The 72,089-nt window shown below is 36.8% G+C and overlaps 2 protein-coding genes and 1 long non-coding RNA gene across 4 annotated transcripts; 1 reads left to right on the top strand and 2 right to left on the bottom strand.

The window, feature by feature from the left end:
* The first annotated feature begins 45,266 nt into the window (after window positions 1-45,266).
* LOC132067296 (uncharacterized) lies at window positions 45,267-52,420 on the top strand. Of its 2 annotated transcripts, none has more exons than XM_059460497.1 (3): window positions 45,267-45,288; window positions 51,522-51,678; window positions 52,164-52,420. In XM_059460497.1, exons 1-3 carry the CDS (start codon window positions 45,286-45,288, stop codon window positions 52,208-52,210), a joined length of 207 nt encoding a protein of 68 aa, XP_059316480.1. In that variant the 5' UTR covers window positions 45,267-45,285; the 3' UTR covers window positions 52,211-52,420. The 2 variants fall into 2 exon arrangements, with proteins under 2 accessions (XP_059316480.1, XP_059316479.1); XM_059460496.1 differs by lacking the exon at window positions 45,267-45,288 and adding an exon at window positions 49,541-49,700.
* Window positions 45,701-50,237, bottom strand: LOC132067297 (uncharacterized). The gene is made up of 2 exons (XR_009417116.1): window positions 50,129-50,237; window positions 45,701-45,762 (listed from the first exon to the last, which is right to left on the bottom strand). It is a non-coding gene; the product is annotated as an uncharacterized LOC132067297 (long non-coding RNA).
* A 726-nt stretch (window positions 52,421-53,146) lies between the features above and the next one.
* On the bottom strand, window positions 53,147-59,344 carry LOC132067295 (F-box only protein 6). Its single transcript, XM_059460495.1, has 2 exons — window positions 59,081-59,344; window positions 53,147-54,685 (listed from the first exon to the last, which is right to left on the bottom strand). The coding sequence occupies exons 1-2, from the start codon at window positions 59,212-59,214 to the stop codon at window positions 53,449-53,451; spliced, it is 1,371 nt and encodes a 456-aa protein (XP_059316478.1). The 5' UTR covers window positions 59,215-59,344; the 3' UTR covers window positions 53,147-53,448.
* Between the last annotated feature and the right edge of the window lie 12,745 nt (window positions 59,345-72,089).

Here is a 72,089-nt window from a genome sequence, read left to right as displayed (position 1 = left end):
TTGTAAGATAAGGAAACCGTATATATCCATATACCGGTGGATTTAAAATTTTAAGCTTATGGGTTCCTATAGTAATAATCTCAAGAACAGATAATTTCGAGCTAAATTTTATTCTACATTTAATAATTTCTTAAATACAAATACACGATCTAAGAAAAAGTTATTGGAATCACATGCACCCGTTACCGTTGCGCTGCATACACAGGCAATGATTGCACTTAACGAGAATACGATCGAGTGAACAGTGTTTATATGCCTATCAAATTAAAACGTCATGCACCTAATTCTCCAATTACTTCCCCAAGGCCAACTGAAGAAACCAATTATTGGTAGGATATGTAATTATTTGAGAAGAATCAGATGATACAGAGACATTGCGAAAACAAGAAACCGGAGAGCAATTTATCGATCAGAGGATGGATGATCACAATGAGCAAATCCCTTTTTCTGTTTTCCTTTTTTTTTTTTTTTTTTGTTGCTGAAGAAAATATTTAACATTGATATATATCAAAATATGCGACAATATTATCTCAGACCCGCTTCAAGCTGACAAAAGAAAATAATAATTTTTGCTAATGATCAATACTTTTACTTCTAAAAAACCAGTAGTGCTTTTTGTTAGCCGAAAATAATATCGGTAAAATTTAGTCCCTCTATTTATAATTAAGTACTTAATTTTCAATTTAGAAAAACCCAAAAAAAAAACACTCTACACCTTACATTGCATCACTTTGGAAATAATAAAGGGCCAGAAGGGAGTGACGCAATTTCTATTTTCTTGTTGGGTAAACGTGGGTTCAACTATGCTCCGATTTTTTTGCTAGTTACTAATTCTGAAAACAAAATATACTCTAGTCAATAATTTAATTTTAAACTTCTCTTTATCTTTAATTATGTGTTTTTTACAATCATAGAAATATCACAACATATTTAACACTATAAATTGGAAAGTCTTTTTTTATTTTTTAAACGAAAAAAGGGTAAAGGAATGTCTCTAAAGTTTGTAATTTTTTTTTTTTTCATATTTACCCTTTGTTAACCTATCGGCTCATAAGTGCCTTTAACATTATTTTTTGTCTTAAATATACTACTTAATAATGAAAAACCAAATGCAAAACTCAATTAATTTTTTTTTTCATAAATAGCTATATTTTAGAGAGTAATTATGAAACATAGCGGAAGAGCTATATCAGGCGGGTATCAGTTGTATCAATGAAACAGTTGTATTCAGGCGGCAGGAATCAGCTGTATCAGCGCATACTCTATTAATTAAAAAAACACGCGAAAGAGTTGTTTTAGCGCATACTGTATTAGCGCATGTGTGTATCGTGTATTTGCTACAAAAAATTAAAATGTAGTTATGTTTCGTAATTTTGTAAGACTATAACTATGTATCATAAATACAGTCTAACTATTTGACACATCGCGTAATTTTTCCTTAAAAATAACTACTATAAGACAAATGGAAGGAAATAAATAAAACTTTGTGATCTTTCTAGGATGTTTATTTCCTCTTAACTAGGCCCAATATCAATTGATCCCACAATCAAGTCGCAAGGCTCTTTAGGGTGAATGATGTATATATACATATTAAGAAGAACTATTTATAAAACATGACGATAATTTTCTATTTACAAAACATAACATTACAAACCCTATAACAAACATACTTTTTTTAAGAAAATTATTTTTTAAAAAGTTTACTATTATTTTTTTTTAAAATATTTTTATTTTTTTCGCTCAAAAATTTATGTATGAAAGTTATGAAATGTGTATATCTCGCTCAAGGCTTAAAAAGTTCGCTCAAAATTTAGTGTATGAAAACAGTATGAAAACTGTATGAAATGTGTATATCTCGTTCAAGGCTTAAAAAATCACCTCAAAGTATATGTATGAGAACGGTATGAAATTTGTATGTCGCTCAAGGCTTAGAATTTCGCTTACATTTTCGTGTATAAAGTTCATGTTAGATTTCTCTAAAATTAATACAACTACAACAACATTGTATACAACTTTGATACAACATTCAAGACTTAAAATAATCGCTTAAATTTTTGTGTATGAAATGTGTATATCTTGCTCAAGACTTAAAAAATTCGCTCAAATTTTGTGTATGAAAAACGTACAAAATGTGTATATCTCGATCAAGACTTTAACATTACGCTCAAAATTTTATGTATGAGAATGGTATAAAATGTGTATATCTCGCTCAATACTTAAAATTTCATTCACATTTTGTGTATGAAAAACTATATTAAAAATTTCTCTTACACATACACATTTCATACACAAAAATTTGAGGTAATTTTTCAAGCCTTTGAGCAAAAAAAATAAAATAATAATAATAATTTTTTTTTAAGTTTAAAATAATTTTAAAAAAAAGTATATATTTTAAAAAAAAAGTTGTATTCAGGCGGCAGGAATCAGCCGTATCAGTGCATACTCTATTAATTGAAAAAACACGTGAAAGAGTTATATTAATGTATACTGTATCAACGCGTGTGTGTATTGTGTATTTGCTACAAAAAATTAAAATATAGTTATGTTTCGTAATTTTTTAAGATTATAACTATGTGTCATATAAATAGAGTCTAACTATTTGACACATCGCGTAAAACTTTGTGATCTTTCTTGGATGTTTATTTCCTCTTAACTAGGCCCAGTATCAATTGATCCCACAATCAAGTCGCAAGGCTCTTTACAGATCTTAAAGTCACACTCCCAAAGGTCCTTTGCTATTTTCAGAACCGTCAGCACAAGCCATTTTAATTGGACCCTAACTCGGGCTGATGTAACACCGAAGTCCATTTAAATTGTTATGGATTTCAAAAAACCCATAATCATTGAATATGAAATGATTGATATTGCATCAAGCATAGGGGAAATTATGGGAATAGACTAAAATATAAGGGGAAATTACGGGAATAGACTAAAATATAAGAAGTTTACAGCCACTCACACTCTGTTTGGATCATTGTTATCCATCGTTTTATAATATAATGTACTGCATCGTGTTTTACTGTACTGTATTGTACTGTTTTGTAGATATAATGGTTGGATACATTATATCGTTTTCTACTGTTGTAGTGATGTAAATTTTATTAAATTTAAATCTGTACAATAATTTGGATTATATTAAATTCAAGATATATTAGTCCAAATAAATTATGGGCTAATGTAATTGGATTAATTGTTTAAGTCCAATAAATATGAATTTGATTAAAAAGGTCCAATGCATTGGGCTAGCCCATTTAATTGGGCTATAAATGATGAGCCCATTTTGTTAAGCCCAAGATGATGTCTTTTCCAAGCGGCCTAGCTTGGTGCCACGTGTCAAATGACGTGGCACGCCAAGTCAAATAAAGGAGCTTATAGGATCGTATCGCGTGGCAAAATGATGCGGCGTGCCTAGAATCAAAGGCCAATGAAGATGCGCCCGTGTACAAGTGACATGTTTCGGTCGATCAAATATTGCCATGTCGGCTTAAATACGATTGGCCGAAAGTAGTCTGTGCTTATCCGACTCCTCCGTCTACTGACTATAAATAGGGGTCTCGTAATTTAGAAAAGGGGCCAGAAATTCTAACAAGAAGCTAGAGAGAGCTCGTGGATCAAACCCTGTAGATTTCTCTACAAGCTAAAAACATTCAAGCACTCAAGTATTTCTCTAAAAGTTTTAGAGATCAAGACGAAGATTCAAGATCAAGCTTTAAGCCCCTGAATCCAAGCATAAGTTCAAGATCAAGACCACCAAATTCAAGATCAAGATCAAAAGCCCTTGAATTCAAGTACAAGTCAAGATCAAACCCATCAAGTTCAAGATCAAGCTAAAAAACCCTTGAGTTTATTATTGAAAAGGCGAATTGGAGGATTCATAGAGATTGTAACACTCATATTTGAAATCAAATATAACGATTGTTGCGATATTTTTCTGTCTTGATTATAATTTTACCGACGCGAATTTTATTGTCTACAAATTCTGGCACGCCTAGTGGGACAATCACCACCTCTCATCTCAACTTTTCAATCATCAAAGTTTAACAACATCGAATTGGCCTCAAAGAAGATCAACTCCAAATCAATTTCCTCTAAGGTTGCTTACTCTAAGTTCTCTGCTGATGTGGAAAACATCCTCGACATTACCTTCAGTAGCATTGGACCAGTTATGAGGAACAAAGAAAGCATGTTGGGACAATAAGTACTCCAAGTGTCATCCGCATCAACTCTTGTTTTCGGATCTTCATCCCCAAAAGAAGCACGATCCTTTACCAATGCATCGGAGGAAGGAAGCAGCATTGCTGAAAAGATTAAAAAGACTCTAACTCTACTTGATCTCTTTGGATCTAAGAACTCTGCCATGAAGGAAGATGATGATACTTCAAGCGACGGATCTCTCCGGCTCCACTCCACGTGAAGTAAGCCAATCAAAGATCAACTTATGCGACAATCCATGCTATTCTCCAACATCCCCAACACTCATGCAAGCGATGGTAACTAACGCTTCAGGAGACACTAGCAAACTTGACAAAGGTGATCGACGGCTTGGCCAAGCATATGCAAACTCAAGATGCTCGGATTGAGAAGTTGATGGATAAGATGGATGGATTAATGGAAGAAGAATCCAGCCATGCACCTGGGAAGGCTCCAGAAACACAAAAGATTGACCCTCGTGCAAAACAAGCACAGCCTACCAAGGAAATTCCAGTTTCTTCTGAAAAGATGATTCCGCTTAACCGACTAAAGGAGTTCATCAAAAGGACTATCAAGGATAAGTACGAAGTTTATACCAAGTCTTCTTTTACATACGCAAAGTCGTACACTACGAGAATCGACAGCTTCAAGATGCCCACCGGTTATCAACCTCCCAAATTTCAACAATTTGAAAGCAAGGGAAATCCAAAGCAACATGTTGCAAATTTTATTGAAACATGTAACAACACTGGGACCTATGGTGAATATCTTGTCAAGAAGTTCGTCCGCTCCCTTAAGGGGAATGCATTTGACAAGAAGAATGCATTTGACTGGTACACTAATCTTGAGCCTAATTTTATGGATAGTTGGGAGCAACTAGAGCAGGAGTTCCTCAATCACTTTTATAGCTCAAGGCGTACTGTAAGCATGGTCGAACTTACAAGAACTCGCCAGAGGAAGGGCGAACCAGTTATCGATTTCATCAATCGATAGAGAAATGCAAGTCTAAACTGCAAAGATAGGCTCAGCGAAGCTTCTGCGATAGAGATGTGTATCCAAGGAATGAATTAGGGGCTTCACTACATCTTGCAAGGAATTAAGCCAAAGTCTTTTGAAGAACTAGCTACTCGTGCTCATGACATGGAGTTGAGCATGTCTTCCACTGGAAATGAAGTAATGACCGTCTATGACCCTCGCAAAGGAAAGGACAAGCAACAACCCAAGAAATGGAGCAAGTTCGTTCCTAAAAGTGACAACAAAGAATCCATGAACGTCAATGTCTCACCTGTAAAGTTTACTAGGAAGTTCAGCAAGAAGCAAAGTATGAAAGCAACTTCCTTCCAAGACAACACAAGCCGAAAGTCGACCTCAAAGGAGATAAAAGAAAGAGAATAAATACCCTTCTTGGATTCTGATGTCCCTGAAATTTTTGATGAATTACTTGAGCTAAAACTCATTGAGTTACCAGAGATGAAACGGCCCAATGAAGCTGGAAGAACAAATGACCCGAACTATTGCAAGTATCATCGACTTGTGAGTCACCCTCAGTGCTTTGTCTTTAAGGACAAAGTTATGCAGTTGGCTAATGAAAATAAGATTCTGCTTGACGATGAGAAGGCAAGTTCGAATCAAATCTCTATCACCTTTGGTTCTCTCGATCCGGTCTAGATATGCAGCTTTGATGAACATGAGGAAGGACCGTTGGAGGAAGATAGAACCCAGGTTGATGAAGCTGATGATGAAGGTTGGATTCTGGTGACTAGGTGGAGATGTGTAAATCAAGTCCACAAAAAGAATCATCTAAACAACCAACTAAGAAGAGGATGGTTAGAAGACCAAGGAAGCAAAAATCAGTTGAGCATCCAAAGAAAGCAAAACTGGAGGTGAACTACCACCAAGAACCATGAGGTCCTGTGACTTTGGAGGAATTCCTACCAAGTTGGTTCCGCAATGAGACTGCTCGAGACAACATTGAGGCATTATGTTTCATGACTGATAAAGAAGAAGCAAAAAAAGAAATCCGATCAACGTTGTCTCTATCATCATCTGAAAAGCCTGTTGAATCTTCTTTCTAAAAGGTACACACATGTGATACAAGAATGACATTCACGGATGACGATCTTCTACTTGGTGAAACACTACACAATCGTCGTTTGTACATGGTGGGTATGCCCTCGAGAAGACGATAAACAGAATATTGATAGATGATGGATTTGGAGTTAACATTCTTCCTATTCGCACAATAAAGGAACTTGATATCACAACTGAAGAACTTTTTGAAAGCCGCTTGATGATACAAGGATTCAATCAAGAGGGCAACGAGCCATAGATGCTATCAAATTAGATATCACCATCGAAGATTTGTGATCAAGTGCATGGATGCATGTCATTGACGCAAAGACTTCGTACAATATGTTGTTTGGCAGGCCATGGATACACAAGAACAAAGTTGCCCCATCCTCCTACTATCAATGTTTGAAGTATCTCGAAGGTAGTGCCAAAAAGAAGATAGTTGCTGATGATAAGCCATTCATTGAAGCTGAGTCACACTTCGTCGATGCGAAGTTCTACTAGAAGAACTATATTATAAGAGAAGTAAAAGTTGATAACATTGCAACGACCAAGAGTGATAAGATCGCAACTAAAAGAGCTGATGAGACTATTGGAAAAGTTGAAGTTAGTCTTTGAGGTGTTGCACTCTAGTTCGAATAAAGGGAACATTGTGTCTTTGAAGAAGAAGACAACTCCCATGCTCCGCTATGTTTCAAAGGTGAAGAAAGAGGAAGTTCAACCATCTGAAACTTAAGGAAATGTGCTCGGGGGACTAACTCTTCCTTTCAGACGAATTGACGCGATAAATTTATCCTCAAAGCTACTTGGAGATTTCGTGGCTTAGAATCCGCCGCAAAATATGGCACTCCATACAGAACGTACAAATAAGGCTTTAATCCAAATGCTTACAAGTTATTTTTCAAGGCTGGGTGGAACCCTAACGAGTCATCAAAGTTAGGGAAACTTCTTTCAAGATCTACCATGATACAATCACGTGAAGGTTTAACAAATAGCCTCCGCCAGTTCGCATATCCATAAGAAGGGCAAGTACCAACTACATCACTATGGAAGATGAGTCTGTTGCTTCCAACAAAAGGCCTTCAGTGTTTGATCGGCTTGGAAAGTCGACCGTAAATGTTTCTGTGTTTGAGAGATTAGGGTCGTTGAAGATGAAGAAGAAGAAGAACAAGTTCCATAGAAATTATCAAAGCGTAAAAACGCTCGCTTTGTCTAGAACCCGAAAGGATATACAAAGCTTGATTCCTTCTAGAATGAGGCAACAAACAAACCTTGTGGTTTCATGTGGGGAGGTACTAAAAGCAAAGTCCCACACTGTGGTATATACCAAGGAGCATGACGAAGATGAGAAAATTGTACTCTTCATATCATATTACTACACAGAGTGATCAAGATACCTCATTTCAAATGGAGGTTGTCGAGAAATTGGAGGACATCTCCTCGTGTTACCACATATATTTCAATGATGGTAATCCTCAAGAGGATGAAGATGCTAAAGATGTTCCTCCGGAACTTGAAGAAGGGGTGAAGACCACAGTAGACTTCTTGAAAGAAGTTAATGTTGGTACTGATGAAGACCCAAGGCCCCCCTACTTAAGTGCTTTTCTAACAGCTGATGAAAAAGACGCTTACATAGAAATACTCAAAGAATATAGGGATGTCTTTGCTTGGAGTTATAAAGAGATACCTGGATTAGATCCCAAAGTAGCAATCCATCATCTGGAGGTCAAGAAAGATGCCCGTCCTGTTAAGCAGGCCCAGAGGCACTTCAGACCAGATTTGGTTCTTTTGATTCAAAATGAAGTCAACAAACTTATTGAAGCTGGCTTTATTCGTGAAGTTAAATACCCTACGTGGATTTTGAGTATCCTTCCCGTGAAGAAGAAGATTGCCCAAATTCGAGTTTGTGTTGACTCTCGAGATTTTAACAATGCATGACCTAAAGATGATTTCCCGCTTCCCATCCCAGAGTTGATGATTGATGCTACCACTGGTTATAAAACAATGTCTTTCATGGATGGTTCATCCGGTTATAACCAAATTCGCATGGCGCCAAAAGATGAAGAGTTTACTGCATTTCGTACACCTAAGGGTATTTATTGTTATAAAGTGATGCCTTTCGGTTTGAAAAATGCTGCTGCCATATACCAAAAGGCTATGCAGAATATCTTTGATGATTTGCTCCATAAAAATGTTGAATACTATGTAGACAATTTGGTGGTAAAATTAAGAAAAAAGAGCGACCACTTGCAAGGCCTGAGAATGGTGTTCGAGCGACTTCAAAGATATCAACTTCGAAATGTGACTTTGGAGTTACTTCTGGAAAATTCCTTGGTTTCATTGTTCGACATCGAGGAATCGAAATTGATCAAGCCTAAGTTGATGCGATTTTGAAAATGCCTGAGCCTCGAAACATTCATGAGTTAAAAATTCTACAAGGAAAGCTAGCATACATTAGGAGATTCATTTTGAATTTAGTTGGAAGGTGTCAACCATTCAGTCGTCTCATGAAGAAGGGTGCTCCTTTCAAGTGGGACGAAACACGTACTAATGCTTTCGAGAATATCAAGTCATATTTAATGAAGCCTCCAGTTCTAGTAGCCCTTGTACCTGGAAAACCATTGAAACTATACATTTCAACACAAGAAAGGTCGGTTGGAGCATTGTTGGCCCGAGAGAATAGTGAAGGAAAGGAAAATTCTCTTTACTACTTGAGCAGAATGATGACACCAAATCAGTTGAATTGCACGCCAATTGAAAAGTTGTGTTTGGTGTTAGTCTTCTTGATTCAGAAGTTGAAGTATTACTTTCAAGCTCATAGTGTTTACCTTATTTCCAGAGCAAATCCTATTAAGTTTGTGATGTCAAAACCAGTCCTCAGTAATCAACTAGCAAGGTGGTACCTCCATTTTTAATAATTTGAGATTACATACATCCCTCAAAAGGCTATAAAAGGACAGGCATTGGCGGAATTCTTGGCGGATCACCCGATACCTGATGACTGGGAGCTAATCGATGAACTTCCCGACGAAGATGCAATGGTCGTTGAAATTTAACCTCCATGGAAATGTACTTTGATGGTCTTTTGCACAACGTGATGGAGCTAGTCTTTGGTGTGGTGTTTGTTACTTCATAGGGAGAAGTTCTACCATACTCTTTTACTTTGACACAATGTTGCTTCAACAATGTCTCTGAATATCAAGCACTAATACTTGGACTTGAAATGACAGTCGACATGAAGCAGTTGCAGTTAGAAGTAGTTGGTGACTCTCAGTTGGTGATCAATCAACTCTTGGGAAGCTATGAAGTCAAGAAGCCCGAATTACTCCCCTATCATAGTCATGCTCAGAATTTGATAAGATGGCTTGGTGATGTGACTCATCAGCATGTTCCTAGGAAGGAAAATAAGAAAGCATCCTGCTCTAGCTTCAATGCTAACTCTGTCAAATCAAACACAAGTGACTATCTGCCAAAATGGGCAGCACCTCCGCCAAATGAGGATGAAGGAGCGAAAAATAAGCTTGAGCATCTCGTAGCTGTTTCTGAAGTTGTGAAGGAAAACTGGCAACAACCCATCATTGACTACTTGAGTTATGACATACTGCCAGAAGACTGAAGAAGAAGAACTAAAATTCGTTGTCGTGCAGAAGAACTGAAATTCGTCGTCGTGTATCTTGATTCCTTTACTACAAGGATACTTTATATAGAAGATCTTTTTAGAGGGTACTCTTGCGATGTTTGGGGGAGGATGAAGCAGTCCAAGCTTTGCAAGAAGCACATTCAAGAGTATGTGGATCACATCAATCGGGACCAAAGCTCCACTTCCATATAAAAAGGATGGGATATTATTAGCTAACAATGGTGAAAGATTGCTTGGACCGTCGCAAATTTTATACATCAGCCGCTCGAAGCATTACGCTCGACCGTCGCATCTTGGCCATTTGACGCTTGGGGGTTGGGCGTCGTTGGTCCGTTGCCGAAATCTTTTGGTGGACACTTGTACATCCTGGCTGCAACCGGGGACACTTCTCGAAATGGTAAGTTATCGCTTTTAAAGAAGTGAAGTAGGAGAATGTTGCTAACTTTATCCGAGTAAATATCATCTACCGCTTCGGCATTCCTCGTTACATAATAACAGACAATGGCAAGCCATTTGATAATAAATTGATGAACAAGATTTGTGATCACTTCGGTTTCAAGCAGCGTAAATCTTCTATGTGTCATGCTGCCGCCAACGGTCTAGCTGAAGAGTTCAATAAGACTCTGTGTGGCTTGTTGAAGAAGGTAGTCTCTAAGTCCAAAAGAGATTAGCATGAACGAATGGAAAAAGCTTTGTGGGCATATAGGACGACTTACTACACACCAACGCAAGCAACCCTATACTCGCTTACTTATGGAGTTGAAGCTGTCCTGCCACTTGAGCGCCAAATACCTTTTTTACGACTTGCTATTCACGAAGGGCTTACGGAAGCAGAAAATGCTCGATTGCGTCATGCAGAGTTAGAAGCACTTAATGAGAAAAGGCTGGAGGCTCAACAAAATCTCGAATGTTATCAAGCCCGTCTATCTCGTGCCTTCAACAAAAAGATGCGCTTGAGGTCTTTCCAAGTTGGAGATCAAGTCCTTGTAGTAAGAAGACCCATTATCATTTCCCATAAGTCTGGGGGCAAATTCACCTCAAAATGGGAGGACCATATGTCGTACAAGTAGCATATTCAAATGGCTCTTACAAGCTTGTTGATGCGGATGACATGAGGATCGGTCCTATTAACGCAAAGTTCTTAAAGAAGTACTATCCTTGAAGCAAGATGATGCTGCTCTACGTACGAGCATAAATTGCACATTACTCCTGGCCCACAAGAGTATAAACTGTGCACGGCCAAAAAAAAAAAAAGTCTGCTAGGTTGAAAATCTCGTAAGAGGCGACCTAGGCAAAAGTTAAGACACAAAAAAAAAAAAATTATTTTTCTGAACTACGGAATGACTTGATCCTCTTCACCGAGGTACGTAGAACGCTTAGAGTTTTATTCTAAGCTCAGTCTCATGAGTTTTATTTTAAAGGCTAAAGTCATAGATGGACCCCTGAACTTGTCCTGATTTTTCATTTAGACCCTCCAACTGAAACGTTGACCATCTAGACCCTCGAACACAAGATAAACTGTGTCATTTGAACACCTCGTGCCAGCTTGGCACATGCGTGCACTATACTGCTCTTTAAAGAGCGTGAGAAACTTATATGCTATTGATGTGGGTCCCAATTAAATGACAAGTGTAAAAAAAAAAAGGATAAAGATAAACAATTTTTTTCTCTCTCTCTTATCTTCTCCACCACCGGTTACTCCACCAACAACACCATTTCTCCTTTACCACTCACTATTTCTCCTTCACCTCAAGTGAGAGCATGAGCATTGAATGTGGCTTGAAAATCTTGGAGAACAAGCTTTGTTTTTTCTGCTTCCAATGTACTAGCTTTCAATATAAATTAATATGAAAAGAGTTTGTGCTCAAATAAATATATTGCCGGAAAAAATGGAGATGGCCGGAAAAATTTTGAGGATTCAGATCTGAATTTTTCCCGTCGTTCTCTATTTCCAGCCTTAGAACAAGCTTTGTTTTCTCTTCTTCCAATATACTAGCTTTCAATATACAGTAATATGAAAAGAGATTTCTTTGCTCGTAAAGATATGCTGCCGAAAAAAATGGAGGTGGCCGGGAATTTTTTAAGGATCCAAGTCTGAATTTTCCTCTTCTTCCTCTCTTTTCAATGGAAAAAAACGATCTCAGGTGGAGGAATGGGTAGGGTTGAGGTAGCGATGGGTGGGGCTGGGTTGGGTTGAGACGGCGATGGGGTGAGGAAGAAGAAAGTGTGGGGGTGGGCGGGGTTGAGGCAGCGATGGGGTGGGGAAGAAGAAAGGGTAGGGTGGGTGGGGTGTTTATTTTTTTTCAAATTATTTTTTATTAGTTAAATAAATTTTATATTAGTTTTCATTATTTTTGTTGACATGACTTATTTTTATTGGTCTATTTTTCCATGTCACAGTAAGTGTACTGCACACATGTGCCAAGCTGGCACGAGGTGTTCAAATGACACAGTTTATCTTATGTTCGAGGGTCCAGATAGTCAACGTTTCAGTTGGGGGGTCTAAATGAAAAATCAGGACAAGTTCAGGGGTCTATCTATGACTTTAGCCTATTTTTAAAAAAAATGTCACTCTGTGTTATTTGAGTTAAGTATAGTGGAATGAAATCCGCCGAACAAGGCACATGCAAATCGTACATACAAGCATCATTTTATTACAATTTGGACCTTCACTAAATACCAATGGTCCAATGGGGGCAAATCTCTGTGGCAAATGGGTTTCTCCAATAGAATGACTGTAATCTCGTAGAAAGTGGTCAAATCAAGAAGTTAAAGTCTGCAAATCCATTTGTTTTCAAATTGAAGGCCTCAAATCCGGCAACTCTTCGAGTTGAAGTCCAAAGCTTAAATCACGTACGAGGGTGAAGGCTTCGAATCCGCCGACTTCAAGTACGGGGGTGTTAAATTCGCCATGTCTGCAAGTTAACCGCCTATGTTGTTTGGGACGGAATGCTGGCCAGTTAAGAAAGCGCATGTCCAGAAGATGAAGGTAGCTGAGATGGATGTGCGGGCATATCAGGAGAGATAGGATTCGGAATGAAGTGATTCGGGATAAGGTGGGTGTGGCCCCTGTGGTGGATAAGATCTTTGGAAGGGAGGTTGAGGTGGTTCGGCCACGTGCGGCGGAGATGCGGCGATGTGCCGGTGAGGGGAGGTGTGAGAGGTTGGCGGTGGTGGGCACGAAGAGAGAGGGAGGGGTAGGCCAAAGAGGCCCGGGGAGAGGTGATTCGGCGGGACATGGCGTTACTCAGCTTTACCGAGGACATGGCCGGTGATAGGAGGGGGTGGAGGTCGAGTATCGGGGTAGAGGGCTAGTGGGGGGCCGCGAGGTTTCCTTTCTCGTATTAGGAGTATTTTTATCCTGCTTCTATGTGTTGGTCTTGTCTATCATTGCTATTTTATCATGACTTCGTTGTTCTTGCTATTTCTTATGTTCACATGGTTTTGATTTGCTTATCCGTATCTGACTCTTTTCCCTTGTTTTCCTTGTTTTCTTTTGGTAGAGGGTCTTTCGGAAACGACCTCCCTACTACCAAGGTGGGGCTAAGGTCTGCGTACACTTTACCCTCCCCAGACCCCACATTGTGGGATCCAACTGGGTATGTTGTTGTTGTTGCATGTCTGCAAGTTGAAGTCTTAAAATCCAGCAAGGCTTCGAGTTGAAATTGCAAATCCACCATGCCTGCAAGTTCTATTCTTCAAATCCGCCAAGTTTTCAAGTTGGAATGAAAAAAAATCTAAGGTGGGCTTCCTAAATTTATCTGGGACGATCCAAAGAGTTATCGACTTTAATTTTTGGATACATGTTAGATTTCGATGTCTAGTTTCCTGAGAATTTGGCAGCTCATGATTTCGATATTCCTACATTGAGATATGAATTTTTTGGCGAAACTGCGCGAATCTGAAACCGTCGATGTTTTAGCATGTAAAGCCGACTTCCCGAATTTATCTGGGACGATTCAGATGGTTTCCGACTTTTATTTTTGGATACATGTTATATTTCTAAGTCTAGTTTCCTGAGAATTTGGCGGCTTGTGATTTCGACGTTCCTACATCGAGATGTGAAATTTTTGTCGAAACTGGGCGAATCTGAAGCTATTGGCATTTCAACATGTAAAGCCGACATCCCGAATTTATTTGGGATGATTCAGATGGTTGTTGACTTTGATCTTTGGATATATGTTAGATTTCGAAGTCTAGTTTCCTGAGAATTTGGCGGCTCGTGATTTTGACATTCGTACATCGAGATATGAATTTTTTGGCGAAACTACGCGAATCTAAAACTATCGGCGTTTTAGCATGTAAAGCCGACTTCCCGAATTTATTTGGGATGAGTCAGATGGTTTCTGACTTGATTTTTGGATACATGTTAGATTTCGAAGTCTAGTTTCCTGAGAATTTAGCGGCTTGTGATTTCGACATTCCTACATCGAGATATGAATTTTTTGGCGAAACTATGCGAATCTGAAATTATCGGCGTTTTAGCATGTAAAGCCGACTTCCCGAATTTATCTGGGATGATTCAAATGGTTTCCATCTGTAAAGGTTCACTTTTTACGTGGGTTAAGGCATAAAAAGCTACTACGAATTCGTTGGTACTCTTTCGGACTTATTTTTTGAAAAGAGTCGCCACCTAATTTTTAGGAAATTAGGAAACCGGGGTGAAGGATTTATTCATATACAGTGAAAAATCTTTCGTAATCCAGAGTTCTAGGTAAGGGTTCTAATGATCCCCTGGGGAAGGTGTTAGGCACCTCAGTATTAAGGATCCATACTATACGGTTGACCTTCGAATTGCAATGTATGAGTATTTGCATGGATTGTCTATTTAGTGTTTGTTCTCGCAAAAATTTTGTCATTTGCATACCATTTTGAGAAAAAAAGAATTTGAATATGTTCCCTTTATATATATGGTACGTAGATTCGGATTTATGATATGCGGATAAAATAATCGCCCCCCCCCCCCCTTCTTTTTTGTATATAAGGGTGATGTATTTTGTTTGAAAAATGAGTATAAAGTTGTCTTCTTTATACATGTTGTTTTTGAAAAATATAAACTTATTATGTTTCGAATGTCCCATTTTGTCCCTGCTTAACTCATATTTTATTTAGTTCGATCTGTATAACACGTTTGGAACACTTTATCCGGGAACTCATATATACGAATGTACTTATTTTAGGAAATGCATTGTTTAAGACAAATTATGAAATTGGTTTTGTGTTTGGACTTCATAGCTCAATATTGAGATTTTTCGAAAGAGATTTGACTATTTTTTGGCCCAAATGAGTTTGTGTTTAAAGGTTTTGGGATGTTTATATCATCTCCTTTTGTTTTTATAAATGGGCTTTGGCCCGAAAAAATCCTTTTGTTTTGGCCTACTCTGGCCTTGTCCATTTTTTTCTAAAATCAGTGGGGTTTTGTCCCCAATTTATACCAAATTGGTCGTTTGAAATCGATCCCAAAGACTTATCTATTTTAGCCTTAGTTTAAAACAAAAGCTTAGTTTGTTGTTTAGCTTTTGAAAATCAATCCATTTTTCTTAACACATTTACTCATGGCTTTTGAAAAATTCTTTTCGTTTCTTGTTTTAAAATTTAAAACCTTGTCAAATAGTGTAACTAATCCTCTTTAAGTTATCCAAATTGTTATGCTAAATTTGATTTTTTGAAAGAAAACGGTTTTGGGGACTTAGAGTCAATCTAAACGACTTAAGTACTGTTGTCCTGAGACTACTAGTTCACACAATAAGGATTCCACTATGACATGAGTTTTTACAAGTTTTACAAATACATGAAAACTCAAAAAAAACAAGGAAAGGCAATAAGCAAATAATGTAAAGACTAGGGGGGGTACCAAGCCCCTAGCCAGCTATTTTCACCCATGGCTGGGCCTTCTGCGCTCCAAGCTACTTACTTCGTCTTTGCGGACTCAATATCTTCGAGGAAAGAATTTTCCTTATTGGGCCTCAAGCTGACCTGACCCGAGTGGTCATGTGGTGAGGGAGAAAAGAAAAGGGGAAACCGATTAGTTTATAATTTTTGAACTTATCACGATTATACTAAGGAAAAAGGCAATATACATCAAGCATATACATATATATCAAGACAGATTTTACTATCACGATTATACTAAGGAAAGGCAATATACATCAAACATATGCATGTATATCAACACAGATTCTACAGGTCAAGGAAGCAAGGCAGCAGTGCTAAGGCTTATGTATGAATGCTACAAGGCATGTTGGTTGGTTCTTGGCAATGAGGAGGAAGGGTAAGTCGTTGCCCCCGTATTCCCGATACCACACAAGTTCTAAGGGGTTCACACCTCAAACATGGCTGGTCACCTGGGAAGGCTAAGACTAGACCCCACCTCAAATTACCTTGTCCCACACCAATTTAGCCACAAAACATAAGCAGATCCCAGGATAAGATACTACGTAGATGCCCAGATTCACCACACAATGCAATTCAAGAACATAAAGCAAATAGATTCATAAATTTGCAATAGCAAAATATGACCTTACACACACTTATGGGAGAGGCCCAAAACAGACTGAATGAATCAAAGAAATAAAAACCAAGCCCACAGTCATGGGATGACACAACTGCAGCCTATTAATTATAGATGGGACAAGAACAAGACAACATAGTCATAGAGAGAAAAATAACATAGCTGCAGTATCAGATATAGAATGACCTGGGAAGATAAATTAAAGACATATAATCATGAAAAGGCAGATAAGTTGTGACACACAAAGGAGGCAAATTAGTACTAAACATGCTACCATGACATGAACTAGAACATCTTTGCCTCTTGCCAATGAGAAGAGCATACAGAACCCAAACAAAGGATGTGGCCATGGCAGGAAATGGGAGCAAGACTGGGGTCCTCCTAAGTTTGAGCCTAATACACCAAGCCTGAAGTCAACTAGAGGGCAACTAATGTACTCTTAGGGACAAGTAACAAGATCAAGTCAAGGAAAATGAGCAAACCAGTTTTGCATTTCTGCCTAACCTTCCATTTTTGTTTCTAACTTGAACTCATGTGCACAATTATTCTTCATTTGGTCAAAGCTGAAATCCATCTTACTAGGACAAGCTAACTCCAACCTGGGAGGGGGGTCTCACTAAGCCTAGAGGGGAAGAATCTATGTGGTTTCCAGAATTTTTGGCAATGAACATCAGCCCCACAAACCACAGAAGTGCCACGGGACCTCTTATCTGAAGGAGAATGTTATGAACCAGGCTGGACCTGGCTTTCCTCTTTTCCTTTCCCCAAGGCCCCTTTAAAAAGGCCTTTCTTAGGTTACGTGGCTTTGGTTTATTTCCAACCTTCTCTATGATCACAGGGAGATTTGTATCTTTAAAGTTATTTAGCCTAGAATTCAATATAAAAGGATTCCAAATGCACATGCTCAAACCAGACAGACCTGTCCACTTATAATAAGGTCAGGGCCACTTCCTAAAAAACCAGGACAGCTAAACTAATTCAAATGATGGTAGGATCAGGTTCAACCAATACAAACTACTCAGGCTCCTTTGACTTCCCAACCTCATCCTAGGTAGGTCCATATTCCCCATAGATTCAAACCATGACATAAGCCTCATCCAAACTAACCCCAAGGGTACACACAACTAAATTAGTAACAAAGCAGACATAGCATTCTCATAGGGGCCTGATGCCCAAGATAAGCAAGGAATGACACCAACCACATAGGCAAATCACTAGGACCCCAGATCAAAAGGTGAAAAAGGCCTAGGGAAGACACCACAAGCAATCCAGACTTTAGACAATGTTACTTATTTCAGGTAAAAGAAAGCTTGGTAGAGTCTATGACCTGGAGCACACATTTAAAATTGGCAGCTTTTAAACCTACCTCTCTTTTATCACCCAAGCATATAACAGACATGTTAACTAATTAGGATTACTGTTAACAAATGAATGAACTCTGTAGGCCTTTATTAAAGAGAAGAGATTCCAACAGGCAAGTTATGTGGGCATTTAGTCAATACAGCCTTAAAAAAAATTTGGCCTTTAGTAATGACCTTTCAAATACTTGTTCTAATCATAATATTTTCTCAAGGAACAAAAAGTAAAAAAGCAAGGATAGGTTTATGGCATGATTAGGTTTTGGTAAGCAAGAGGATTCAATCACCACACAGGAAACATGCTACAACAACAAACCAAATGGGCAGATTCCCAGATACAAGTCATGGATGAACAAGCTAAGGAAAGGTGGATAAGACACATGATCACAAACAGGAGCAAATGGTGAACAACCAAGTTGACACTTAGTTTCTTATGATGTGGACTCAAACCAAGAAATACACTTATCAGTCCCACTTCCTTACACAAAACCAGTTTAAATAATAAAACTCAAACAGGAAAACTCCCAAGATAAAGAAAAAGAAACAAGCCTTTAGGAGGCATGGTGAAAATCACACAACACTTAAGACTTCCCAAATATTGACAGCAGTTCATTTAACTCTAGGTGTGTCAAACAAAAGACAAGGAACTTCTTTCACTAGTATAGTATCGGGAACATGCCTAGAAGAGGATTTTTTTTATAATTCCAGAGGCGCCCAAGCCATCCTTACTTTATCTTCACTTCATCCTTATACACCTGCTGAACTGTCTATCCTTGAGAGAATTGTTTGCGTTGGCCTTTAACAACTTGCTGGTTGATACAGCATTTGATGTGCCATTTGTGAAAGGGAAAACTGCGGAGGAGGAGTAGGAGCTAGCCTTCAAGGCGAAATCCATTAGATAGATAGAAATGTACACGAAATTCTTCGAAGCAACCGTACCGGCCTTGACCAGTTTACAAGAAACTTTCAGCGAGAGATAAGGGGCACTCTCATAGGTTCCCGATGCCCTACCTGAAGCCCCACCGCGGGTTCCCGATGCCCTACCTGAAGCCCCACCGCGGGTTCCCGATTTGCCTCTACCCGAAATAGTTGGGCAAGAAAGGGGAGAACCTTTTTTCATAATAAAAAATACAAGTATGGAAGCTTCTATGCTCAAGTACCATTCAAACAAAGGGTGCATTGCCTCTTTGAGTGAAGAAGAGAGGGGCTTTGTATAGACACTCTTGAGCTATGTTCGTCGCCCTATCAACGGAGTCGTTTGGCACCTCGATGTCGACTCATCACATCCTGGGGTTGAAGAAGGTCCCAAGGGTTCGGTTGCTAGGTAAAAAGAAATCAAGGCCGGGAACCCATACGCCCCCAACTCATTGCTTCCTTCTTTGCTTATCACAAGCAATCCCTCAAAGCAATGAATGCACTAAAAAGCACGCTATAGCATGAAAGAAGGTTTCTGCGTGACCTACTTTACCTACTTGACGAAAGGGAATGAACAACCTTTCATTTCCAGGTTTATGGTAGAGCACTCAATGGGCTAGGGTGGCCTCATTTCTCCTTACCAACCCCAGGGAAACTCCGAATACAGGCCTAGATCGTTTGTACAGAAAGACTTTTTGGGTGCTAAGATCCAAGAGGGAAACAGCCCAGATCGTACGATAAGGTCCCTAAGCAATCACTTAGTGGAAAAGGAAGTGATCGACCGATGACAACCAGGAGGTGGGCTTGGAAGCAGCCACATATTGAGGAGGAGCTTTCACAAAGGCCAATAGCCGATAGCTGATGTCACTAGCCTTAACTTCTTTATCTACTTGAAAGCTGATGGGAAATCCTTTTTGTTTTGTTCATTACTCCCCAGCGTTCGTGCTTCGCTGGGGGGAAGAGGTGTGGGCAAGTGGGCCTCTTCACAGGGACATTGAAAATGCAGAATCAGACACTTTCCTATTCTCTCCACCCACACAGCTTCCTCACAAGGTGCTTCTGTTCCAGTCTCTGTCTCATCCTCCTTTACAATGTTGTTTTCTTCTGAGACAGTTTCTTCTTGATCAGCATCTTCCTGAATCATTAGGTTAGACCATTGACTCATTTCTCTCATCCCATCCTTCATTCTCTGTTGCCTCATGGTAGTAGGAGATTGAAGAACTTTGGGTGAGCAATTAGAGGTTCTTCCAGCGGCATCGGTGGCACGATTGAGATGACATTTCTTGGATTGTAGAATAAAAACTGTCCCATGTAAGGTAAATGGTGGGCAAGGGGGATACCCCATGTGGAGAGGTAAGGCCTTGGACCAAGAGAAGGAAATTCGGGGCCTAAAGAGGGAAATTGGGAGCCTAAAGTGTTCGCGGACCGCATGCATACATCCGTAAGTAACTTAGTGCAACATGGAAAATTACAGTCAAGTGGCTTTCACTCCTTCTACTCTAAACTACTGAGGTGAGGGTGGGATGCCTATCGAAATAAGAAATGATAGAAAAGGCTATCTATGTCCAATTCAAAGTTTCTTGCATTTTCCGATGCAGTTGGCGAAGAGTAAATTCAACAAATATAAGGAAGCAAGTCCTAGGCCTCACTATCTATCAATCAAGAAGGTAAAAGAGAGAAGGTTTGATTGAAAGTAGTACGTCTGCAGGGATCTATCGTTAACGATTTGACCGGGACACATCCAATTGAAAGTCTAATCCCAACCTCTTTGGAAGGAGCTCCAAAAAAGACTTGACTTCAGAGCGGGGAATCTTCCTACAAGTGAGCACCAAGCCTGATCTTTGTCGAGATTACTGCCTTAGCCCTGTCCTATCATCTGTATAATGGAGTTCGTCATTTATTGACGGATTTTTTGAGATTTTTCTTTCTTAGAATTGGAAGAAAAAGATTGAAATGGCTGTTCCAAATTTCACATATACCTTTCTTTGTGCTCTGATACCTCCTAAAGCGAAATAGGCACGCGTACGGGTAGAGAGTCTGCCTGAGTCGTGCAGCCCCAGGTAACACCTAGTTTCCTTTTGGTTGTCACATCTTGTCACCCTGTCTGCTTTGGCTATATATGTTTTCTCCCATGCCGTTTTCTCGCTCGTGGTTCTGGAACTCGTCAAAAACCCATAAATCATAGTAGTCATCGGCTGACATCAAAGGCCCATGTTATGGAAGTAGCAGAGGCTTATGAGGGAAAGAAAAAAACAGGGGGTGCTTCTATAAGTGCAACCGACATTATAGAGCAGCTTGCGGGACGAAATTCGTGGCCGAAAGTGTTCAGGCACAAACAGCTGAAGCATATTGTTCTACAAAGGTACCCGAGCATGAAGGTTTAAGAAAAGATGTAATAGTTCCAAATAGGGCTGGGCATAAATACTGAAAATCAAAAAATTGGACTGAACCGAACAGAACTTCAAGAAATCGAAACCGACTCGCCCCGCCCTTCCCTTTTTAGATATAGCTAAGTTATTCTAATCTACCTAAGACCCTTGTGTGTCCCAGGATCATGAGGAGAAGGTCAAAAAGATGAGAAAAAAAGTCTCAGGCTCCTGAAAGGGAAACAGGACAGGGTGGGGTCATTACCTCCCCATTTCCTTTTCCTGAGTCTCCTTTCAACAAAAAAGGATCCTGGGCTCTACTGGTCACTACCTCCAGTTCATGCCCAGGTTCACCTTTTCCTCTCCTAAGACTCTTCCACCCATCTTATGGCCTCATTCTAATTTTCCAGTGACAACACTAAAGGCTGTAGGCAGGTTCAAAACAGCCTAACTCTATCACAACTTCCACAATTGACTTATGAAACTAAGTCCAACCTTTTAAAGACTTTTGTTGCCAAGTTTCAAACATGATGCACTAAGAACATACCCACCATAAACATTTTAACAATAATAACAAGCTAATGTTCATAAGCAACTTCAAACCAAGATTATAATCATGAAAGGATCTTTGCTCTTAATACCACACTGCATCTCAAAGAAACACACATTTTCCTTCTATTTGGACCAATTCACATAGAGAGAAGTAGAAACAGACTCAAATCACAATTACTCTATCCTTAGCTAAGTTTTGAGACATTATCCTTAACCCTTTCTTAGCCTTATTTACTTATTCCTTTAAAGAACTCAATTCACAACATCAAGAGAAAAAGTAAAAGTATCCAAGATAGCTACAAAAAGACAAGATGGGCAGACTTGTATCAAGATTTCCCCTTACCCCTCCTCCTTTTGCCTCTTATCTTTATAATTATCATAAATTAGGTGATTAGTCTCAAAAAATAAGATTTTTTTACACACAACACATTCATGGACATTTCTACACATGGTGGACCAAAACAGACTTACACATACACACATATTTCCTGTCAAGTTACCAACCCTTAAAGTTCCTTTTTAATGCCATTTTCAGAATAAATACATCTCATTACTAGGTTGAAACAAGCATAACAATTATAGTTTTAGCCTATTTAACTAATTGATTGAACATTTTGGACCAAACAAAGATCATCTCTAGGCTGCCCTGAATTCAGTTTATTATTGCAGTATCCTAGACCTTTTAAAATCATCCCAAGCACATACATATTCTACAGGTTCTACTCAGAGGTTGGTTCAACAAGTTCCAATGCTTGCTACAAGCAAAAAGCAATCAGACAAACGTAAACTAAGTGGATACCCTTTGATCAAGTTCAAACCCCTCCCCTAGAACCATTATTTAAAGCCTTTATCTCAACATATTACTAATGTGATATAAAATACCAAGTTTTAAAACCTCAGACAAACCTTTCAAACAAATATATTACTAGATGGAACAAACAAGAATCAGGCCAACATCTTACTTAATCCACCTGTAGCCATTAAACACCCTTAAAGCCAAACACATTACCAAGTAGGACAAATAGAATCAGACAGAGTACACAACAAACCCTCAATCTTCAAACCAAACACATGATTAAGTAGGACAAACAGGATTAGACTAAGTCCAATACATAACAAATCTTCAACCTTCCAACCAAACACATGACTAAGTAGGACCAACAGGATCAGACTAAGTCTAATACATAACAAATCTTCAACTTTTAAATAATCTCTAAACCAAACACACTATCAAATAGATTACTAAGAAACCAAATCAAACACCTCCCTTAACAGACCTTTAAGCCCTTTTTGAATTAACTTGTAAGCCAAACATACTTCGAAATGTAATAGACCAGAATTTAAGCCAAATACATCACTTAATGACCCTATAACCTTAAGCCAACCTCTAAATCAAACACTGTTACATGGAACGCACAGGATTAAGCCAAGCATGATACATAATAGACCCCTTAATCATAATTCAAAAATACAAGATTCATTATGCACACATCAAACAAGCATATTAGTTTGAACTACATTCTAAAACCATACATAAGACACTTAATCACATTAAACAACACTAACATAGACAGAAATCTAAATGGAAAGCAATAAACTAATAAATATTTACCTTGTGCAAGTGCAACCGGGGCAAGCAATGGACTTAGATGCTTTCTATGCTTCCAACGCCAAACTCAGCCACCAATACTACAACAAAATAAAATATAGAAATTTTTAGAGCTAAAGAAAACTTAAACCTTTCAGATAAAGCTTAAAAATGAGTGATGGAACTTTAAACTTTGCAAAAAAATCGTAATTTCAAGCCTTTCTCCCCCCCCCCCAACTTTTTGTGAACAAATGGGGTTCTACCCCAGAACTCATCTTAGAACTCAAAGACCCCGATGTGGGACTTGTGGATTTACACAAGTCTTCACTTTAAAACTTCAACACACAGCCTAGATTTAAAGTAAAAACGAAATCAATGGCTCAAATCACCTCAACACTACTGCAATCGACGGAAATTGTAAAGAAAGGGGCGAATTTGTACCTTTAGGGGTTGTTTGGCCGGATTTTGTGGAGAGAAGGATGAAGCATTCTCACGTTACACATTCAAAACACGCGATGGGACATGACCAAAACAAGTTTGGGGGGGGGGGGGGGGCGCAGTGTGGCAGCGGGGCGGCGCTAGGGTTTTACCCCTAGCCGCCTCCCCTTTTTACTCTTTGCATAACGACCCCTAGGGTCTGAAATAAAATGAGGCGGAGGAGTATATGTTCTCCCCTCTTTAATCGTTAGTGGACCAGGTCTGGTCCATTATGGACTGGGCCTGGTCCCTTTAAAAAAAAAAACGATGGGCCATTGTATATAATATACATATATATATATATATATATATATATATATATATATATATATATATATATATATATATATATATATATATATATATATATCCATGTATATTTGTATATACACGGTGTGTGTGTGTGTATGTATGTGTGTGTATATATGTACGGAGGGTCGAGGATAAATATTCAAAAAAAAAAAAAAAACCAACTATTAGCCTGTTAGGACTTATTCATTTTAAAACATGAATTGTTAAAAATCATTTTGCAGATAATGGTCCCAATAATTTACCAAATTAATTAACCAGATAATTTATTAATTAAACAACTACGTAAACACACAGAATCAAGGTTTGAGGGGTAAAGTGGTCAATTCCTTTAATTACTCAACTTACCTCGAACAATAAATAGAATAAATCACCTCCTTAATATGATTTTCCTTGATTTAATCAATTAAGTAAATAATTATTGAAAATTATTTTTCCTTTGATCAATTTGAATAAAATATTTCCTAAATGTCATAAAAACCCCAATTAATTTTCACATAACTCAAAACATCCTGAAAAATCTCATTATCAATTTAAAGGGGTGAAAGATTATCCCAAATAATTTTCATAAAAATTATTAAGAACTTTTAGGGTGCGCAACTGATTTTACTTATTGTCCAAGGACTCCGAGTACTTAAAATAAATGACGGGAGGTCAAAAATTAGGTGTCAATACCGTATTTGATTTTTGGACACATTTTAGATTTCGAAGTCCAGTTTCCTAAGAATTTGGTGGCTCGTGATTTCAACATTCCTACATCGAGATATGAATTTTTTGGCGAAATTGGGCGAATCTGAAACTATTAGCATTTCAGCATGTAAAGCTGACATCCCAAATTTATCTGGGATGATTCAGATGGTTGTTGACTTTGATTTTTGGATATATGTTAGATTTCGAAGTCTAATTTCCTGAGAATTTGGCGGCTCGTGATTTCGACGTACCCAAACTAAGATATAAATTTTTTGGTGAAGTCGCGCGAATCTGAAACTATCAGCGTGTTAGCATTTAAAGCTACCCACAAGAACTTTGAGACGTAAGCAACAACGTTTAAGAGAAAGTGAAGCCTAATACAGCAGCAATGTGCAACGAAACAAGTAAATGATCCTTGATGCTGACGCACAAAAGAGATATCAACGAGAATTGCAGTATAAAGCAAAATGTAAGAAGCTTTTATTATTGTCAAGAACATCAACTAATCAAATGCAGGAAAACAAAAGGAGATCAAGTGAAAAAAATGTTTCCTGCAAGCTAATCTAAACAGAACTTATACTTGACTAAGTCTTGAAGGTTAGCCTCTAAGTATCGCCTCTTCTCTTCTACGTCGGCCAAATTATTTGCAGTTGTCTGCAAGACATCAGTACATCTACGGTATTCATGTTCAACAACTGAGACTTTAGATTTGAACTCCTTAACGTCCTTCTCGGTGGCATTTTGGAGAGCTCGTAACTCCTTCACCTTCTTCCTTGCCTCCTTAAGAAATAGGCGGTAGCAGATAGTTACTTGGCTTTCTCATCTTTTTCAATTAAGACAAGATCAAGATGTTCCTTGGCTCTTACAAATGGCTCTGATTTTTAACTTCTGCGGCCTTATTAACAAGAGCTGATCGTGCCTGGTCATAGGAAGCGGCAAGCTAAAAGAAAGAATTCAATAATTTCTTCAAAGGGAAAATATCCACACCCTTTCCATCCATCTCCTCGAGAATCACTTTGATCTCAACTTCAAGAGAAGAGGCACAATCCACAGTAAGGTTGGAATATTTAGCTTGGATCTTTGTCCAGGCTTCCAAAATGAAATTCTTTCGAAGCGTCATAGTTGTTGCTGGTTGTTTGTGAGAATTGGATCCCAATTTTGCTTTAGTCCCACCATGAGGAATAGAAGTGGCCTCTCGCTCTGATTTAGATGCTAGAAATGATCCTCACTAGTATGGCCCTACTACAGATTCGCTGCTATCTTGTGGCTTGATTTGGTAGAAAGTCACCAAAATGTCGACATTGCTTGGCTGCATAGAAACGATAAACGATCAGTAATTCATTCAAGTATCACGAGATAGCAAGGAAATTTAAATCATTACCTCTTTAGCAGTTGTCAAAGTCCTCGAAGAACTGCTATCGCTATCATGAATCTCTACCATATACGAAGTAGTGTCTCCTGACTTATCTACGAATGGTTTCAATTTCTTTCGACAACGATCTTCATGATTGCTATCACTTCCATCTTGTGGTGGTCGCATTTTAGAAGCTTGATGAGCCTGGGCATATGTCTTCTCTTTTTAAACGTCTTCACATAGAGGTCCCTTGCTTTTGTGTAGCAAAACTACTTTAGCTTTAAAGCAGGAGGTTTATCGGTAAAGACCTCTTCGTTATGCTATTGAGGAATGTCAGTAATAGGACCAACAACATTCGATTGCAAGTTGTCTTCGAGAAATCTCCCATGCACTTTTTCCCACCAGGATTTATACTCGGACGAGAAAAACTTCCTCATGTTAGACGTAGCGGTAGGGAAAGTTGCCTTCGACATGGATTTATGTGACACACAAATTCGCGAGAATCTAAGTCCTTCAGCTAATGAGGCACTGCGAATGTCACTTTTCAAGACGCCAGGAGTGTCTTGATAAAACCCGAACTGACGGCTGAATTGATGCAGACTATATGGCTCGAAAATGTAGGAGTCTTTGCTCCTCAAAGGAAGGTAATTAAAACGAAGGCTCATAAAGTAACTCACCTCCAACTCTGGTTCCTTGTCATTGTCCACAAAATGGTAAGGATGGGACCTATTCGGCGTAGTAGAAGTCCAAGCAATGCTATCTCCCAGATGAATGCGTTTTCTTGCATGCTCTTCGTCAAAATACCTTGCAACACCTTCTCCAGAATATACTACCATTAATGGAACTGATGGTCTGTTAGGAAGTGCAAAATGCGTCTTGATGCAGTAAGCAAGCCAGCCATACAAATAATGAATGGCAAATGAGACTTTGACATGCTCAAGTTGCAATGGCTTGGAAATCTTGGTTAAACCATTGTAAATGTTCGACCAGACTGGGACTGCAAGACTAATTACTCGTTTATTTTCCATCATGGCCACCATTCTAAAAGTCCCTGGTCGAATGAAGTCACTATCTTTAGAGGGAAATACAAAGGCGCACAACCAACAAGATGGGAAGGCTGCTAAATATGTGTCATCCCTTTGTTCATGATCTACTTCAAGTTTAGAAAACATTACTTCGTCTGCACTCTCACTCGGCTGCTCCAGGTATAGCTCCAGTTGGATTATATGTTGACTTCAAGCGAGCAGATTTTTTCTCCTTCTGTGGTGGAGCAGGATCGTATCTCAAAGCTCTTTTGCACCAAAACTCTATCCACTTACTCAAGGACACCCTTGGATGATGAATCTCCCCTTCTTGAAGATGTTGAAAGGCTGCAAATAACTACTCGTATGTTTGAGGAATGAACCTTTCATTCTTCTCATTGGTACCTGTAAGCTCCTTAGCTTCGGGCACTACTTCTTCATAGGGGGTACCAGCAATAGGTAAACCTCCAATGACGTGCAAATCCCATGGGATATTGATAGCTCTCCAACTGATGTAAGCGATGTATTTGTCGTTGGACACCAGGCTTCAAAGAATGTTTGAATTACGATCATAGGTGAATAGAGAAGCATAAACAGCTTCAAATATTCTCGTTGTCTGCAAAGTTTGTTGGCTTCTGCCAAGCACGTCTTTAACCCATTCCCAATATCCTGGTGTATGATGATATTCACTGTCAATTTCCATGGTTTCGAATCCCCAATGTACCTGTCCTTCATTTATTCGGCGTCCTAAGCAAGGAAAGACGCTCGCAATGTTCAACTTGTGATGGTTAGGATTATGAAGGGACCACATTTTTGACAATCGATTAGAACCTAGGCTGTGTTCTGATGTCCAATTTTGCATATGGAGAGCATTCCTCAAAGATGGCCACGGACCAGCATACCAATCAACCAGCGGAATAGGAGCCAGCAACTTGGTTAAGATCTCGCAATTTTCAGCTTTGATTTGAGATACTTGTTTTTGGAGGACGGAGATGTATAATCTATGAAGTGAACCATCTCTTCAAACTGCATGAACAAAAGAAGCTTGGTTAATCACAAGGTTGAAGTTGATCGAATGTATGTACACGAAACTTGTCAGTCTTAAGGTGTCGGAGGCAATGTTAACCTCTTGCACCCTAAGCTGATTGTTTTGTGAACGTATTATTAAAAGGAGCTCAAGTTGTCAATCTCAAAGTGTCGGAGATAACATTAATCTCTCGCACTCTAAGCTGATTGCTTCTTGGATACGTCATCAAAAGGATCTTTACTTGTCAGTCTCAAAGTGTCGGACATAATGTTAGTCTCTCGCACTCTAAGCTGATTGCTTCTTGCATACGTCGTCCAAAGGATCTTTATTTGTCAGTCTCAAGGTGTCAGAGGCAATGTTAATCTCTCGCACCCTAAGCTGATGGCTTCATGGATATGTTAATAAAAGGGTACCACTCATCGGGCTTGTGATGTCGGAGGTAACATTATTCTCTAGCACCCTAAGTCGATTGCTTCATGAATATATCAATAAAAGGATGCCGCATGTCAGTCTTAAGATGGCGGAGGTAATATTATTCTCTCGCACCTTAAGCTGATTCCTCATGAACTTTATTAGTTTTGGACCTACAAAAAAAATGGAGGAAAAGAAACGAGGCAGTAAAAGAAGACGTTGGAGAAGAACAAAATTACCTGTCAAAGACGGGCAATTGATGTAGAATAAAGGAAGAGGATACTCTATTTATAGAGGTCATAGAGGCTGCTATTAAAGAGTTAGTATTGATATAGGATTGGGAATCATTGTCCAGTACCAATTAGGTATCCTAAATTCCCTTAGAAAGAGCTAAAGGCGGTAAAGTTTCCTACTCACAAGAAAATTCGAGTAGGCCGTGCACTATTCTATTTACTCAAGGCTACTAGTGTTGTGATGCAAGGAAAAGTCAACCCTCCTCTTAATTAATCTAACACAGATTAATTCATCCACGAAAAAATTTGAAGTGGATGTTTAATTCAAGACCAAGATTGTTTATTTGATGTGGTATGCATTGATCCATAATGATCTGTTTTTTATCATACGTGAATTAAAAGCCTAGTCTTGAAGCGGGGGGGGGGGGGGGATTTGTAATGGTGTAAATTTTATTAAGTATAAATCCGTATAATAATTTGAATTATATTAAATTCAAGATATATTAATCCAAATAAATTATGGACTAATGTAATTGGATTAATTGTTTAAGTCCAATAAATATGGATTTGATTAAAAATGTCCAAATGCATTGGGCTAGCCCATTTAATTGGGCTATAAATGATGAACCCATTTTGTTAAGCCCAAGATGATGTCTTTTCCAAGAGGCCCAGCTTGGTGCCACGTGTCAAATGACGTGGCATGCCAAGTCAAATAAAGGAGCCTATAGGGTCATGCCACGTGGCAAAATGATGCAGCACGCCTAGTCAAATCAAAGGCCAATGAAGATGCGTCACGTGTACAAGTGACATGTTCCAGCCAATCAAATATTGTCATGTCAGCTTAAATCTGATTGGCCGAAAAGAGTCTGTCCTGATCACAACTCCTCATCCTACAACTATAAATAGGGGGTCTCATAATTCAGAAAAGGTACAAGAAATTCTAACAAGAAGCCAGAGAGAGCTCGTGGATCAAACGCTGCAGATTTCTCTACAAGCTAAAAACATTCAAGCACTCAAGTATTTCTCTAGAAATTCTAGAGATCAAGACGAAGATTCAAGATCAAGCTTCTGAATCCAAGCATAAGTTCAAAATCAAGACCACCAGATTCAAGATCAAGCTCAAAAGCCCTTGAATTCAAGTACAAGTCAAGATCAAACCCATCAAGTTCAAGATCAAGCTCAAAAGCCCTTGAGTTTATTATTGAAAAGGCGAATCAGAGCATTCATAGAGATTTTAACACTCATATTGAAATCAAATATGACGATTGTTGTAATATTTTTCTGTCTTGATTATTATTTTTCTCGACGCGAATTTTATTGTCTACAACTTGGTTTGAATGTATCATGTTGTATTGTAACTGATAAGTTTACTAAAATGCCCTAAACTATCATAAATATTAAATTTATCAATAACTACTAAAAAGGTGAGTTAACACAAATTCTTTCTACTAATTTGTCACAAATTATGTCTTGCAAATATAAAAGCGGTTAAATTCTTGTAAACTTTAACAAAATTAATGAAAAACGTGTTATTAATTAATATTAAAAACAATTATAAATCAATATAGAAGCAACAGTTTGTGCACTTTTCCAATCTGACATTGCAATTCCAAAACTTTTCCGTTTCTCGTGGCATGCTTCCATAAACGAACAAAATAGCACTTCTTTGAATTTGACGATTAATAATTAACTGAAATTAGTAAAACCCTTTTTTTTTTTTTTTTTTTTTTTTTACAGAGATAATAATGTTTTCTTTTCAAAAAAGGAGATACAGATAACGCAAGAAAATGAGAGCAGGCAAAATCTAAACCTAGCAGGAGACAAAAGAATGAAGAAGACGTAGGGTTAGATAGTGAGTTAAATAATATAGGGTAAAGGGTAAAATAAGATTATGATTTATTAAGGACATAATTGGAAAGAAAAGTTAGGTAACAAATAATAATGGAATAACACCAAATCGGTTGTTACATAAAATGGGGTTTTTCATTGTTGCATAAGGAAGGAACTTAACAATACCATATAATACCTTCTAAAAAACAATCAAAACAAACATTGTAATGATGGTAACGATACAATACAATACAATGGGTAACAACCTGCCAAACAAGGTGATAGTAATATAATGCCATTTAACTATTTTTGGGCAATAAAAAGTTATCAATGATATACACACATTATAAAATTTTAGGAAAAAGAAATCATAAATGAGTAAGGTTGGAATTTGTTGAAAATACATAGAAGAGACCATATATAAAATTTGAGAAAGATTGGAGGTGATTTGAATTGGTTTGAATTTGTAGTTGAAACCGGGTTAATGTGTATCTGTATCGCACATGTATTTCACAAATAGGTATACATGAATATACAAAGATGTACGGTGGATACATATGGGGTACACAAGTGATACACGAAAGAGAAACAATTATACATGCAGAAACTTCATCTTCTTCCTTCGAGCCGTATCTCAAATTTCAATTCAAACCACCTAAAATATCCACCAAATCATTCCAAAATTGAGATTCAAACTCCTTAATATGTACCCAATCTATTCCAACTGTTGGGATATATATACTATTAACCATGTGTTTGGATATAGTATCTATTATAGAACAGTTATTTATTCATTGTTTAATAAAGAATTAAATAGATCATGTACTAGTATGTGTGTCCTTTACTTATATAGTAGATGATTTAGTGTATAGAGTTTAGCTTATACACGGAAGATTAAATCGTCGGTTCTTATAAGTATAAAATTTATGTTCACAATCGAAGATGGAAATTGGACAAAGCCATCGGTATGATTGTAGCACAAGATTAATATAATGTATCTTCATTATGGGAACGGTGTAGTTCCGTCTTCTTGTGCTAGTACATTTTGTATGTATTGAACGGACCAAGTAGAGATAAGTGTTTTTGTACTGAATATATAAAACAAATTCTCTAGTTCATTAAATGTACTTATACTCTTAATCTTGATATAATTATTATGATCAATGTGATTTGTTCATTATTTTGATTTATTAAAAGGTACGACTCAATTGCGGGTCTATGTATTCCGGTAAATTGGATAATGGCAAATTACATTTGTGAAATAATAATTAGTTGATAGAATTCATGTCTCGACTTTGAGATTGATGATGCTTATAAGTCTCATGTGAAAACCCTGCAGGTGGATTTTGTATCCGTCACATGATGTAAGTTAAGCGAAATATAAAGGATTAAATTAGTTGATGAATTAAATTGTCGTAATTTAATTTATTTGATTGGTGTCTCGTAATCTTAACATGGGGAGTTAAATAAGTTTTTAATGAAGGATTTCGAAATTAAACGAGAGGAGTGCAATTACAACTTTTCTAGTGGAATAAATTGTAATTTATTGTGGTAGGATTAATTCATTCATATTCCGAATTAATACCACAATAGGAAGCCTCGTTATTAAATCGTGGGTCCCGCCGTGCTCGAATATTCTAGAACAAGGAAAATAAAAGGAAAAATAATATCCTTGGTGGGTTAGAAGGGCTACACGTTTTTTGCTAGGGTTTACCCTAAAAAAACGTGTGTATAAAGAAAGCCATTGAACCCTAAGTGAGGATTGTTCTTTAGCCGAATACTTGCCACTCAAGTATTACGTTCATAGAACTTCGTGATACACAGTAGAAGACCGTGAACCGGAGGATGAACGCATGGATGGTTTTTGCTCGTGCTTGAAGGCTAGATTCGAGGTTGCATTCACGCTTCAAGAGATAAGTATCAATTTTATGTTTGATCAATATCTTTGATTATGTGTTGTCTATATTACATGCAAGTTCGATCCTGACTATTTGCTTCCGCTGCGTATGCCTGTATTCCATCACCAACAACACTCACTCAAAATAAATTTCAATTTTGAAAATCCGAATTTTCAAACTCAAGCTCAAGCGAGCTTCAATTGCTTTTAATGGAGTTTAATCATCTTCGCTACTAAAAAAACAGAAATTATCTACAAATTTTGATGTTAATCCGTAGCTATATTTCTCATACCTAACGACATATTAGCGACGGATTTTGCTGTTTAGCTACGGAATTCATCTGTCGCCAAATCCTGTTTTTTAGTAGTTCTTCACTTTTCAAGCAACCAAACAGTGCTCCATGCATGAAATTAACTTCAAAAGATGTACCTGTTGGGGTGTATACCACCTTGTCATAAGTAAGACTAACTATTACAACAAGATCACTAGCATTCTTTTATTGTGTAAGCATAATCCCAGTAGGCAAGTATAGAACATCAAGTCCAAGAAAGTATGCCAGTCGTCCTAAGTCCTTCATCTTAAATGAGATATGCAAGAATTCTTTCTAAATTGGTAATATTCTCCATATCATTTCTCGTGATAATGATACGGTCAACATAAATGAGAAGTATTGTGATACTTATTGGAGAAGCAGATGAGCCACCCAACCCCTTCTCAAATTAACCAAGGATGAAAATTTTCAACCGATCGCTTGACCACATCTGAATCTATTTTGGACTAGAAATTTGCTCTGGGACTTAAAAAGTTAGCATCCTTACTCTTACTCATAAAGGGTTATGTCATAAACAAAAACTCGCGTAGGGACTTGAATCATAACTATGCTCCCTTTGTTTCATTTTATACACCACTATTTTCTTGGTAGTACCTTTCAAAAAGAATAATACTCATTTTTTAAAAGGGAAAAGACTCAAATATGCCATCGAACTATCGGAAATGGCTCATTTATGCCATTCGTCATGCCATCAAATTATCAGAAATGACTCATCCATGCCATTTTTCATTAACGCAGGTTTTACAATACCAGATATGACACTTGGCCTCCAATTAGAGGACCATGTCGTTTAATTAAACCAGCACAGATTTATGGGTCGGGTTTTAGTTTAATTTAGGATTTAATTTGTGTTGGTTTAATTAAACGACGTGGACCTCTAATTGGTGACCAAGTGTCATATCTGGTATTGTAAAACCGACTTTATTGAAAAATGGCATGGATGAGCCATTCCTGATAGTTCGATGGCATAAATGAGCCAAACTATTGACGAGTGGCATAAATGAGTCATTTCCGATAGTTCGATGACATATTTGAGCCTTTTCTGTTTTTAAAATAACCAATTATAATCTTTCCATTCTACTATTAGTGACACGCTTTTATAGCCACCGAGATCTCATGGAATGTTTTAGACACAAGCTTCAAAATCTTCTTTCTTTCTTAAACTCCGTACAACATTAATCTACACTATATAAATTCGAGAGAGGTAAAAGTTTCCCCGCAGCAAATCCATAGCAGATGATTTGTAACATAAAAAAGTCAGTTAACTTTGCCTACGTAGGCATTTGGTCATAAGATTTGGGACCCTAGTGTCACGCCCCAAACCATGGCCTGGGCGAAACACGGCACTCGGTGCCATACTACATGTGACCGAGCGAACCACATGGCTTGCTGAATCATCACGAGGCATACATGAGCGGAAATATAGCATGAACGTGATGAGCTTTTATAAAACATGAGATGTCATAATAATTTAATGAAACACTTGTTTAAATCATAAATGCGGAAATAACATGAGTTGAGCCAAAGATGGCTAAACACCTGCATGTCTAACATAACTAAACCGACTAGTCTATGAAACCTCTAATCATGAATCTTGACCGGAAAACGTACTTGCGGGACAAGGCTCTCCAAAAGATACCTTTAAATGCATGACTAGTAAAATAAAGATAACCGACTAAACCCCGAACAAGATGGGGCTCACCAATGAGCCGATACGAGCAAATCCTACCGAGCGTACGCGCGTCCCGTAGATACGTACCCGCATCGTGAAACGCGGTGCCCCCGGCAATAAAAGGGGACGTCAAAGCACATTGAATGTAATCGGTATGTAAAGCAACCGAATGAAATAGCATGGGACATAAAGTAATAAAGATAAGAACCGAACGTGAACCGAAACACTGTTATGAGCATGAACATGAATACATATATAATATAAAGCATGAGTAAAAATATCATAAGTAGGAGACAATAACTTATAACCGATACATGGTCCGGTGCTTGCGTCCCGCGCAGTAACACTCGCCCTTGCCGTTGTGGAACATGAGATTTAATAAAATATGAAAGGATCCAGTCATTATGAGAGATCGTCCGGGACATGGGTGGAACAATCCTCATCCTACGGTGGCTACGTAGTTTCAGGCTATCTGAAGCCTTCCTCGGTAATTAAAACAACTCCCAAAAACTTGAACATGTAAAATAAGTGGCACTTGCTGTCCACGGTTTTCATGAATATAACTTGCTTGCATATGGATATCATGAATCATAGCTTACTTGCATGAACTTGTAAAACATGTATAGTATTTTCTTAGAAAATAGCATAATATATCATAAACTAGCATGCATGAACCCATGGAATGAGATATATGGGTTTTTCATAGATTACGGTTTATTCTTAATAATCATAAAGAAATATTAAGAACTCAATGATGGAATTATAACAATTCATACATAGTATAATCATGGACTTGGACCTAGGGTTATCATGAGCATGGTATAGAAACCCTAGTTTTAGTAGAGAATCATAATTTATGGATTATGAGACGTAGGGAAGAAACAATGATGTTCCCACACGTAGATAGTAACTCTACATACCTGGTAATGCTCCAAACTTGAATTGAATACTTTAACTTTGAAGAAGATTTCCAAAATCTTGAATTCTTGAACCTTGAGATGGGTTTTCTTGAAAACCCTAGGTTAGGAATGATGATTTCTTATTTAGATTACAAGGATATATATTAGAATTGACTTGGAATGATTAGAGTAGGCTTACCTTGGTGTTCTTGATGATGGGAGAGAATAGAAGGTCGTTCTAGGGCTTGGGGGTGTGAAGAATGAAGTGAAAAAGCCTTAAAACGAAGTTTTATAATTGCTGTCGGACCCATTTTACGCCCTATTTTACGTCCCATAAAAGTTTTACGGACCGTATGTCTTACCGTACATTCGTTCCAGTGAATTGGGCTTTCTGGGCCAATTTTACGGTCTGAATATACGGCCCGTATAATTTTTACGGCCCGTATGTTCTACCGTATATCTGCAGAACACTGTTTTAGTAAAACGGGCATAACTTTTTGTACAGATGTCCGTTTGACCTCCATAATATACCGTTGGAAAGGTATTTCAAAGATATACAACTTTCAAGAAGGAAATTTTCCCAAATTCCTTACAGATTTTTCCGTAATTCTCATTTAATTGAGACGTATCAAAACTTAGCCGATTCTATAGACTTTTAAACGCCTTACTATTAGCCATATTGAGATGATCATAGCGATCTCCGATTGGCCTGGTCCTTATATGTTAGAAGGACTATTTTTCGTACTACAACTTTCATTGAGGGTACTTTCCCAAATTCCCAATTAATCAAAGAGTTATCAAATTGGGTTCATGCAAAACGTTCAAACCTTCAATTTTTCTAAAACTCTAACGTCACGAATCTTAGTTCTAAGATACGAGGTGTTACAATATCTCCCCCTTGGGATCATTCGTCCTCGAATGATGGGTCTTGGTTAGGTATGGGATCGGTCATGGCATGAATACATACAAACGTGATGAAAATGACATGAAACATAAGAGCTTGACATGATTACATGAAAACATGGTCATGGATCATGAGAACTGAATACGTGATTACATATAACATGTACATAGGAACATGAAACTGAGTAGCACCTACATGAACTAGAATCATGAAATCAATGTCCTCGATTCATAAATAATGATTAAGAGTTACTACTAACTCTAGAGTTTACGAAAATTATGGCAGGACTTTCTTCGTAATTCGGACTTCGACATTTCTCAAACGCCCGTCGCCCAACTAAAGTATCACATAAACCTCACGGGGTATCTTAATACGTATGATACGGCATAATCTTAATTCTCGAATCTTGAATGTGGCTAACATGAATACCGAGCTAGCACCGAACACATGATTATTGGTGAATGATTACATGATTACTATACATGGGGTTTGGAAGAGAATCCGTAGGCATGAATGTCATGAGTAGTTGAAAATAGGCACGAACATGACATGATTACCTGGGCGTGAGGAGCATGACGTGGGACATAAATACATGAAGACTGGCTGGCATGAAAACATGCGTGCTAAACTTTTATAAGATACAAACACGTGTAAACATGGACATCAACATGAGATGCGAATGTCGAAAACATGATTGTTACAACATGAGGGTTGAATCGAGCGCAGTAGATCCGAACACTTAGAGACTTGATCATAGATGTTCATGTGTTACCACGATAGACATACGAGATAAAGAGTACAACTTAGGCTCGAATGTAAGTGCAACTCCGTGCGAATGAGATAGAGTCGAGTCATATACTAGAATATGATTCTAACATAGGTATTCATAAAGCTCTAGCGTAGGCATGACATGATACATCAAATCCGAGTAGAATATTTTTTGAGATAATTAGTACCATAGAATACCACGAAGGGATCTCACTATGAACTTGGAACATACCTTACTTCGAACCTTACCTTGTTCGCTCCGAAACATAGATATGAATATCTTGGCTCACCTTGCTTATTATTGTAAGCGGATCATTAAGGAGTGAGAGAAAGTGGATCATCCACACGAATCGACACTTCATCTTCGAAGATAGACGTGGCATGGGTGCATCAGGATCGAAGAACATAACATAGAACATGTATACATGGAAATGGGACTAATATGGCATAAGACATGAATACATGAGTAGCATGGCATGGGGCATGAGAAACACGATGTTTACATAAGTACCCGAAGCTACTTACCCTTATTTGGACATTAGGTCATGAATATTGAAGTGTGAATAAGACATAAGTGTGACTTAAATGAGTATGTTGTAGGCTTCACTCTCGAGTACTTAGAGACATAGGGATGGATAAGATATCACTTTTGGAACTTAGCTATACTTACGAATGGGACATGGTTAAACATAGTTTACTCTTATTGCGTAAGTCGACACCCTCATTATAAAACTCATGAAAGAAAGGATCATAAGCATGAATGCTTCGTTCGTCAAGCACCTAAGGTATAAGTAGAAAGTTACCTTGAACTTAAACAGGCATAGGTATTTCGGAAAAGAAAATGGCATCCTTTTGCCAAGCTACGAGTCGCTTTAAAACATTAGCCAAGGAAACATAAGCACGAATTACATAGAATCATAGGTTGGGCATCCATCTTGGTTCACTCTTCATTATTATCTAACAAAATCATCGTTACGATACCGCTATAAGTGGGATGCATAGCGAAATGGATTGGGGTAAATAAGTATGTGGTAACATGGAGAACATAATCTTAGGATTCTTAGTCTTTAAACAAGATCATCATCATTTGAAAAGCACTTAGATGCTAGAACATGAACATGAGTATAATAGCAATGATAGATACGCGAGGCATGAATGCGATCTTTAACCTTGGACATGAGTACAACTCGATGTGAGAAACATGAAAGAACCTTCCCTTGCATAGCTTACTATCGTATAGAGTCTTAATTCTTTTATCTTAAACATGGAGTGTAAAGCTTTAACAAAGGCATAAGATAGGTATGCCGTGCATATGTAGAGTACGTTCGGGCATTGTACTACATAGTGCATGAATTATTCGGGAATTGGAAATGTTACACTCGAAACCTTTTATTCGCCCTAAAACGTGATCTCAGCCGACATGACAAAAGACGAATTCCACACACTTTATCTTAGCTACATGAAACCGTGATCCTCCTCGACATTATCCTCGACGCCTATCAACTTACGAAACACAACATCTATATCGACACCTTATCATATTATCTCCCCCTTAGTTCGGTGCGTACGTCTAAAGCCTGTGGATCCCTTAAGTTAGCGATAAGTGGTCATCTAGTGGTTCCGCTAATTTCCTCTAAAATACTGACGACTCATTTATTTAGCTTACTTCAAGCAAGTCTTACTTAGTAGGAAAATTGGATTACTTAAATGAATGGGTTTCTAATGTACATAACTGGCATAACCTGGCTTTGTCAGCCTGGGAAAACTCTTTTCCGATAATTCTTAAAGGCTCTTCTTCCGTAGCTTTCTCTCATCGCTTAGACGGTTTTCTTCTTTCACCCATGTCTATACCTCGATTTTAACTTAAACCCTTTGGGTTCTAATGCGCCTTCGGTGTATTTAGACGGTTACCCACTCACTAGTATTAACTTGACTAAGTAACTCAAATCATACTTCTACTAACTGGCCGAAAATTTCTAATTCACCGTATCTACTCAAACTTACTTACTAAGCTTTGTTACCACTTGCTAGTATCATATTCTCTAATTCTTCTCTTTATTCGAGTACCAATGTGAAACATAAGGTTATTTCTAACTTCTCCTCCTCATGACTTTTTAGTATCTTTTTATCGCGTGGTTGGCTCTTAGGCTATTTCCCTCGCTTAAAACTACCATGGACAACTTATGTACCTAGATCCAGCTATATATATCCTAACATGTTACCTAGTAGGGTCATAAATCTAACTATCAACTGCACAATAACCACATAAGACATAATAGATGTAGGGCATAATATCTCATATGTGACAAGGAGGGAAAATTATTGGCATACCTATGACACATGTGACGGCACATCGAAGTCCCAGCGATCTACCATATCATGATAACGTGCTTGATCCCCACTTAATCCTAATACTTCATCCCTATCATTGCCTTGGTCCGCTAAAGGCCCGAGTACTACGGCCGCGAACGGTGTTGTTGAATTGGCTATGCCTCGGTCTCGGGGAACAGTTGCACCACCACCCTTAGTGTTACTATTGTACTTGATCGAATGGCATTCTCTTTGCATATGGCCTCGGAGACCACAATTATAACACACATCCGAACCCATCCTACACACTCGCATGTCTTTTTCCACACGTACCGCAAACGGGGGGGGCGCGAAAACCTTGTTATCCCGTTTCACTTCAGGCAATCTTTCGGATAGTGACCTCGCGGCCACACCCAAAACATCTACGGGTGCACAAATGCACACCCCTTGATGTCTCTTATTACACTTGCAACAAATAGGATTTGAAAACCCCTCTTTCTCATACCGGTCCGAGCCGGGACATTAGTGGTACTTGAAGCTGTTCTCGATGACCCAACAAGCGTAATTGAAGAATTAGAACTCTCGGAGTCCGAGAGTTCGTCCCTCGGGGTCGCATCAATGGTAGCCCTCCGCCCGAAGTTGCCTTTCTCTTAGTAGGCATTTTTTTGAAAGAATGCAATGCGCACGAGTCAGAATAACTCCCGATAACTTTATCTGAAAGCAACACGTCGATAATGATTAGTTTCACATCTTCCTCATCCACTGAGACGAGGCGTATTTGGTAGAATGGGGAACAACACACGAGTTCGAGTGATTTCTGAGAACACAGCTCTTGCACGATCTAGAGTGCAGAAAGAAGTGAGACAAATCTTAAATGTCGTGGTCAATCGTTTATATGTGCGGCGCGCACACACATATAAAAAGTGACTCCACCGGACACGGTTTCATAGACTCCCTAAGACACTTGAACCTAGGCTCGATACTAAGTTTTGTCACGCCCCGAACCATGGCTCGGGCGAAACACGGCACTCGGTGCCATGGGTCTACATGTGACCGAGCGAACCACATGGCTTGTCGAATCATCACGAGGCATACATGAGTTTTTTAAATATAGCATGAACGTGATGAGCTTTTATAAAACATGAGATGTCATAATAATTTAATGAAATACTTGTTTAAATCATGAATGCGGAAATAACATGAATGAGCCAAAGATGGCTAAACACCTTGCATGTCTAACATAACTAAACTGACTAGTCTATGAAACCTCTAATCATGAATCTTCACCGGAAAACGTACTTGCCGGGACAAGGCTCTCAAAGATACCTTAAATGCATGACTAGTAAAATAAAGATAACCGACTAAACCCCGAACAAGATGGGGCTCACCAATGAGTCGATACGAGCAAATCCTACCGAGCAGATGTGTGCGTCCGTAAATACGTACCGCATCGTGAAATGCAGCCCCCGGCAATAAAGGGGACGCGCACATTGAATGTACCTTGGTATGTAAAGCAACCGAATGAAATAACATGGGACATAAAGTAATAAAGATAAGAACCGAACGTGAAACTCGAAACTCGGTTATGAGTATGAACATGAATACATATATAATATAAAGCATGAGTAAAAATATCATAAGTAGGGAGAGCAATAACTTATAACCGATACATGGTTCGGTGCTTGCGTCCCGCCACTGTAGAACACCCGCCTCCTTGCCGGTGGAACATGAGATTTAATAAAATATGAAAGGATCCAAATCATTACGAGATATCGTCCGGGACATGGGCGGAACGATCCTCATCCTACGGTGGCTACGTAGTTTCAGTTATCCGAAGCCTTCCCTGTAATAAAACAACTCCCAAAAACTTGAACATGTAAAATAAGTGGCACTTGTCGTCCACGGTTTTCATGAATATAACTTGCTTGTATATGGATATCATGAATCATAGCTTACTTACATGAACTTGTAAAACATGTATAGTATTTTCTTGAAAATAGCATAATATATCATAAACTAGCATGCATGAACCCATGGAATGAGATATATGGGTTTTCATAGATTACGGACAGATTCTTAATAATCATAAAGAAATATTAAGAACTCAATGATGGAATTATAACAATTCATACATAATATAATCATGGACTTGGACCTAGTGGTTACTGCGAGCATGGTATAAACCCTAGTTTTAGTAGAGAATCATAATTTATGGATTATGAGGCGTGGGGAAGAAACAATGATGTTCCCACACGTAGATAGTAACTCTACATACCTGGTAATGCTCCAAACTTGAATTGAATACTTTAACTTTGAAGAAGATTTCCAAAATCTTGAATTCCTGAACCTCGAGATGGGTTTTCTTGAAAACCCTAGGGTTAGGAATGATGATTTCTTATTTAGATTACAAGGATATATATTAGAATTGACTTGGAATGATTAGAGTAGGCTTACCTTGGTGTTCTTGATGATGGGAGAGAATATAAGGTCGTTCTAGGGCTTGGGGGTGTGAAGAATGAAGTGAAAAAGCCTTAAACGAAGTTTTATAATTCTTTGTCGGACCCAATTTTACGCCCTATTTTACGTCCCATAAAAGTTTTACGGACCGTATCTCTTACCGTACATTCGTTCCAGTGAATTGGGCTTTCTGGGCCAATTTTACGGTCTGAATATACGGCCCGTATAATTTTTACGGCCCGTATGTTCTACCGTATATCTGCAGAATACTATTTTAGTAAAACGGGCATAACTTTTTGTACAGATGTCCGTTTGACCTCCATAATATACCGTTGGAAAGGTATTTCAAAGATATACAACTTTCAAGAAGGAAATTTTCCCAAATTCCTTACAGATTTTTCCGTAATTCTACTGGAAGGCAGACGTATCAAAACTTCATTTATTCTATAGACTTTTAAACGCCTTACTATTAGCCATATTGAGATGATCATATCTCCTTGCTCGATCTCTCGATTGGCCTGGTCCTTATATCGTTAGAAAGCTATTTTTACGTACTACAACTTTCATTGAGGGTACTTTCCCAAATTCCCAACTAATCAAAGAGTTATCCGCGCTCGAAGTAGGCCTATCAACCATTTTCGCAAAACGTTCAAACCTTCAATTTTTCCGCTAAAACTCTAACGTTACGAGTCTAACATGAGTTCTAAGATACGAGGTGTTACACCTAGTTTCAAGTTTTGATTTAAAATAAGTGTTTGTTATATGAAATCAGCACAAAATTTAACTTCAATTTCAAATCTCGAATTCTCCAAAATGTAGTATTTCAATTTTCAATTTGTAATTTCACAATTTTTTGAATTTAAAATTTGACCCATAAATATATATTTTGTAAAAAAGACCTATGCTTGACGTGAAGAAATTATTCATACCATGTGAAAGTATTATATTAAAGAATAACTAGTTACTACTATTGTTGATTTTTTTTTTTTACTAGTGGATCTTTGTAAAATATGTGCATTTGAAATTTTGCAATAACATTTAATTGCAAGCATTTATTCACAAAAAAAAAAAAAAAATGGAGATATGCGATTTATTAAGCGGCGCCTTAAGATATTTCAATATCTTATCCCCTTATCGTTCATTCTTGCGACTCTATCTTGAGCCTGCTTTTGTTTTGGATGATGGAACATGTGGACGTTCTGTTTCATTGGTCATGTGTTGCTCTGTGTATGTCTTCTCTTTCTTCATTCAAATTTATTCCTTGCTTGAATAAATCATATTTATGAATTATGATTTGCTCATTTAGTAAGATTTTATAAGAGTCAGGGAAGCTTTGATTATTTTCACAAATTGTGGGATTTTCAAGTTTATGAGAAAAATTACTACTTAAGAAATTTAAATTGCATGTCCAAACAAAATTTCAACTTCAAATCAATCCAATTTTAGGTCATGTCCAAAGGGCCCTGAGTCGCAACAAGTCACTAAATATTTTTTTTTTTTGTAACAAAAATTTCATTCAATTCCCTAAGTATCATATAGAATGTCACATTTATTTCCTCTTACTGACTTTTGTGATATTTATGCAAGTTGAATGATAATTTTGTTACAAAATATAATTCAGTGACTTTCATGATACTTAATGTAAAATTGAATAGTTGTTTTTGTTTTAAAAAATTGCAATAAAATAAAAATTACGTGGTCATCTATAAAAATTGTGAAGATATGACTGATTGACAAGGCTAGAGTTATGGGATCCATTAACAATCCCTTTATGATCCATTGTTCGAATAATTTGAATAACAAGAGTTATTAACTAATTCTAGATTACAAACTAATATAATTTCGAGGATTGATCTAACAGTTTTCTGCAGGGATTGCCCTTCAAACGCACCGATTTTTAATTTGTGCTTCTGCTCCTTATTTAATAAAAATATTCATATCTATTTCACTTAACATAAATTTTGTAATATTTTTATCTTCGGAAAGTGAAATTTTGCTTTGCTCGGCACAAATTATGTAGGAATTAAGCTATGCGGCATAAGTTGTGTAATAATTTTCAGATTATGTTGAGTGATGAAAGTTTTGCCTTTTCTAACATACCTTGTGTGATACATATGCCGAAGCTAAATGTAAACTTTGTCAAGCGAAATTATCTCATTTTTCAGATTATGTTGAATATTGAAAGTTTTGTCTTGTCTGACATAACTTGTGAAATGTTATGATACGTATGCTGAAGCAAAACACTAACTACGCTAGCTGAAATTTAACTGGTGAATTTTGAAGATCTTAATTACAGGCTTATTGGGAATGGGCTTTATAAAGTCTTTTCTACTTAGCATTTTTCTGCGCTGATTGCCCTTCGTTTGGGGTGGTCTTTAAATTTTTCCCCTCATATTTGTGCTCTTTAAATTTTGCCCTCATATTTGTGGTCTTTAAGTTTTGCCCTTCGCTTGAAAAGATGGGCGAATACTTGAGGTTACGGAAATGCACTCGAGCATAAAATTAAAAAAAAATCGCAATAGCAAGGCTTATACAGCGTGTTTGTCGGAGCAGAGCGTACACTTCTTAAGGAATAACTATAGTTATGCGGACCCAAGATAACCAAAAGTACGCACCATAAAGTAACTTTTCTTTAAGACGTAGTTTAGTTATGCGCTATGGGGAGATTTTTTTTTTTTTTTTAGTTAAGGTATAACAGTATGCCCTAGAAGCACAGTAACTTTTAAAATGTCATAGACTTTTGCCTTATAAGGCAAACTTAGTTATCTTAAGGAAAGTTCCGCTTATGGCATAAGCATACTTTTTAGTTAGGCATAACTAAAAGTATGCCCCTAAGGTGAAACTTTTCCTTAAAGCATAAACTTTGCCTTATAAGGCGGAACTTATAGTTATGCCGATTATGAAACTTATAGTTATTCCTGGTCCGGCATAACTATAGTTATTCTGACAGTTGTATGCTGATCCGGCATACTCGAGCCCCAAACCTGCGTCAATTTTTTTTTTTTAATTTTATGCTTGAGCATAGGTTCGAACTCGTAATCCCTGATTTAGACAAGGGTTTCAGATTGCACCAAGGGTAAGAAAATTAAATACCAGCAATTTAAGAGACAACAATTAAAGACCATAAATATGGGGGGCAAAATTTAAAGACCACCTAAAAGAGGGTGATCCTGCGAATTGCCCTATATTTAGTGGATCAAGTACACAAAGCTAACATTATTATTTTAATAAGCCCAGAATAAACCTGACGTGTCCAAATAACCCAATAATATGCTGCCAAGTAAGCAAAGCAACGTGGTTTATAACCCATTTCTCCAATTAATGGAAGGAGCGTGACGCGTTTTTTATGTGCCGCCTGTCCTCGAGTTTTTCACCAACTATAAATATTTCAATAACAGTTGAAAATTTCAATCAAATAAAATTGGGGCAGAAAAAATAAATAATTCTCTCTGCAAATTTTTGCGTTCTCATCTATCGGCGATCACCGGATTTTTCTTCAATTATGGTAATAAAAAACTCCGATCTGTTCTAACTTTTTTTTAAAAAAAAAAAATTATGTTTTGTATCAACGCCGATGTTCCTGGCTCATTATTTTGATTAATTTTTGTGATTCACATGATTGATTTCATGTTTTTGATAAAGAATTAATTTTGGTTTTTGATGTCAACTATCTTTTTTTTTTTTTTTTTTTGGGTTGAATTTGATGTCAATGTCGTTGCTTCTAGCTCATTATTTCTTGAAATTCGTAGAATTAAGTCCTTTTTTTTAACTTTCCGTTTACAATGTAGTTTCTTTGGATTTTTTTTAATCAGGAAATTCTTTGGAATTATTCGGTGTATTTATTTAGAAGCTGAATTACAGCTTACCTTTAAATTATCGTGTTCTCGTAATTCGGCTTGGAGTTTATCGTTCATCTCTTATTTAGAAGAATTGTTGGTAAATAGATTCTTTTGCTTGAAATAAGTAGCAAATAGTGTACCTTGAGATTAATGGCTGGAGTTATCTTAAATCAGTTCTTGTGAGTGAAATCTAATGTATAATTAACCAATGATTCAGAAAATGTAATGGCCTGGAGACAGAGGTGAATCTATGATTTCTAGAACATGGGTTCGCCAAGGAAGGATAAAATGTATTAAATGGGGGTTGATCCCTAGTTCTCTAGTTAAATAAATTAACCTTTAACCAAGTGCACCATTTAACCTTTTTGTGGCATGGGTTCCAACGGATAATATTATACCAATTTTAGAAAATGTATACATAAAATACCTAGTTTTACGGAGAGATCATGGGTTCACGTGCCCCAAAATTAGTAAACTGCCCCTGCCTAGAGAGTTGAGACCGCCTGAGGTTGAACTCGATAGAGGATTCCCTGTAAAATTATTTGTGTGCATAGAATCGATATTCTTTTGCATTGCTTCCATGCTCCATTGAAAGGAGCCTGGGAGCTGGTTTTTGGTAATACCAAGACTTAAAATTCCCTGCTTTAGCTAGGAGTCCTTTAATTTTATCCGAAAGAGGTGTAGAATGTTGGTTTAGGCTATTAGCATCCGGGTTGTTACATAGTTGCATTAGGTGCCATATAAAGTGCTAGACAAAGTTGCAATTTACCAACTCTATTTGAGATTTATGTTCCTGTTAAGCTTGGATTTGCTCAGCACATTTTTTTCGCTTTAAATAGGTTATTTTGGTATGTAATAAGATCCAATATCATAGGACTTGAAATAGGGTAAATAACTTTGAGCTCCCTTCTCCACTCTAGGTTAAAAGTGTCATTACAAGAACCTTTTGGGACATGAGACCTCTGTTGTAGTTTGACATTTTATCACTGGATGCCCACAAATCCATCAACTTAAACCATTATATGACCATGGTTTCATCAAGAGGTACAAATTTACTTCCAAATTTACCCTCAAATGATTAAAAGGGAGCAGCTCTTCTCCAACCTTCTATTGTGTCAGCTCAACCCTTGGATCTAGTATGGCAATCCCCTTTCCGTTGAAGAAGGTTTCCTATTGTCAAGTAATTTATATTTGGGGTCATTTTCTTTTCTCTAATTTTCATCTCAAAATTGCCCCTGTGAACGATTGATTTAAGCAAAGGAGGGTGTTTTGATGAGGTTTTCCTTTAAAATGGACAACATTGATTTAGGATTACAATTATAAAGGGAGGTCATAGCTATTTTACGACTAAAGGGAGGCTCCCTCTGTTGAAGCAGAGGGTGGTTTAAGTTTAGTTGTAATATGGATGTTCTGAATGTTGAATACTAGAGCTCCTTGCCAGGGTGATTGATGCTTGTCCTGTTTGGTTAGAAACTTGGTTTTTGTTGAAAGCTGGCTATGCTTTCTTTTCATTCCTTTCAAGAAGATTTTGTTGTAAATCGTTCCTTTGTTTTGTTGCATTTGAACAGACTACATCAAGACGTCTCGCTGACAGGAAGGTGGAGAGGTTTGAGAAAAACATCACCAAGCGAGGAGCTGTTCCTGAAACCACCGCAAAGAAAGGAAACCAGTATCCTGTTGGCCCTATATTGCTTGGTTTCTTTGTCTTTGTTGTCATTGGCTCATGTAAGATCTTCGTATCATCTTGTCTCCCATTTTTTTGCCACTTCATATCTGAGGCATTTCATTGAACTCCAAGTATTTAAGGTGTCTTTATCTTGATATCTATATCCCACCATTTATCGGAGGTCTAGAATCTTAACAAGGTCTATGTGTTTAAATATTTTACAATGTATGATAGCTGCTAGCAATGGAGTAGTTAGGTTGGCCCTTTTTCCTTGTGAAAACCTTCTTTGTTCACGTTAGAGAGTATATTGTTCTTTCATATCCATTTACGCATACAATTCTTTCACGTTACCTAGGTTCTCCGGGGTATGTAGGTTGGCCCTTTTTGTTTAACATCACTTTTTTGTTTATCTTGGAGAGAATACTGTTCTTTTATATCCCTGTGTTCATGTACTCTGTCATGTCACCTAGGTTTCCACATGCATAGTTTGTTTAATTAATCCTTTTTTCTCCCATTCCAGCTTTGTTCCAGATAATAAGGACAGCAACCAGCGGGGGCGTGGCTTAAGCATGCAATATAAGTGGTGAATGGTGATAATAGGCTAGGCCTGCTTCTTCTTGTAGTGTTGTTTTTCTCAAAGTTCAGCCCAATGTAGAAATTGAAGAGAAACTCCGGTAGAAATCGTGTTTTTTATTTGTGAGACTCAAATATACAGTTTCTTCTGTCTCATGTGGTTATGTTTGTTCGCTTTCTCCAGAGATTTGACCGTTATCCTTACCCAGTTTGGAAATACCTTTTATTTCTAGTTTAAACAAAGTATTCCTTCAGACGGGTATAACTCACAAAATGGAAAAATATTCGGAGCACATTACGGTATTTTTTTAAATTTTTTTTTTTTTACAGCAACAACTTCATTCCGTTAATTCATAATCTGTGTCTAATGTTCGTAAGACGCCATTCCATCATTTACAGCCCAACCTAGAGAAGCAGAGTTTCAAGAAATATTAGAAAAGAGGGGAATAGAGATTTAACTAGATTATGGGCTTAGTCTGTTCCTTGTTCGAGGGATATATCTAAGCTTATATCTTTAAAGGAACGCATTAATCTCCATATATCCTGTCATCTTCTTTTACAATATTTGTACCACATTCTTTGCCTCCAATGGTATAGGAACACATTATGGCATATATCTCAAGCTAGACTGCTAGAGAGTAAAAGGGTACATATACGTAACTGAAAGAAAAAAAAGGAAAAGATCATACTTGTCTAATTTGAGTTAATGTTATAAAGCAATTTTAGTTTTTTGCATGCAGCAAGATGTGAATAAATAAAAAAGGAAATAATTAGGCTGCCCCCTCCCTCCATTAATGTTGAAGGATCTCGAACAGTATCTAAAATAAGAATTTGACTCAAGTAATTTCTTAAGTCAGTCTCTTAGCGCCAACTTTGTACATTCTCAGTCTTTTAATTTTGATTCGATAAAATTCAACATAATCTGAGAAAAAATCAAAATAGAAAAAATCACTAGAACAAGATGTAAAATCACTCGCATCAGGGCAAAACACTATACTATCCGAAATTTCCAATATGTAAAATGCAGGATCCAGAAAGAGTTATCAAAAGAAAGGCAGAAGCAAATTATCCGATACATAATACACATGCTCCATAATAGAAACGTTTCAGGCTGCCTTAATGTTATAGTAGGTAGAGCATTGTAGATTAGTCCTCTGGAATCAAAAGGCTTAAAAACTATTAGATGTTTAAACAAGAGAGGAAGTGGTAATAAATTCACAGATCCTTTTCTTCTATATCAGCACAGAAGACTGGAATACAGATTATGATTGGAAAAATATTAGTACCACATGATACAGATTATGATTGGAAAAATAAAGCCTTACGTTTTTTTTTAAATTTTATACTTGAACAAGGATTCCAACGCAAAACCTCATAATTTCTGCGCGAAGCTCAAGGTTGCAATTTGAAGGACAAAAATTAAATACCAACAATTTAAGGGGCAACAATTAAAGACCACAAATGAGGGCAAAATTTAAAGACGACCCAAAAGAAGGGCGAATTGCCCCCTATTTAGTGGATCAAGTACACAAAGCTAACATTATTATTTATTTTTTATTTTAATATAAGCCCAGGTAAAATAAATCTGATGTGTCCAATTAACCCAATAATATGCTGCCAAGTAAGCAAAGCAACGCGGTTTCTCCAATTAATGGAAGGAGCGTGACGCGTTTTTCATGTGCCTCCTGTCCTCGAATTTTTCACCAATTATAAATATTTCAATCAATAAATAAAACAAAATAAAATTGGGGCAGAAAAAAGGAAGAAAAAAAAATAATTCTCTCTGCAAATTTTTGTGTTCTCATCTATCAGCGATCACCGGATTTTTCTTCAATTATGGTAATAAAAAACTCCAATCTGTTCTAACCTTTTTTTTTTTGGTGTGTGTGTCAATGTCGTTGCTCCGGGCTTATTATTTGGATTAATAATTGTGTGATTGTTCTGATTATTGATTTCAATAAATTTGGAATTTTTAGTCTTTTCTTTTCTTATTGTAGCCCTTAATATGTAGTTGCCACGGATTAATTGCTCTTTTTAAAAACAAAAAAAAAATGTTTTGTATCAATGTTGATGTGTCTGGCTCATTATTTAGATTAATTTCCCCTTTTATTTAAAAAAAATAAATAAATTATGTTTTGTATCAACGTCGATGTTCCTGGCTCATTATTTTGATTAATTTTTGTGATTCACATGATTTATTTCGTGTTTTTGTTAAAGAATTAATTCTGGTTTTTGATGTCAACTAAAAGAAGTAGCAAATAGTTTACCTTGAGATTAATGGATGGAGTTATCATAAATCACTTATTGTGAGGGAGATATAAATGTGCAATTAAACCAATGATTCAGGAAAATGTAACGACCTGTGGATCGCCCGAGAAAGGGGATTCGCTGTAAAACTTCCACATCGGAATTTCGGGGGGGCCATATATAAGGGTGAATTTCTTGATTTAACTTTGCCTTTTAGGTTAAAGCCAAGGAACAATATCTTGGCAGTTGGGGCTTGCCCATGACAGATAAATCATTGATTTTTTATTTTATTTTTTTGGGACAAAATCCAATGGTCTATCGAAAAGGAAATTATAGGCGTCAACTTTTTAGATGACAGGGTCTGCCAGAAACAGCCGTAGAGTAGAAGTGGTTTTGACATTCTTTTCCGGATCCACTCAGGGGATTTCATTGGGTATGTTGTTGTTAACTTTTTATATGATCTTTTCTTACTGTCTAATGTAACTGGATAACGGCGGCATCATCCATAGGTTTGAGTAAAAGACAATTAGTGGTTAGACTTAGTAAAATATATCTTTAGTTGTTTGCATGGAATCGATATTCTTTTGCATTGCTTCCATGCTCTATCAAAAGGTGGGAGCTGCTTTTGGTAATTCCAAGACTTAAATTCCCTGCTTTAGCTAGGATTCCTTTAATTTATCAGAAAAAGGATGGCGATTTAGGCTAGCTTCCGGGTTGTTTAAATAATTGAATCAGCATTAGGGGCATATAAAATTGCTAAGATTTGAGTTCCCGTTAAGCTTGAATTTGTTCAGCACTTCTATTTTTTCTTTAAATAGGTTATGTTGGTACATAATAAGATCCAATACCATAGGATTTGAAACGGGGTAAATAACTTTGACCTCCCTGTTAATTGAAAGCCCCACTCTATTTGACAGTGTCATTAGAAGAATCTTTTGGGACATAAGGCCTCTGTTGTAGCTTAACATGTGATGTGATCACTGAATGCCCAAAAATCCGTTAGTTAGACCATTACATGAGCATGGTTTCATCAATAAACAAATCTACTTCCAATTTTACCACCAAATGATGAAAAGGGAGCAGCTTTTCTCCAACCTTCTATTTTGTCAGCTCAACCCTTGGATCCAGTATGGCAAACCCTTTTCTATTGGAGAAGGTTGCCAATTGCCAAGTTCTGTTACCCTCTGGTGGTGGTCTCAATTGTTGGATATTTATAATATGGATGTTCTGAATGTTGAATACTAGAGCTGCATGCTAGATTGGTTGATGCTTGTCCTGTCCGGTTAGAGACTCGGTTGCTTGTCAAAAGCTGGCTATACTTATCTTTTCTTTCTTTTCAAAAAGATTTATTTATTGTTAGTTTGAACAAGATTTTCTTGTGTATCATTCCTTTGTATTGTTGCCTTTGACCAGACTACATCCAGACGTCTCGCTGACAGGAAGGTGGAGAGGTTTGAGAAAAACATCACCAAGCGAGGAGCTGTTCCTGAAACTACCGCAAAGAAAGGAAACCAGTATCCTGTTGGCCCTATATTGCTTGGTTTCTTCGTCTTTGTTGTCATTGGCTCATGTAAGATCTTCATATCACCTTGTCTCCCATTTGTTTGCCACTTCATATCTGAGGCATTGCATTGAACTCCAAGTATTTAAGGTGTCTTTATCTTGATATCTATATCCCACCATTTATCAGAGGTCTGGAATCTTAACAAGGTCTGTGTTTAAATATTTTACAATGTATGATAGCTGCTAGCAATGGAGTAGTTAGGTTGGCCCTTTTTCCTTGTGAAAACCTTCTTTGTTCATATTAGAGAGTATATTGTTCTTTCATATCCATTTACACATACAATTCTTTCACGTTGCCTAGGTTCTCCGGGGTATGTAGGTTGGCCCTTTTTCTTTAACAGAACTTTTTTGTTTATCTTCGAGAGAATACTGTTCTTTTATATCCTTGTGTTCATGTACTCTTTCATGTCACCTAGGTTTCTACATGCATATTTCTTTGTTTTTCTGTTGTGCTATTATTTGTTTAATTAATCCCTTTTTCTCCCATTCCAGCTTTGTTCCAGATAATAAGGACAGCAACCAGCGGGGGCGTGGCTTAAGCATGCGATACAAGTGGTGAATGGTGATAATAGGCTAGGCCTGCTTCTTCTTGTAGTGTTGTTTTTCTCAAAGTTTAGCCCAATGTAGAAATTGAAGAGAAACTCCGGTAGAAATCGTGTTTTTATTTTGTGAGACTCAAATATACAGTTTCTTCTGTTTCATGTCGTTATGTTTGTTCGCTTTCTCCAGAGATTTGACCGTTATCCTTACCCAGTTTGGAAATACCTTTTATTTCTAGTTTATTTAAACAAAGTATTCCTTCATACGGGTATAACTCACATAATGGAAAAATATTGGGAACGCGTTACTGTATTTTCTTTTCCAGTCAACAACTTTATTCCGTTGATTCATAATCTGTGTCAAATGTTCGTAAGACACCATTGCATCATTTACAACCCAACCTGGAAAAGCAGAGTTTCAAGAAATATTCGAAAAGAGGGAAATAGAGAATTTAACTAGATGGGCTAGTCTGTTCTACGTTCGAGGGATATGTTTGAGCTTGATATCTTAAAGGAACACATTAATCTCCATATATCCTCACAGGTAGCATCGATGTCTCAATATACTGTCATCTTCTTTTACAATATTTGTCTAATCTAACTTGAGCTAATGTTATAAAACGATTTTAGTTTTGCATGCAGCAAGATGTGAATAAATAGAACAGGAAATAATTAGGCTGCCCCCTCCCTCCAATAATGTTGAAGGATCTCGAACGATATCTAGCATAAAAAATTGACTCAAGTAATTTCTTAAGTCAGTCCCTTAGCGCCAACTTTGCATATTCTCAGTCTTTAATTTTGATTCGATACAATTAACAGAATCTGAGAAATAATTAAAATAGAAAAATCACCGGAACAAGATGTAAAATCACTCGCATCAGGGTAAAACACTATAATATCCGAAATTTCCAATATGTAAAATGCAGGATCCAGAAAGAGTTATCAAAAGAAAGGCAGAAGCAAATTATCTGATACATAATACACATGCTCCATAGCAGAAATGTTTAAGGCTCCCTTAATGTTACAGTAGGTAGAGCATTGTAGATTCGTCCTCTGGAATCAAAAGGCTTAAAAACTAGTAGATGTTTAAACAAGAGAGGAAGTGGTAATAAATTCACAGATCCTTTTCTTCTATATCAGCACAAAAGACTGGAATACAGATTATGATTAGAAAAAAACTAGTAACACATGATAATATATATATATATATATATATATATAGCCCTGGGCAACCCGAGTCAAGCCACAGCTGTCAGACAGGGATGAAAAGCGGTCCCACATGCGATCCATTGCCTCTTTCTCCCGCGTGGCAACACGCAACCAGGGACCTTCATCCATTCTCTTGTTGAGAAATCATACGTAACTAGCCGGTTCATTTGTCTTGATCTTAGTGATAGCATGAGCAAACCTTTGTTACCCAAGCAAGTCATTCGAACGTGCTTTCCATAAAACTCCAAGCACCATATGTTTGGCATTCTGTCAACCTCCTTCCACAAAAGAGTCATCTTTTGTAGCTCCCATATGCACACGCAAGTGGCTGCATTCTTTGTCAGAAGACCCACAAGCATTATGCGGCCCCCACATTCTGCTAGTGTATGATCACTCAGATGTAAGGGGGCAGGGATAATGAACTGTTTCCAAACCCCAGTAACCATGTCATAAGACACGATTCCATCAGGGTCCGAGCGCATGAAGTAAAGTTTATTACCGACCGAGACCGTCTGCGACTTGAAGTTGAGTGCCAGTGGGAGCTTAATATTCGAGGAAATGGTTCCTGGACGAGCCCAAGAGTTATTCCTGGAGTCATAAACTTCAAACTCACCATCACAACCAACCCAAAGGATATTGTAGCCCCCGGCGGCTGATGTCATACCTACTGCCACACGGGACCAGACCTTAACAGATCTGGCTGGTAACTCTTTAAAGGATCTAGTCAGAGGGTTGCATATGTAGAAGCTTCTATGTCCGATATCAAGGAAACAAACAAGACCTCCCGCAGAAGCAACTGGCAAGACGATTAACTTGGTTGGCAAAGCAGGTATAGTAGGATGATGCCATTTCTTCAATGTCGGGTCATACATGGCTCCAGTATTCACATTTTCATGAGTAATGGTGTAGAACCATGGTTGTGGTTGAGGAACTTGGGAGCACTGTTCGGAAAAACTTTGGGACGTCAGCATTGAGTTCCATTTGCGGCAAACTAATCTGAACTGGAAAAAAGTGGCAATTGGTAGTCTTGCAACAACAGCTTCAAATAGGTCTTCAGGAAATTCTTTCCAAATTTGCTCATCCAAATTCTCAATGGAGCATGAAGTTCCAGTTACTTTCCCCCGATTCCTCTCCTTCCGGGCTTTCTTTTTTGGTGGAGGCTTTCCAGGTTCCAACATCTTGAGATTTTCAGATTTGCCGGCAGTCATGATGATATTGTAGCAACTGTCTTCAGCAGGATTGTCGCCAAGATTCAGAAAATAACATCTGCACATAAGCAAAACTGGTTCATTTACATATTTTCTGCCAAGGTAAAAAGTTTCAAAAATTGCATTATGCATGCAGTGAATCAATGAAATCAATATCTTTATGAGAAACTGAAAAAAGACTGAGCATCCCTGCAAATTAACCCTTAAGTGGTCGTTTGGTGGGGTGGATAAGAATAGTACTGAGTAGGGTGTACTAGCAATGCTGGGTGTAGTTATGCCGGCATTATTTTTTATCGACTTTTTGGTTTGTTGTATTAAATAGCATGTATTCAGAATTTTTAAATAGTATTTTGTTTCTTTAAAAGGGTGTATTAGAGTAGGAATAGTACTGGTATTGTAAATGCCATGGTTTACTATGTATAAGAATAGTACTACATAGTGTGTATAAGTAACACCTGTATTAGTTACACATAGGTTCAAAACACTACCAAACAAGGGATTAAATAATACCAAAGCTAATGCCAGTATTATTTCTTTAATACTTCTTACCAAACTACCCCTAAAGGTAATTTAAAAATTGGGGATAACCATGAATCTAATTACTAGTTTTATTATTTATTCATGAAGTATATTAGAAAAGAACTCTCAAATGGTTTGGCGATCCTCCTGGTGAACAGACCATACCCAAACTGATACAAGTGAACAAATAAAGTATGGACGCTCCAGGGAACCATCTCAAAGGAACTCCGCAAAATGACCCCGTGACAGGTGTTGTGACACTGCATCAGCTCTATCTAAAATGCTCAGGTAATAGAGAAGATTCCAGATTAGGTAAATATAGGTCCTGCACCTAAATCAGCCTTTGTAAAGCTAGCGAGAAAGTTCTAACTTACAAACTTGCTCAACTTATTAAGTTCATTTTTACAAGCTTATTTAACTTATAAGATAATCATCAAGCCTAAGAAAAACATTGAACGTGGAGAACTTCCTCATGTTCCAGACTTTTCCAAAAAAAAATAAAGAAAAAATATGTTTTTCACATGTTTCACTTTTATGGTCAGTTTCACTGATGCGCAAAATTAATGCATAGTCTCCATTTTAACCAGACCCGTGTAACCAATATCCTCAACTTTAGTGGTTCCGGAGAGGAATGCGCCAAAAAAGCTTTTACTCTGAGAGTAAGCGTTAGCAGACCTAGTAACTTGGAAATATCCAGAAATAAACCTACTACCTAAAAGCAGTACTTCCCTAATTATTGGTGTACGTATATCTGGAACATAACTGCTAGTCTTAACATGTGATTTTTTGATAAAGTAAGAAATTAGTCTTAACATGTGATTATTCTGCCTAATTCACTCACCAAAGCACAAAGTAGCTAATGGAGATGTATATGCAAACACTATGTGACCTTCAAAAACATCCGGCTATTCCAGAAAACACCTGGTTATTCTAGAAAACACCAGTCGATGTTTACTTAAAGGAGAAGAAGTGTTCAAATGCAGAAAATTCTGTCACAAAGATACTAGAAATAGGAGTGGCAAACCAGCAGATAAAATATCCGACCCGCCAATATATGACACGGATAAAGTATGGATTAACCAACGGATAATATGGATCCATATTATCCATGGTTCCAGGAACAGCTTGGGTGAGAACACAAGCTAAAAGCCAAAATAACCTTATACTCCCAGAAAGCAAGAACTCATGAAAAATAACACGCAGACAAATGGGTATTGATCTAGCTATCCATTTTTAGTGGATAATATACATATTTAATCCATTTTTAAATGGTCATTATCCAACCCATATTGATGGGTCGGCTTGGATGGTTATTATTTTTTTAACATTTTGCCAGCCCTAGCTAGAAACCTACACCCAAGGGTGTGTGTGAAAACCATGAGAGACCAGGGTTTAAACGCTAGTAGAGACAAAAACACTAGTTGATTCTTCCCATCTGCCTAAGCCTTGGTAGGAAGAGTTACCAGTACTTGTGCTTGTGGGAGGTACCTGATGGGAAAAGAAAAACATATCCTAGATATTTGTAATCAATCATTTATCACTTGGACGAGGAATATATAGTATTTCATTGCTACAAGTATGGATTATTGAAAATAATAAGACATGGATTTGGATAGTTCCCTTTAACTATTCATGTCAAGTTGTCAACTAAACGAGGGAACATAAAGAGATTAGACAAGACAACCAAAAACAATTGAAGGAAGAAATCTAAAAAAATACATCCACATTTTCTAATTAATTGAAAACACAAGATAAAACTAAATAGATCCACTTCATTTATCACAATGAATTATATTGATGGAATAGCTGAGGTGCACTCGAACTGTCTCCGATGTAAAATAAAAATAAAAAGAGATACAGATGCTAGAAATCTTAATTATAGTGTTGACGAGACACAAGCAAGCAGCCATCTCCAACTAACATGACAAGTATCAGCTAGATATAAGCTCCAATAATTTAAAGAGGCTAGATTTTCTTTTAAAAGATTCTATTTTCAATTGAAAATGAATTTTCAACTTCAATTCTACTAATCCTCACCACTGTATTAAGTAGAACTTTGGACTCCATGTGCGTATGTTTAAGAAAAGGAAGAAAATGAAGAAGAAGAAAGTTTTGACTTCCATGTATTCCCATAAGACTGTACTTTGCAATGAGAATGCAACAAGCTCAAATGATAGAACCGTAACGGACTTCAAAATGGAGGGAAAAGAAGCTGTTAAACGCATCTTTTGATCATTCCAATACATCAGGGTACTTTTGTTTGAGTTATTGGTCAGCAGGTAAACTGGAAATCTCAGACACATTACATCATTTTAAAAACAAAAAGAAAACAAATAGATCCATATAGTGTTCCACAAATGAAAGGAAATTTAGACAACCAAAGAGGTTTTAGCTGTCATAATATTGAAAACAGCACACAATCCTGGCAGAGAATCCAGTATCTCGTTCCGATATTAGCAGTCCTAGAAGGTTTAAAATTTATTTTGTTCTCCAAATGACATACTCTACAATAGACCAATTTTGTTGGCTAAATTGCAAGACTCTTTCTTAGCAAGATATTTTAAACTCTGAAAAGGAGTTCTCAAACTTTCCATGTTGCAAAACAAAGAGCATGGGATTTTCGCAGTTCAAAAACACCACTAAACAATATAAATGTTCTTTCTCTAGTGGGGAATAGCAAAACAATCCCTAACAGACACTTGAACCAAGTTCCTAGGCTAATCTATATTCTTTCCAACTGTTTGCATTTGAGATACAAGGTGTGTTCAGCAAAAATGTTTTCCAATTTTCTCATGTTCGGTTGGTCAAAATTTTCGGAAAACATTTTCTTTATGAAAATAAGTTCCTTAAAAATGAGAAAAATGACTTTCCTAATGGAAGTTGGGAAAACAAGTCCCACATGTGGCATTCCACATTGACTGTCCCACAAGTGGCATTCCACATTGACTGTCTCCTCCCCACCATCGAACTCACCCCAGCCCACCCCCCAACCTGCACCACCCACGACCCACCCCCACGTCCCCATAGTATTTGTCTAGATTATATACAAATGCTTTTAGGATAATTTTTTTTTGCTAACATACCGAAAACAAGAACATAAGTAAGAAACCCACTTATTTTCCTAGAAAACATTTTCTTTCATACCGAACACACCTACAGAATAGCTTGATTTCTTTGGATCCTTCTTGAAAATTCAGACATCCATCTGGAACAATGTTATTGAGTATTTATCCGATACCTTACAGTGCACAACATTACAAATGAAGCAACACATGAATCAGTAAACAATTAGAACAACTACTATGCCATTGTGGATTGTGAACAACAACTTTTGACATGATCATTCTACAATCAAGAAAATATGATATTGAGTTAAAGCTCTAGCATTTGGACTGATCCTAGAATAGAACCCCACAACAAAAATCATCCTGATTATGAAAAACACATACACAGTACCAATAGTTCATAAAGACATGACTAGAAATAATAAATATAGGATTATGAGTTTATCATGGTTGCTAGCGATCAGAGTATATTAGCCCTTGAAATTCAAACAACAAGAAACATTTTTTTTTTTTTTTACAATAACAAGAAACATTTTTATTTATATTGACTAAAGAAATGCAAGACTTAACCTAAATTTTACAAATTTGACAGTTATAAAGAGTAAAAAAATGAAAACAATACAATTTCCCAAACCCCCCCAAATTTGATCAACAAAGAGAATGCAACACACCCACAAAGCAAAAATAGAAGAAAGATACATAAAGTTAAAACCTTTACACCAAAAAGCTCAAAGAAAGTGAAGAATAAGCACATTTCACAAAGTGGGAATTCCATATTAATCACACAGATCGACCAAAATACACACAAAAACAGAAAATCAGGACAAAATCCATGTTGGTAATCAAGAAAAGAAAGATAAAAATCAAACCTTGGTAGGTGTAAAAGTGATGGTGTTTGAAGATGAAAAGAGATATTATTATTAGTTGAAGAAGAAGAAGTGTTGAGTTCTAATAGTTGTTTAACTTGTCCAATGAATTGCCTAAGCATGGCCAATACTTCCATGCCCTTCAGGGTCTCAACCCCACCCCCACAACCCCCTTTATTCTTTCTTGCCTTCTTGTTTGTGTATCTATATGTTGTATCTATCCATCTTGGAAAAAAACCCCTTTTTTCCTTGTTTTTGGTTGTTTGTTCGTGTGATACTTATTGTTATTACACATTTCTTCTTTATATATTTACACATCAGCTAGGGTCCCTTTGTTTCATGAGTAGTATTGACCGTGTACGCAACTTTTCCCCCTTTCTAATCTATTCTCTTTATTTATTTATTATTTATTATTTATTCCTTCCCTTTTTAACAATCTAACCTCCTTCATTTCCATTTATTTTACGTTTAATTCTTACTCCACTGCTAATAGTTATTTACAAATCATTCTCTTTGTCCATTTTATGAGTCCACTATACTAAAAATAAGCCTCGGAGTAATTGGTAAAGTTGATGTCATGTGACCATAAAGTCATGGGTTCAAGCGGTGGAAACAGTCTTTTGTAGAAATGCGGGTACGACTGCGTACAATAGACCTTTGTGGTCAAATCCTTCCCCGCACATAGCGGGAGCTTAGTGCATCGGACTGCCTATTTTTTCACTAAAAATACGTGTTCATATTTACTTGTCCATTTTAGAAAATCAATACAGAATTTAAAACTTAATTCTTAATTTACCCTTATTATGAATTAAAACATTTTTCAGTGCATTTTGCAAAACATTGTATTTATTGTATTCAGAGAGTGATATAGTGAGCTTATCATTTTATTACTTTTTAAGAAGTGTGTCAGGTCAAATATGGACAAGTAAGAATGGACTAAGGGAGTAATTAATAATTATGCCTCTGTTTCAAAATTACCAAGTAAGACTATATGAATATTTTTGTACCCAAATTCATTTATTTAGATGATTTATTATAATTATATTATTTTTACACTAGCTGTAATTTACCAAAACTTCCATATCCAAATAAAATACTTAACACCAAAAAATAAAATAAAAATTCATTAGCTAACTCTGTATTCGTTACTGTTATGTTAACATGTGAAGAAAACATAATTGTACTCTTTAACTTTAACTTAAATCTTGGTTCGTTTGATTTTAACTTCCAAGCTATAAACCGGTGAAATATTATGAGTTCGCTTTGGCTTTTTGCGTAAGTATTAATCTCGAATTGAGGAGGGAACGAATTGATTGATAAGAATGGATTACTATTGTAAACATAAAACTCCAAATATTTGACTACTCTAAATATTTTTAGTGTAATTCTATACCTATACTTTTTTTTTGCATAATTTACTGATGCATTAAACTGTTTGTTTAAACGTTATTAATATCCATTATGATTTATAACATAGTATAGTACAGAAAAAATAATGCATTTGAGCGTTATATTTTCGTTCTAAAACTAAATGAAGAGTAGAGAGTAGGGCTGGGCGTTCGGTATTCGGTTCGGTATTTTTAAAGTTCAGGTTCGGTAATTCGGTATTCGGTAATTGAAAGTATATATCAAATACCGAACTTTCAAACTTCGGTTCGGTAATTCGGGAATCTGTAAATCAAATTTCGGTTCGGTACGGTATTCGGAATACCATTTTTTTGCAAAGAAAGCGCATTGGCAACCAAATAAGATCCGCTTAAATAAGACTGCGAAGTGAAGATTGGACATCAAATTGATTTAAGGCTTCAACAGTCCATAAACCAACAATAACTTCAACATTATTTCTAGCTTTCTTTCCACAAGATTGGACATCAAATTGATTTAAGGCTGAAATAATTTGATCAATGATAAACATTTGACACATAGAAGGTATTGTAGAAGTGAAATGAAATGACAATAGATTATCTGGAGCTTTATAAAGAATTACGAGAATATGAAAAGATTGTGAAACGAATGACTGAAATGTTTGAAATTGGACTTGAAATGTTTGGTGACTACTCGACCTGAAATGTTTTAGCCCTTTACTCTTTAGGTTGTACACGTATTGGTATTAATTTCGGTATTCGGTATTTACCGAATTACCGAACGGTATAATTGTAAATACCAAATACCGAAACCGAAATATTAAATTTTATATTTTAGTACCGAATACCGAATTACCGAATACCAAAATATCGAAATAGCCGATTCGGTTTGATAATTTGGTTTTCGGTATTTTATGTCCTGCCCTAGTAGAGAGTGAAATAGAGCTTATATATTTTCAAAACCGCAAAAGTCAAAGAAAGACTCCTTTGTCTTTTAATTTTTCCAAAAAGTTGGTTAACGAAAGAAAAGAAAACAGTCAATTATCGAAATCCCACGGAATTTAATTCCTGTTCAAAGTAGGTTTTTGTTTTCTATAGTTGAATTATTACAGACTTATCACTTTACAGGATAAAAACAATTCAAATTTCCAATTATGATATACACACGAAAAAGGAAATGGGAAAGGAACCTTAGAAGCAAGACAAGTCGTCTATGGTGATGACCAACAATTAAGTATTTAAAATAAAATTAAAAAAAGGATTGAAATAAGAAGATAAATGCTTCACCAACTCTGTGAATTGTCAATACTCAATTGTAATGGGAGAAAACGTGAAATTCTTAAAAGAACAGGAAACATTTCCATCTAATTAAGGAAATAAAAATAATTTACTAACAAATTTATAAGGTGTTCTCTCATTCATTATAGAGAAGTAGTTCATAACTTGTATTCAGTGTTTCCTCGATTGATTATTTCTTTCCAAAACAGCAACCAATTACAACTATTTGGTTTCACTATATACAAGCCTTGAGTCATTCTATATTTTTATCTTCCATTCAAGCTGTAATAATGATCGTTTGACTAAAATAGTCATTCATTAAAGCACAAAGATAAACTATGGTCTCCACAATTTAATTAGAAACTACACGTACCTAAGTTGAAATACTGGGGTTGGGTAGAATAGCACCAAACACCATCCCCAACTCAACTTCTAATATATCATTGTTGGTGACGTTATTTATTAATTATTTGATGAGTTTATCATGCATCATAAAGACATAAAAAAAATTAAGTGGAAAAAAAAAAATCTAGACAAATGGAGTTGCGATAGTTTTTTCTTAAAGGCACTCAAATGTAGGATTTCGTTGCATTACCAAATATTTACAAGCAAGTGGAGGATTCCAGTACACTTGGTAATTACTACTCCGTCCGATCCATTTTACTTTCCTTTTTCACACTTTTTAAGAAAACATTAATTAAAAAAATAATTTAATTAAATTATTTTTATTATTTATTCTTTAATCTCAATTTAATAATATTCTTTTTTTCAACCATATTAATCTCTCCCACAGCATTAAATTGGAGTAAAAGTGGACACTACTAAAAATCTCTATTTTCCCACTATAAAATGTTTAGTGACTATTTCCCTCTAAATGTCGGTGGGAAAAACCTAAATAGTAGTGTTTTCATATGAAAAAATTAGAAAATTTCTCACATTTTTAATGGGAACTTGTTTCCCATCATGCGTTTTCCCAGTGGGAATGAGGTAAGAAAATCATGCTTTATAGCACAAATTTCCCATTGAATATCAGTGAAAAAACCTTTATTTCTAGTAGTGAAAATACTAATAATTAATTATAGCTTGATTTTCTCGAATAACAACTATTTTGGATCTAGTTATCTTTTTAGTATGTACAACAGCTAAAATCGACCTTGATGTAACTTCATAAGATAAGAGTATTTAAAGCAGTTACATTTTCCTTTGGCTAAAGAGATGAACGGCTACGATTACTTGTCCTATTTCGCCGTCCGTAATATGTTATTTCTCATTTTGTGCACTACATGATTATGGAAATGAAAATTGCAACACGACTTATTTATGATTCTTTTGGTACAGTACAACCACTTCCAACATCATTTTGACAAAGTTTCAGTTAAGCAGATGAAGCAATCATGTTTTACTCTCCTCAAAATAAAGTAGAATGAAACAATTTTTATGAAATAGAATTCGGAATGAGATAATTTTTGGTAGCGAACATGTGTGTGTATATATTTAAATGTACATTTATGCAATTATGCATATTTGCACATATTATCGTAAATGAATAGTAGATGCAGTGGTATTCCTATCTAGAAATACCTCTTACTTAATAAGAGTACATTTTTAGCTTATCTTTATTTTGTTTTTGTTTTCTCTTTTCCTCTTTGTTTTTTTTTTCTTTTTCTTTTTCTTCTCTCTTTATAATTAGAACGTCTACTAACCATTGCTTACTCGTAAAGCAAGTAAATGCACATCCGAAGCATATGATGTTACATGAGATGCCACTCAAGCAAAGAAATGGCAACAAGAGATTGGTAGAATTACCAAATTCACTATAATCAAATTAAAAGCCCCGACTATGGTTGGTAGTCCAAATGTTTATTTAATTATTTAACAGTGTATTGACCTACTTACCTTTCTAGAAATTTCAATCTCTAGTTGAAGTTGGAACATTGGACAAATTACGTTTAGTTTTAATTATTGGAGGAATATCATGATGTTTTCTTTTCTCTATCTGGTGCTCGTTGTCTGACATTTGCTTTAAGGTCTGACTAATGAAGATTTGTGTCATAAAGTCCTATTTTGAAGGGTAAATTACTCATTTTCAAAGGCAATTTTCTAAGGCTAAAACTCGAAAACTCTAATTAAATATTGAGGGCTACTTACCACCTCATGACCACAATTTTTGGTGATCTAAATTCTTCAATATGTAAACCATTGGAAGAAATTGCATATTTAACCTAAGGCAAGGAATGGAAATGGAGAACACTATGAGCTTTTGGTATTATAACTGGCCAGCTTTCGGATTTAGAAAGCACTTTCGCTCAATATATGTAAAACTTGTAATTGATAATTTATATATACTATGGTTATTGTAATTTCAAATTTAGCTTTCGAGAGGTGGGAGAGGACAAATGGGACCAACGTAAATATAAGTATGTCAGTGACAAACCATTAATGAGGTTATATAAAATTATGTGACACACAACAAGTATTCAAAGCATAGTGAAATTATGGGGGCTTTGCTGGGTCGCAACTAAAAATGATGATAATTAATTATGAGTCCACTTTGTGCGCGTAGTGAGATAATTCCATATGACCATGCCTCGTGCCATCATCCTACCCATGCTCATAATTCATCTTTATGTTTCAATCCTCTCCATCATTTATATTCTTTTCTTGAAGACATTATCTTTACCAACAAAGGTTGAGGGGTAATATCCTTTCATCCTTAATTAGATATTTCGAGTTTGAACCCTGTATGAAGTCGCCTTTATTAGGGAGTATTTTTACCCCTTAATGTGGAACTTCCCAGTGCGAATCCAGATTTAGTCGAACCTCAACGAACATTGGATAGAAAATCAAAAATAAAAACAAACTATATTTGAAATTTACTGGGAAGTTCTTCTAAAAAGGAAGTAACATATAACTATGGGAGAGATATATATGGCCATTCTTTAGTAGCATATCATATTATATTTGATAGAGAGTGCAAAATTAGATTATGATTAACAAGAAAAGAAAAAAATCTAATTAAAATGCAGTGTTACTAAATTTGAACTCGTTATGCTGAATTTAAACTTGTATTTTTGACCATCGAATTCGTTTCATCTTGTACACATATCCTGAATGAAAGAGTCATTTATTTGAATATTAGTAGGCGTTTGGACATTCCATTTGAAACCATGGTTTGAAATCATGAGATGAAATCAGCGTATGGACATGCATTTCATCTCATGATTTCAAATCATGATTTAAAAAATTTTAAATATAAAACTTGATTCATAAGTTTATATTTTTATAAAAAAAGATTCATAAGTTAATAGATATTTTTAACAATTACTCCCACCAACCATTTACCAACCTTTATTTATGTCTACCATGTGGGAGGATTATATTAAAGAGTAGTTACATTACTATCCATGTTAAATTTTCTTTTTTATTGAGCTAAAATTTGATCAATTGATGTTGTATTTTTTAGAAAGGCCTTCTAGTAGCGTATTAATTTTATTATGAATTATGACTTGCTCATTTAGTAAGATTGTATAAGAATTGAGAATATTTTGATAGTTTTCACAACTTGTAGGGTTTTTATGTCTATAAGAAAAAATACAACTTAAGAAATTCAAATTGCATGTCCAAACATGATTTCAAATCATGGTTTCAAACCATAGTTTCAAACCATGTCCAAGCGACTCCTTAGTAGGCGTTTGTACATGCAATTTGAAACCATGAGATGAAATCAGCATTTGGACATGCATTTCATCTCATGGTTTCAAACCATGGTTTAAAAAATTTTAAATATAAAACTTGATCCATAAGTTTATATTTTGTAAAAAAAGACCCACAAGTTGGTAGATATTTTTGACAATTACTTCCACCAATCATTTACCAACCTTTATTTATGTCTACCGCGTGGGAGGATTATATTAAAGAGTAGTTATATTACTATTCATGTTAAATTTTCTTTTTTATTGAGCTAAAGTTTAATCAATTGATATTGTATTTTTTTAGAAAGGTCTTCTAGTAGCGTATTAAATTTGGTATGAACTATGACTTGCTCATTTGGTAAGATGGTATAAGAATTGAAAATATTTTGATAGTTTTCACAACTTATGGAGTTTTTATGTCTATAAGAAAAAATACAACTTAAGAAGTCCAAACATGATTTCAAATCATAGTTTCATCTCATTGTTTTAAACCATGTCCAAACGGCACCTTAACATAAGAAAATCACGAGGAAAATAAGTACCTTCAGTCAGTAGGCTTAGAATGAATTTGATGTTATACGTACACATTTTAAATTCTTTTTGTTTATATATACATTATTTAGCTGAAATTCAATTGAATTCACAAAACCCGCTTTATATTTTCATTCGTACGTGCATTAGTGAATTGGTAGAATAGACACTTAAAAATTAAAATGACCTTACAATAAAATTAGTTCAGTAATGCTAAATGAATGATTAAGCTAGTCAAGAAGGAGGGGTAGAGACGGAGTTTGCGGTGAGTAATGATTTCATTTTGGGGAAAAGTGTGGAATGGTATAATTGGAAGAGATGCCTAATAATGATGATGATCTCAAGCAATAATTACTAAGAATCCTTCTTTTACGTGTGCACTCCGTTTACTGCTTTTGATTGCTTTGTTGAATCTTTGGACTGAAACTGATGCAATTGCAATGAAAATAATGTCCTACCCTGTCATCTCTTTTGATCAAAGTACAATAGTTGGTCCAAATTCATACTTTGAAAAACTTTTTCACCTTTTTGAATTATTCCTTTTTTTTTTTTTTTTGAAAGGTTAAAGATACTGATTATTAATACTAAGGCTGGTTCAAAATATTACATTCCATAGTGTCACTTAGGACACTTTGATTGCACATACTAGCTAAGTGACTAAGTTGTCTTCCTTTACATAATTGATTACAAAACATACCATCCGACATATCATAACGAAGCTAATTCCTTACAAAAGTAAGGGTGTTGCATAGTTCTTAATCCTAGTAAATTTGGACTCCCTGGAAGCTTCCTTTGGCCAATAAGTGTGCCACTATCATAATCAAGACGGAGCTACGGAAAACGGATTAATTGAATGTCACGACCCTAATTACTTATGGTGCGGGCACCTACCTTATTATCACTAGTAGGCGAATCCTTACCCGTTAGCCCATTAATCACTAGCTAATTTCAACTTCTTTAATCATTTATACTCTAACAATTCATAAATAAGTGAATAAATAAATAGTCCAACCAAGTCATAAATGATAAATAATATACGTGCGGTAGTCTAATTATTAAATTCCCAAAATCTGAAAGTCATCGTACAAGGACTCTGGCAAGAATGTCTAAGGAATGAAATATCATCACAAATATAATAATAATTAATGTACGGAGGAAAGTAGACATCCGGAAAGAAAGATCTCCAGGGGCGGCATAGCACGGATGAAGCTCACCCTCGGACCGATCAAGCAAACTAGCTTCAAGCTAGAGATGTGGTCCGGGTGAAAATTGGAACACAATCCGCACTCAAAAGTGCGATGAGTAAAGAAGGTATATCAAGACAAACACTATCTACCCGTAAGCATCATAGGCCGACTAAGATTAGTTCACGCATATAAGCATAAAATCAACAAGATAAACAGATAGACACATAATACTCAAATCCAAGTCACAAAATATCCCATAACTAAATCAGAGCCTAAGATGAAGCTTCTAAACCACAAGTCTGTCCAGTCTCAATAATCTCACCCGATAATCACAAGTCCAAGTTCCGACCCTAGGTAGAGTCACTAATCCACAATTTCACTCAGTCGATGATCATATCTATACCACAACAGCCGTTTCAACAAACCATACCAAAATCAGAACTAAACAAGCCATATAATAATGCATAATAAAATGTAATGAAGTGCAATGTATAATATAATAATGTGCAATGCAATGCACTGGCAAAATACTCCAAACCTGTACACACATGCTAAATGGTAATATTTTTCCCAAATAGTCATGACCTGCAGGGGACCCATGGTGTCCATGTACCACTCGTTCCGGAACGAACCTCAGACCACGAGCTCACAACTAGGCCACATCGTCACCCCCTGTCAAATGTGCCTTAATAGATATATATATGTTCCATCTCAAAATCTCATCAACAATGCCTCATGATCGAATCACAATGAATAACTTAAGAACACATATCAAGGCCAGAAACAATGAAGTACAGTCATAGTAACACAAGTCATAACACGACTCAACAATAACTCTGCTCAACCATAGCCTAATTATACATCTATCTCAATCAATCAGTGAATGGGATATATGAACACCTTCCTTTCAACAATTCCAAACCATTTCCATAATTTATGAATGCAGAAATGGGTGTAAATATGGTAAATCAATGCACTAAAATAACAATGAAGTACAAGAAGTCATGATGCCATAAGTTATATCAAGACTTAGATGAATCGACTCAACTATAGAATGAATCATACAAACCATCTCAGCCAACATAAAGAGTCTATGTCCCTCTTTACTTCGAAATATAACGAGTACACCTCACAACTAAGTCTTGTATCACCAAGGTGCTCCATTTTCTCATATATCATCATCAATACCAAGTCATAATTCAATATCAATATACATATGGAATGAGAATGCATGCCAAGTATAATATCACCATCAACCGTAATCCATACGTCAAGTTTTCATCTGCATATTATGATAAGTTTATATCATAATTCAAGTATAAACTCATTATCTTTCCTTTCTCCGATGATATGTGTCACAATAAAAGAGAATTGGGTACAACACGTATCACAACACACCTATTCAGGTAGTAAGTCTAATCACAATAATAGGGCAGCAAGCCACCATTAACAACAACCAAACTAATATAATTCCATCCCGAATCGCCACGATATGAATACAATTACACCTTCACAATGTGTAAATAACGGTGACAAGCCCACATAATCAGAAGCCATACCAACGTAGCTAATATCCAACCAAACACCATGTCGGAAGACCTAATCATGCTTTCTCTCGTCAATTCTACACAACATATACGTTTCGCTAATCAAAGTCTAATTAAAGTAAGCCGTAACCTACCTCGAATGCAGAACAGGAGCCATGAACTACTCCACACGAGCCTTCTATTTCTGAAACTCCTCAGAACGGTCAAAGGCTAGCAATACAATGCGAAGTAAGCGATAAACCTTCAAATCAAACAAGAACAACAATTGGGGAAGAAGACCCAATTACTTCTACCCTTTTCGATTGGATGAAACCATTTTTTAATGGTGAATTTATCATAACTTCTATCTCTACATTCATACTATTTCAATTCATGGGTTTTCTATTCAATTTAACCCCTTTCAAATAGATTTTAGGCCAAAGTTCCCGTTTTTATTAGAACCCTAAGTCTCGATATACAATTCTCATAATTAATAATGAAATTCCCATCCTAGAAAATGTAGCCTGCACTCCTAGATGTTTAAGCAACAACAAAATCAACAATCCATTAATTATTTAAGGGTTTACTAATTCTAGGGTTCTAGGATTTTCACCCACCATTGATGGACCTTAAACTAATCATGAAGCTTGAAGAAGAAAGCTAAAGGAACAAATAAAGTTGGGGACTTACCCTCCAAGATGCTTTCACAAATGAATGGAATAAAATTCGCCTCTCTATTGAAAACTGTGTTTGGGGTTTTGTGGGTAATGACTTCGCAATTTCAATATAAAATAGGTTTCTGCCCCCCAGCTTCGCCACAACGGTCACAAGTTTCGCTGCAGCAGACCTGCTGGTATAGCTCATACGAAAATGACCATAACTTTCTCATACGGAGGTGAAATGCGACGATTCTTTTTGCTATAGCTTCGTAATTACGATACGGATCTAATGGTTCAATCGATACACAAAACAAAGGTCAATTGATCAATCTGGAGCCCTTTATTCGCAAGGAACTACAGTGAAAACATCGAATACAAGCGGGACACAACCCAAATCCATCTTAAACTCTTCGGAATCTCACCAAAACTTGTGGACAAGTCCTAAATCATCATATAAACTTGTTGGAGCTTTCAAAATATTGACACGACGTTGACTGTGGTTAACTCTAACTCGTTAACTTAATTAGTTCCTCCACCAATGACTCAAATCACACTCTAACCTTTCGGGAACCAAACCAATGACTTCACTAAGTCATAAATCATACTACCCAGGGAAGGATCAACAAGGGTAAATAGGTCAAAAACACTATAACGACCAAATGGGTCGTTACATTGAATCATTTTCATTAATATTTTTTATTGTCCATTCAGATTAAAAAAAATTGACATATATAATCGAATATGTTGCAACTGAATTATTAATAGTGAAGTGGACAAATCGCCTGTATACCCGAAAAACGGTTCAGTTGAATTTGTGTTTGAGGTCAAGGACACATGGATCAAAATGACCAGTAAATCAGTATAGCATGCAAGTAAACTGAATATAAACGAAATAAAGCAAAGCAAGGTTAAGATTAGCATGATCCTTGATTGAGCCCGGTGCTTGTTCCTCCGGCCAAGATTGTGATTATACACTTAGTAAAACAATAAAGAACTTAAGAAATGAAGCAATTGCGTATAAGTGGTGTGTATTCCTCTTGAATTTCGTGTGTTATAATGGGAATGACACTCTCCATTTATACTAAGAGCTAGGGGCACATATTCCATACATTACGCCCCTGCCACAATGAGTATTAAATGGATGTTATTAATGAGCAATAAAGAGGACCATCAAGCCTAATAACACCAGGAGATAACATTTAACCCAATCTGTAATGGCAGCCCATTGAGCTCTCCTCCGGAACTATTTCAATAGTCTCTTGGACTAAGTAGTTCCTCTAGTGTAATTGCATTTCCTCCGGTGACACTCAATGCGGACTCATCTTTGACTTATCCCTTAAGCCACATGGCCTAACGGTATAGGTCCAGCTGTGTTTTATGAATTTATCCCAATACAGATAGTCCCCCCCCTTTTCGGGATTCGAACAGTCGTGACCGGAAGTGGAAGAGGTTTAAACTTGATACAATTGCACGAGAAAAGAAGATATCTAATCACCTCAATCGACGCGCCAATCACCAGAAATGTCACTATTCACGAAAGGCGGTGTCAATAATGGAGGCCTCCTCGATTCTTGGGGAAACTTCAAGATTTCCTTCCCTATATAAACTCCAATTCCTTTTCAATATTCGTCTCACTCAAGTGAATTATTTCCTTCCTTATGTGCACCTGTTTTTCCTTATAAAACCGCGAACATGCATCCTAGAAAAAACATACTCAAACTCCCCATGGCCACTGCGCCGCTTAGCCCTTCATGTTCACTTCCTTCTTCTTCTCGATCCTCGGAAAGTCCTCCCTCCAGTGGCAAGGGAAAACCCATGAGACTTCTGCTACCAGAGAGATTGATTTAGGATCCCTTTCTATAGAAATCCTACCCATTGACTGTGCGTACCTAGGGGATTTCCAAATTGACACTCGTCATGAGTCTATAGCCGGGATTAGCTCGCTAGTCACGAATGAGTACCTCCCTCAAGTATATGCAGACTGCGGTTGGGGACCCAAGATTATAGCCCTCCCAATTGGTACGGAAGGCAGGATGACGCATCACGTTGAGGGGTACTCCATGGTCCATACTTACCCCTTCTTCATCGGGTTCTTACTACCAGTCCCCCTTTTGATTGAGACCTTCTGTCGCAGTTATCAATTCTGCCTAGGATAACTTCCTCCTTAACTGTGGAGGACTTTCTATTGCATACAAAATCTTGCTGACTGTGCAGGGCTTGACTTTGCTATCGACCACCTGGGCTTAACATGTCTCAACCCGAAACCTGACGAATCTCTATCGCCAAGGATGATTTTGACTGGGGCTGGTGTAACCGATTCATTATGATACGAACAGATCTTCACCACAGTGCTTCCCCAGATCCATTCTCAGAGACTTGGAACAATACTCGTAAGTCTAAATTCACACCCTCATTTTTTTATTTTCCTGCTTACACTTCGAAAGTACCGCCGCATAACTCGCTTTACTTTGCAGCTGCTCCAATAGCGCCCGGCTTCGTGTAAGGAATGTTTGACTAGGTGATAGACCTGCTGCTTTCTACTTCAGGATTAGTCAGGACTTGGAAAAGCCTCACCGCCTAGTGGTGGAAGGGAAAAAACCATGGTAAGGCATATAACCCTTCGCCAGAAATCCCCCGGCTGTGCTTCTCCTTTGTCCCTCAAGAACTCCATTTTACTCTTATACAAGCATCCCCTCGAGGTGGCTATTTGCCCGAAAAATTCATTTAAGCACAACCGCTCTGTCCAACATTATGATTGCGATCACCGGGAGATCG

Source organism: Lycium ferocissimum, chromosome 8, assembly GCF_029784015.1.
Source record: "Lycium ferocissimum isolate CSIRO_LF1 chromosome 8, AGI_CSIRO_Lferr_CH_V1, whole genome shotgun sequence".
In the NCBI taxonomy this organism is placed as follows: Eukaryota; Viridiplantae; Streptophyta; class Magnoliopsida; order Solanales; family Solanaceae; genus Lycium; species Lycium ferocissimum.
This window is presented reverse-complemented; position numbering and strand designations above follow the sequence as displayed.

Bases quoted from the DNA above. Each gene is read 5' to 3' on its own strand.
- LOC132067296 (XM_059460497.1), top strand. The intron at 51,679-52,163 runs GTAAGATCTTCA...CTCCCATTCCAG, and splicing joins CTTTGTTGTCATTGGCTCAT to CTTTGTTCCAGATAATAAGG.
- LOC132067295 (XM_059460495.1), bottom strand. From the start codon at position 59,214: ATGGAAGTATTGGCCATGCTTAGGCAATTCATTGGACAAGTTAAACAA. The intron at 54,686-59,080 runs GTTTGATTTTTA...GCTTATGTGCAG, and splicing joins TCACTTTTACACCTACCAAG to ATGTTATTTTCTGAATCTTG.